The 71,169-nt window shown below is 42.7% G+C and overlaps 4 protein-coding genes across 8 annotated transcripts in view; 1 reads left to right on the top strand and 3 right to left on the bottom strand.

Moving 5' to 3' along the window:
- Nucleotides 1–4,589, bottom strand: part of LOC310829591 (serine/threonine-protein kinase SBK2-like) — a 14,318-nt gene extending 9,729 nt beyond the window's left edge. The window contains 2 exon segments of the mRNA XM_083708277.1: nt 4,189–4,259; nt 4,262–4,589. Coding sequence (XP_083564403.1) covers nt 4,189–4,259; nt 4,262–4,321 — 131 coding nt within the window. The 5' untranslated portion in view covers nt 4,322–4,589.
- Nucleotides 4,590–18,910: 14,321 nt separating this feature from the next.
- On the bottom strand, nt 18,911–28,359 carry LOC310829550 (toll-like receptor 12). 2 transcript variants are annotated; one of them, XM_083708161.1, is made up of 3 exons: nt 28,261–28,310; nt 25,712–25,785; nt 18,911–22,397 (listed from the first exon to the last, which is right to left on the bottom strand). In XM_083708161.1, the coding sequence occupies exon 3, from the start codon at nt 22,341–22,343 to the stop codon at nt 19,527–19,529; it is 2,817 nt and encodes a 938-aa protein (XP_083564287.1). In that variant the 5' UTR covers nt 22,344–22,397; nt 25,712–25,785; nt 28,261–28,310; the 3' UTR covers nt 18,911–19,526. The 2 variants fall into 2 exon arrangements, with proteins under 2 accessions (XP_083564287.1, XP_083564288.1); XM_083708162.1 differs by lacking the exon at nt 25,712–25,785 and having other exon boundaries at nt 28,261–28,359.
- Nucleotides 25,942–31,515, top strand: LOC310829549 (toll-like receptor 11). Its single transcript, XM_083708160.1, has 2 exons — nt 25,942–26,102; nt 28,592–31,515. The coding sequence occupies exons 1-2, from the start codon at nt 26,058–26,060 to the stop codon at nt 31,451–31,453; spliced, it is 2,907 nt and encodes a 968-aa protein (XP_083564286.1). The 5' UTR covers nt 25,942–26,057; the 3' UTR covers nt 31,454–31,515.
- Nucleotides 31,516–31,821: 306 nt separating this feature from the next.
- On the bottom strand, nt 31,822–59,571 carry LOC310829576 (putative serine/threonine-protein kinase SBK3). 4 transcript variants are annotated; one of them, XM_083708225.1, is made up of 5 exons: nt 57,882–59,570; nt 51,148–51,321; nt 38,426–38,623; nt 35,704–35,906; nt 31,822–35,044 (listed from the first exon to the last, which is right to left on the bottom strand). In XM_083708225.1, exons 1-5 carry the CDS (start codon nt 57,898–57,900, stop codon nt 34,262–34,264), a joined length of 1,377 nt encoding a protein of 458 aa, XP_083564351.1. In that variant the 5' UTR covers nt 57,901–59,570; the 3' UTR covers nt 31,822–34,261. The 4 variants fall into 4 exon arrangements, with proteins under 4 accessions (XP_083564351.1, XP_083564350.1, XP_083564352.1 ...); XM_083708224.1 differs by lacking the exon at nt 57,882–59,570 and adding an exon at nt 57,122–57,827; XM_083708226.1 differs by lacking the exon at nt 51,148–51,321 and having other exon boundaries at nt 57,882–59,571.
- Nucleotides 59,572–71,169: the final 11,598 nt, after the last annotated feature.

Below are 71,169 nucleotides of genomic sequence, written 5' to 3'. Positions count from 1 at the left end.
TGGAAGTCTGGATGAGCTAGATCAGTAGTGTAGTGTCTGGTGTTGGTTATTCAGTGGTGGGAGCAGTTGGCATTTTGTACATGCTCGTAAGGCGTCTTGCTTTTATTAGACCTAGCAAATGAAAAGGTATCACATCCATTTTATGACCCCTCTGATGTGATAACCTTCTGGTTTCTCTCACTCAATTTCACACAAATAGATCACTGTGTGAAAAATAAAATAAAAACATGTTACAAAGACTCATCGTTTGATTTTAAGCCCAGAGTAAAAACACAAGGCTGTGCAACAGCACTCCCCCCCTCCTCTCCCCTGCAGCCCTCGCACCCCCCACTTGTTCAGCATTGGATTATTATTATTTACAATAGTAAATAAAAACACAGTGTGTTTTTATTGCTACTAACTATAAATCTCCTCTCCTTTAAGCTTCAGTGTGAAGTGAAGGAAGTCTCATCTCCCATCGCGGCTGTATCTCTTCCAAATGAGTGGCAGAGACACCAACCAAGACTTCACAGAATACTCTCCAGTTACAGGCAAAGCAACAAATATTTGGCCCGCCCATTCGCGGCTGCTGCTGCATGCCACTTGGCTGTGATCGATCATGTGGACTTGGACACTCGCAAGGAACCCAATCTGCCTCTCAGGACAATCCTTGCACGCAAAGCAGGGTTGAAGGGGAGGCGGTTGCCCTGGTAACCGAGCAAATCTGAGGCCTGTTTCACTCAGGTACCATTCATTTGCACAGGGCAAAAGAGACCATTTTTCACTAGTCAAAAAAGAGGAAAACTTTTCATTAAGTGCCCTCTTCCTCTCCTTCATTCGCTCTACCTATAGGTGCAGTCCACGGATAAACCTTGCTGCTACCCCACTACTAATAAAGGTGGACCCAACTGGTCTGTTTGATGCTTTGCCACAATTTCTGTGAAATTCTGCTTCCTGGTTTAAATGGCATGTGAGTTCTATGGTGAATTTTCTACTCACGCAAGAGAACAGAGCCTGCCTCTGACCCTATGAAAGGTCAGAGAGATTCAGAAGATAAGGCCATTCTTCCATTTTTGAAGGAGACAACTCCTCTCACGTTTGTGCTTTTTGCTTCCCCTCCTGCTTTGAAATCTGACCTCCAAACCTTGCCTTTGGATGGCCATATGATCTACTCTACAGAAGTCAATTCTTTCTTGGAAGGACTGCTCTCTATATGAAGGTGTGTTTCTTCAGTTTGAATGGCCATTTGGTTTAAAGATGAAGAAATGTAAGAAGGAAAACCAAGTGCCTTGAAGCTGCCCATCAACGGTTAGCAACGCCTGGGAGCAGACTGAGCAAGTGCACAGGCCTCCTGTCCACAGCCTCACTCCATACAGGGAGATGTATTTTGTGTAAATTATAGAAAAGATTTTCTAAATTTGCATCAATACATATAAATTAATCTATCTTTTATGCAATTCTTTTTTGGTGATTTCCTTTCTTTTTTCAATGCAAATTGGCTACCCTGCCTTGCCTTCATTATCATTAGTTCCTCCTTGATTCTAACAAAATACTAGCAGTTAAGGAACAACTATTCAGGAGGAGCTAAGCTTACTAGGTGAGAACAATCGGTTTTAGAAGACAACTTCTTTACAAGCTCAGACTCCTTGTGAAACACTCACTACATTCTTTATTTAAAGCACTGCTTATGCCCAACGGAAGAAAATTACAAGTAAATAGGAATCCCTCTTTCCTGCTGTAATTTCTAAAGGGCAAATGTATTCTGTTTATCTGTGCAAGTTTAGGCCAGGGCTTGTGAAGTTGCCACTGAGTGAAGAGCTTTTTGCCATTTGAGGCAAAACAGAAAATGGCATGCACCCACTACCATTACCTTGTCCTCTGCCCCACTGCTGTCACCTGTAAGGACTAGTAAGTGTCTAGTCCTTAATGTTCTGGGTAGGCTTGCAGATAGCTGGTGAAATTTCAGAAACAAGGGTAAGGGCTGAGCAGGATTCCCAGGGTTTCAGAGATTCAGCGCCTTGCATAGCTTCCCCCTTTCACCATGTTGGTGAGGAAGTTAATGAAAAATAAGAATAGATCTGCATACATTTATTTTATTTTATATAGAAGTTGACTAATTCGTTTTCTGCGCGGAATTTAGTTGTGTGTTGTTTATAAAAAAAACAATGTTGGAATGTGCAGAGACCTTGTTTAGTGGTTCAGTTAAACACAGAGAACAATCACAGAAGGCTTTTAAGCCATAGCTGTCAATGTTTCCCTTTTTTTAAGGGAAATTCCCTTATTCCGAATAGGATTCCTCACAAGAAAAGGGAAAAGTTGACAGCTATATTTTAAGCACACATTCCCCCATAGCAGTTAAAACTGCGTGCAGGCCAGTTCATACAACCATCATGTCTGGTAACAATTTGTGTGATTTTTACTGATGCACAGGATAGGAGCTATCAGCTTTCTACACTGCTGCAAGCTGTAGCAGCAGGAGTGTGTTGTAGACAGCAGCCTGGTACTTTCCGCTCACAATGAAGGACTCTGGCCATCTGCTTACTGTGGACAAAAAGCTGCTGTGGTTCGAGCAGGGAAAAGGCATCACCATAAGCATAGCAGTAGTTCTGAATTGCCTCTGTTATTTCGGAGGGCCTGAGCTCAGGGAAAGTGTTTTTTTGTCTTGCAGTGCACTGTGCAGGATCTCCAGTTAAAGCTTGGGAAGTAGGGCAAGGATTTATATTTGTCCGAGATCTTGATAAAATGTTACCAGTTGTAGTAGATAATATTGGACTACAGAGGCCCAATGGTCTGACAGCATATAAAACAGCTACATGTGTTCTTACATGCCGGTGCACAGACCTACCTGATTAGAGCAGTCAGAACACTGTGCAAGCACAGACCCTGTTTTGGATGGATGCACAATCTTCCCTACAGGAAGGAGCTAAAGAGAAAATTTGCTACTGTATATTAGTTTACCAACACAAACCAGATGTGTTCCATGCTAATTGACTGACCCTTGTACATCACAAAGCCACACACACTCCCCTAGGGCTTTTTTTATTTTCTTCCTTTTTAGAAGCTGTTTTTTCAGGTGCTGGATAATTTGAATAGGAAGCTTGCAAGACACTTTTAATAAAATGGAATGCAGCCTACCTGAAACGGATAAATAAGTGATCCCTGCAGAGGCGGTTTTAGGGTAGCATGACTGGTTTGGTAGCTCTGGGCACCGTGCAACAGGGGGCGCTGCAATAATGATGTAGAACAGTGCATGCGAGGTGGGGGGACTGAACTTTAGCGTCGCACAGGGCGCCGCTGAAATGTGAGAGCCCAAAGTCTGCCACTGATCACTGCTGGATATGAAGGCAAGTATGTGTTTCCTTTGAAAAACAAAGATTGAGAGGGACCACAGGGCAAGGGGGAGGGGAATGCATTCACTCCTGTTGGTACATACACCTGTATATTACCGTATTCTTACTGGGCATCACGGATTAGATAACTGCAAAGAAACCTTAATTGTGAGTCTTGGATGAGAGAGAAAACCCCTCTGGGATTTATACAGGTTTTTACTCAAATACTGGAAACTTTGGCCAGTAAATGTAGTGTGGAATTAGACACAAGGGACACTGAGCTGCCCCTTTGTATTTGTTCTTCTCCCTTCCCGGGCACATGTACTATAACATAATGTGCAATGTGACATCAATGTTCTGCACATTTCATCACCCCTGCTACTGACAGCCACTTATGAGGTGGCAACATGAACATACACAGTACAAGACATAACTGGAAAGAGGTGGGAAAGAAGTATAGAACAGTAGCAGGCAAACGATGGACGCTTTGCTAGAATTCTAGTCCTTAACACCTGCCTCTTCATGCACATTTCTGCTGCACTGCACTGCAATTCCTCACACATCAATCGCCCAGACAAGAACCAGGGACACTTTTTAGAATGAACGCTCTGTGCTGATTAGTCAGTGTAGATAATTATTTCTTGCCCTTTATTTTGGCTTTGGCTTACACAGTTGGGCTGTTCTCTTGCATTCCGTACCCGAGAACACCTTTGCAAACTGTCCAAAAGCACTGGGGTAGCAGGCAGACCCATAGTTATTTGAATGGAAGCCACCTGTCAGATTGTTCCATCAGGACTCTGCTGTCTGCAGCCCAGGTAACAGAGCTGACCCCAGGACCTAGTTCCCCACCCTGGCACCGCGGACTCCACCTGGTACTTACTTCCTGCTGTGCTGAAGGATCTCTGGAGTGCCCAGTCTCTCTCTCTCTCTCTCTCTCTCACTCGCTCGCTTTCTTGCTTCTGCTGCTGTCTGGTGAAACTGTCCAGAGTGCAGCCGGGGTGTCTGCCAGGCATTACCGGGTCTAAGCGTGACGCTCCGCCTCTTCTCCTGTGCCACACACACCCTATGGAGCTGGAGTTTGAAGAGGGGGAGCGCAAGCGAGGGTGTCATCTATCTCTCTAGGACAGATGAAAGAGTTGAGCATACCAGGCAGGCTGCTCCACCCGGCAGCATTCAGCCCAGACCATGGCATCTGCCAGGATACCTAACCCGCAGCAAGAGTTTGGGCTCCTGTTTCTGGGGGATTCAATGGCCTTTCACCTCTCTCCCATAGTCCTCTGCCATTCCCCATAATCCTTTATGCTGCAGTTGTGATACAGTGACATCCTGTGTCCATGTCTCTTCACTGCATGGGGAGGGGGGGAGAGAGAGAGAAAGAGAGAGAGGAAGCAAGCAGACAAGCAGGGGGGACGAGGAAATCATAGTCTCCCTCCTTCTGCACCCCCCACGTGTCCATCTCCTCTCCACACTATTCATGCTAGCTGAAAAGTACAAGGGATCCTGCAAGAGTAAGCTGTGACAAATGTCTGTACCATGTTCTGAGGTTGCCAACAGCTGGCTACCTCTTAAAGGTGGTTTCCATGGAAACCAGGGTGGTGCAGCTTATGTAACATGTACAGCAAGCCCAGGCTTGTAAGAAAGCCTGGACCTCCCCAAAAGCCAATATTTCACTTAGGGAAATGAATTGTCTTCCACACTAGAGAGAGAAAATTAAGCAGCGAGTACTTTTTTGCATTCAGTACAATAGTTGGTGGTACGCAAAAGAGATGTATATCATTTTGAATAGTACAGAAAGAGTGAATAGGGAGAAGTAAGTCACACTCTCATAAGTGAGAGGTACCTAGTTCAATCCAGTTCTCTGTGTTAGCAGCCCTGCCTCTTACTGCTTTACCAAAGATAGCTGTGAAGTATACTCTGTGCATATGCAAAAGCAGCCTCTTCTATTTTGTCACTTTACATAATCCTGTGCTGTCCTGCTGTACAAAACAGGAACAGTATAGCTCGGATTAAGCTCTGCAGCCAAGAGAAATGAGGATTTCAATCACATGCTTCTGTCTGTCTGGCTGCAACAGAATAAGCCCTGAAAACAACATCTGCTGAATTCCGAAATTTCAGCAAGTGTTTTGCGCATGAATGGGACAGAACTTCAGTGGTTTGGGCAAAACGAGGGAACCCAGCATTGCTGAGGGTGCTTCACGTGCCTGTGCTTTCTCCATGCTGCGATGGCCAATGAATTTGCAATATGCAAAACAACTCAAAGGTTAAAAGTGATTAGTCTCTCCTTCACTTGATCATGATTCATGTGATTTGATTTAACAATGAGAGTCCAACAGAGGGATATGACTGGACTGTTAGAAGGTATTGTGACCTACCTGACCCATGCTATTGGAAGGATTCAGGGTGGATTTGTCAAAGTGATGCTGGCAGCAGCATTGGCAAATGGAGTGGGTAAAGATTTGACTTGGATCTCTTGAGCTTGCTGTTCAAGCTCCAGCTTAGCATTTGGCTCTGTATTGGGGCCAAGCTATGTGTTGAACTGTAGATGTAAGTACTGTTGATCTAATGACCATTTCTGTCTTGAAAGGTGTCCTTAGAAATAAAGATAGTGGGATATTTTGAAAATTCAAATGATTGGGAAATTATTAATGTATCAGAATCTCTCATCTTCTTTAAATTTCAGGGCCTAGTTTCTTTATCTGACAGGAAACAAACAAAAACAGCTCAGTGAATCAAAATACAGAATAATGAAATCAGAAGACAGTTCACCTGTGGTTCAGTTTAGCTACTGAGCAGATCAGTCTAATTGGTTGGGGGGGTAGCTTTAATGACATTCATATACTGCAGCTGCATAAAGGTAAAGGTAAAGGTACCCCTGCCCGTACGGGCCAGTCTTGACAGACTCTGGGGTTGTGCGCCCATCTCACTCAAGAGGCCAGGGAGTATGGAGCCAGCATGGTGTGGTAGTTATAGTGTCAGGGTAGAACTTGGAAAAGTCAGGTTCAGAACCATGAACTTCTTTTAGGCCTTATCTACACTTACTTTTTGCCATCCTTTTTCTAGCCAGAGGTCCTCAGTTTAATGTTCCATACCCAAGCGGTGTTTTTTTCCCCTCTCCTCCTTTTGTTCTGAACTTTCCCTGTGAAAACCCACTCTTTAAAGCCGAATTGGAGCAAACATCAATTCGGGTTCTCCACAGATTTATGTCTGCTTTCATTGAGCTTTAAAGAGCAGGTTTTAACAAGGAAAACTCTGGAGCAAGATTTTAAAAAGGGCTCAGACATGGTCCTTTAAATCATGGGTCATGCCTGGAAAGAGAAGAGGATAGCCCCTTGGTGACCATGAGCTAGTCCATGGGTAGGCAAACTAAGGCCCGGGGGCCAGATCCGGTCCAATCACCTTCTAAATCCGGCCTGCGGATTTTTACATGAGTAGAATGTGTCCTTTTATTTAAAATGCATCTCTGCATTATTTGTGGGGCCTGCCTGGTGTTTTTACATGAATAGAAAGTGTGCTTTTATTTAAAATGCGTCTCTGGGTTATTAGTGGGGTATAGGAATTCGTTCTTCTTTCTTTCTTTCTTTTCACAAAATAGTCCGGCCCCCCACAAGGTCTGAGGGACAGTGGACCGGCCCCCTGCTGAAAAAGTTTGCTGAACCCCGAGCTAGTCGCTATCTCTCAACCCACCCAGGGTTGCTAGGATGATAAATTGAGAGATAAACATGTGTTCTGTTATGAGCTCCTTGGAAGGAAAGTACAATACAGTGGTACCTTGGGTTAAGAACTTAATTCGTTCCGGAGGTCCGTTCTCAACCTGAATCTGTTCTTAACCTGAAGCACCACTTTAGCTAATGGGGCCTCCCGCTGCTGCCGTGCCACCAGAGCACGATTTATGTTCTCATCCTGAAGCAAAGTTCTTAACCCAAGGTGCTACTTCTGGGTTAGCGGAGTCTGTAACCTGAAGCATCTGTAACCTGAAGCATCTGTAACCTGAGGTACCACTGTACATACATTATAAATAAACCCAGTTCATCTTATTTACTGCTGCAAGTGGCATGTAATGTAGGGAAAGAATATTAGCTGTGAAGGTTGCCTGTGTTGAGTGTTTCAGATGAGTGGTAACTGGAATCACTAATAATGAGATGGAAAATACATCCACCAGTCTATCTATAGCTCTTATTCTCTCTATAGCCTTGATAGTAAGGAGAAGGAAAAGATATCCACTAGTTTATCTATCTCTCTTATTCTTGCCTTGGCCTAGGCTCTTGGTTATTTAGGATTTGGATGCACAGCTGATAATCTTAGCAACTAGGCCTTTTAGATATTCACTGCTCACCTTCCTCCCTCTCATTTGGCACTTCTAGCTATCCTGTCACTATTTCCTCAGTCTGGAGGCAGCTGGAAAGCAGCATTCTGACATCTTACACAATGTGCTGCCAGCACTCTCTGCATCTGCCCAAATGGCCGGAGGCAGATGGAAACTGTAAGATGAAAGTGCAACAATATGAAGATCAAAGACGAGATAATGACAAAATATCCCACTTTCTGTATACTATTAGTTTAGACAGATGACTGGTATTTTTGAGTGGAATATGCATACCAGCAAATTCAGGTTGTTGCTATTGTTATAGATTGGGAGGGGGCAAACCCTAGAAATTGATAAATGGTAGGATTTTGATTATTTGGGATGTGAAGGGAGAAATACAAGCTGCAGAGGAATTCCCATGCTAGCCTTTGCAAAAAAAAAAAGGGAAAAAAAGCACATGACCAGGATAAGCTAGGGCCATTAGCCATTAAGAAACAATATGGGGCCATTGAGAGGCATTGGAAATGCAAGAGAACTGTCTTTCCCCTTGCCCTGAGGTGTGAACGGAGACTGGGGGTTTAGAAGGTTGCCAGGATAATTTGGTGTGTGGTAACAGAAAAAGAGAGTCTTTTAGCAAGGTGTTTAGGGAAGAAGAAAAAAGGAAAAAAGACTGGAATCCATCTTGGGCAGGCTGGCTGAAGGCTGGCTGTACTGCTGTGGGGGACAAGCCCCTCTTGAAACGACCATGCTGTAAGATCTGGACTCCCTTCATGCAGACTGAAGATGTAGACAGGTGAATAGACCATATTTCTTAAAGCTACAACAGTCTATGCCATGTCTCAATTCTCCAAAGGAACACAGACCCTGGGTGAGTACCTGGAACCCCATGGATTGTTGTTACCAGAAAGAGGGCGAGGCACCCAACTTTCATAACACTATTATTTTTACTATTTTTACTGTTACCCTCCCTTCGCCCTAAGGTCCATGGAGGGTGGCAACATTAAAACATGATATTAGAAACAACTGAAAACAATTTACAGCCATAAAATGAAGTGGGTCCTAAAAACATAACAAGTGTTAAAAGAGGTGCATCTCGAGCATTCTCTGAAAGCTGTATACATAAGTTACATAAAAGTTACATAACTGAAGTGGATTTGTCATTCTTGCGCAACAAACTTGCTCCCTCCTATCAGACGTTTTGTGATAAGAAGAATGACGAGAAATGTGCTGGAATTAGTGCTATTTTTCCTAGGAAAAGAGGTGCCAGAACTCGCTATGAACGCCTCCCTTCTTTCTTTTATAATGGCAATGACGTCCACCTGAGAGGTGCCGGAACTGAGTTCCAGCTGAAAAAAGCCCTGACTGGAATGCATGAGATAAAAAATGCTTGAGGCCATGTCATATAACCTCCCTGGAAACAAATCAGAATGAATGCTCAATAAGCAACCACTAAACTAACCTGCCTGCAAACTGTGAGAACACACCAGAATGAATGCTCAAGAAGCAGTTTATCCAGAGGTGAGCTACCTGGAAGTGGCCAAAGATAAAATGACTCTTCCAAGAATTTCACCAGAGCTTGAGTGTTACTAAGAAGGCATTAGAATTTGGTAAGGCAGATTGTTTCCTCATAAACTGGAAGCAGCTGTGTTACACTTTCACCCACACTTCAAGAAGGGCAACCTTTTGTATCCTACCGCGTAAGAGCCCAGGTTGCTGGCAGTCTTGCTGGTCCATCTTGGCTTCTTTCCCTAGCACCAGATCTCTTTTCGCCCTGCTATAAGGGAGGTCGACCTCTTTCTCAGCAAGTGCTAATCTCATCATTCATCTGGTTAGCACAACAGCAGGTGGATGGAAATGTTCCCAAGGTGCAGAGTGCAAAGAGTCTATTCCATCAATGTTCAGGCACGAGACTTGGAAGAGCCAGCATTTTCCTTTATGAAATACGTGATCTGGCAGAAAAGATCAAAAAGAAATCCAGGATGGAATTTGATGAGGCAAGCAGAACCTTTAGCTGCCTCTTCAGTTGTAAGTGTTCCTGCAATTCTTCACAGAGCAGCCCATTTTTCATCCTGATGCAGCAGTTCTAATTTGGGAAAGCATTTTTAAAATTGCACCCAAGGCTTGGAAACCACCTGGTTGGATCATAATTTCTATCCAAAAGAGCAAAGCAGCTGAAAATGTTTTTTTTAAAAAACAAAAAACGGAATAAGCCACCTTCATATTGAAACAGTATCTCTTGTGGTAAAAGATAACATCGAAAGGACAAGTTACCCTGAACCTGCCCAAACTGAATATGAAGAAGTTTAGGAGCAGAGGCAGTGTGTGCAATCCCACTACCCCTACCACAAATTGAAAGAACTTCTACTAATGCTTATCATCTTTGTGTCATGAAGAGCTTTACCTGGTATTCCTGACTGCCAAATATTTGGTTGTTAATGTTGTGTCCTTCACACACACCCTGTCTGGCCTTTGATAATCTTACTGTAGCACTGAGTTCTCCCTATCACAGAGAAGTTCTGCTACAATCATACTTTGTTGTTGTTTAGTCATTTAGTCGTGTCTGACTCTTTGTGACCCCATGGACCAGAGCACGCCAGGCCCTCCTGCCTTCCACTGCCTCCCGCAGTTTGGTCAAACTCATTCTGGTAGCTTCGAGAACACTATCCAACCATCTTCTTGTCCTCTGTCATCCCCTTCACCTTGTGCTCTCCATCACATCAGGGTCAGGGTCTTTTCCAGGGTCTTTTCCACAATCATACTAAAACTGGTTAATTACGTTGCCATTAATTGACAAAAAATATTAATGGACTTTTGCTTCATGAACATGCTGTGTTCAAAACAGAGTAGAATGCCAGGGTTGAAGACAGCAGTATGATCATGTTGGGTTTAGAAATGCACTGAATTTTACATTCAGTGGGGTACTCAGAGACAGGCAATGCCGTAGCGGCAAAGTTTTAGGGCACACACCATATACCTGGTTCTCTTTTTGAGATGGTTATTTTAATTATGAGTCAAGTTGCATCTTCAAGGCTGATTTTAACAAAATATAAAATTTTCATAGGCCACTGTCTGAATCTTTTCTAGATTAGCCCACATAATATTCTTCTTTTCTTGTTATGCTAAACTTGGCTTTGTGTACTTGCCTATAATCCATTGCCGTGGCGCTCAAAGAGATGTTGTCTTTGTTCATACCATTTTAGAATTCTGTGCAGCTGGGCTTAGGAGCCCCAGTTTGAATCAATCCCTGAATGCCTTCCCTCTCTGGGGAAATTTATAATATCTATGAAACTGATGCTTCTCCCATTACTATAGTCATGCTATCCATCTGCCTACACTAACTCTCAGAATGTCTTCCATAAACTTCACACTTCTTGTTTTCAAAGCTCCACAGCTCTGTGCTTGACACTGAGCACTTCTAAGCTGTTGCTATTTTCAGGTAGAATACAGTCACATACTGGCATATTCAAGTTGTGCAACTGAAGTAGCTTTGGAGCACTTGCATAACAAATCCCCCCCCCCGTCCCCAAATTTCACTTTTTACAATGGGAAAAGTGACTGGAAAATGCACCAGAAAGTGTGGGATAATGATTGCTTGATGCCACAATGCCTAACCTCCCCACAGACAAATCAGAATCAGTGCTCAATAAATGGCTGGCGTTCTCTAATCTCCTCGCGAACAAAATAGGATGAATGTTTGATAAACAGATCCTCTGGAAGTTCTTGGCAGCTTTAATGCCTTCTTTCATCCTCTGTTCAAAAGAAAGTTTTCTTATATTGGCTCTCTTTTTATCTTTCTTTGCACATGACAGGAGCCTGATCTGGCCAGTGGTCCATTTTGTTCAGCATCCTGTTCTCACAATGGTCAACAAGATGCCTGTTGGCTGGAGTGAAACTAGGCTTTATTTCACCCAGATCAAAGACCCAGTTTGGCACCACCAACACCATGCATATTTGCATGTGTGCGCGCTCACACAGAGGCTTGGAACCTCAGTGGCACCCCTTTAGAGTCTTCACCTGGGGCAAAAAAAATGGCTACCCACCCTGACCCCCCCCCCTCCCCGTAATTATGGCTCTGCAAACAAGGAGGGTCTGAGCACAACAGCACTCTTCCTTCCTGTGGTTTCCATCAACTGCTTTCTGACAGTGAAGATAGAAAACAGCAATCATGGCTAGCAGCCACTGAATGCCTTACCCTCAATGAATTGGTATAGTTATCTTTTAAAGGGCACCCAAGCTGGTAGCCATCCCTGCCCTTTAGGGGAGAAAATTCCACAGTATAACTATGTGCTGTGTGAAAAAGTAGTAATCTGAAGACTGGGCTATTAGCATGTATTCAGAAGCAGGAATGGTTCTTCCACTTCTTAGTCATAAGCTTCCCATAAAGATCCAGAAAAGCCCAAACATTTATTGTTTACAGGCACCTTTCAAACATTTCTCTTTGGATGTTAAACAGACGCGACGTAATTTTATGACAGGAAGTTTTCGTTTTATGTGTTTTATTTTGTTTTATCTTGGTTCGGCAGCACGTTTTGCAGTTATTACCCACCTTTGACCCCTTTCAGAATAAGAAGGGTGGAAATTGAACTACATAAATTATAATCTGTTTTAGTATTTGAAAGTATGGCTGTGATTTTTTTCTTGATTTTATTATTTAATAAACCTTTTGAGGGGGTTTTTGGTTTGTTTGTTTTTTTTTACAATCAAGTGGTGTATAAATTTTATGAAATAAATAAAATGAAAATGAATAAATATCAAGAAACATCTCCATTGGTGTTCTGTGGTCTAGGGGAAACGACCTAGTCTTTCCATTTTCTGTATTGCTCCCAGTGATCTCTTTCCCTTGTGTCAACTCTTAATCGGACAGCATAGGTAGCACCACCACAATTGCCCCTTCCTCAAACTGCATCTAATGTGCCAAGATTCAGCAAAACCTTCAGTTTAGTTCAGGCAGCTTAACTCCATCACAGCAAGGAATGTGTAACAGCTCGGTGGCTATTTGTTGATCCATCAGAAGCTGAGGTCATTGTTAAGCTTTTCAATTAGCCATTGAATGATCTGGATAGAGTGTCACCCCGACAGCTGCCCAGGCTTGGGGGTGGGGGATGATATAGTTCAAAGGGATGACTGGTGCTCTGTTCCTCCTGCTGTAATCACATCTAATGCAATGTTTCCCTACTAACGTCCAAAACATGCAAGCAGATAGGGAAACAAGCCAAGAAATGGTCAAAGAGGCACAGTGTCCAACTGGGAAGTTCTCCTGCACACGATTCACCAAAATGAGCAGGAGATGGTAGAGTTCTGCATCCACTTCTTTTGCATCTTTATGGATTTCGTACGGTCAAACTTCCTGTTGGATGCTTTCCAAGGTTACAACAGTTACACCAATGTAAAAGGCTTGAAAACACTGGAGAAAATAAAATATGGGGTAGTTTAGTGAGGCATGGAAGGCTTCTATTATTCTTTATAGCCTGTCATTTCTACAAGGGCAGGAGGATGACCTAGCTGTGGAACACATACTGTGCATTTAGAAGGACCCAGGTTTGTGCCTTGGCATTTCCAGGTAGGACTCAGAAAGACTCCCATCTGAAATCCTGAAGATCTGCTGTAAGAGTAAGAGTAAGCAACGCTGAACTAGATGGGCCAGCATTTTTATTCAGTTTTAAGGCAGCTCTACATTTTCCAGTGAGCTCAAGGTAGCATACATGGTGTGCCCCATCTCCTCCCACCCATTTGCAACAACCTTGTGAGATAGGTGAGGCTGAGTTAGGGATTGGTCCTAGATCACCTAACAAGTTTCACGGCTGCAAGGAGGTTTCAAACCAGGTCTTTATGGTCCTATATAGGGCTCCTCCACACTTTGCTTGTCTGATTTCTAGAGAGGTTTTCTGCATGTCCAGTGCTTTCTACTAGGCCCAGGTCTAAGAGTGGTTTTCCATTTGCCCCAAATGGAAACTTGTTCTTTACCACAGAATCAGAGCAAACGTCAGTCCATGGAAAACCCTATTGACATTTGCTCTGATTCAGCAGTAAAGAGCAGGCTGTTATAACTATTTATTAATTTCTATACTGACCTTCATCCATTTGGTGGGGTGATGGCGTCTGCCAAATCCTAAAGCCCAACAGTGACATATAGGTGTGTGGCTCTATCTATAGAGAATTAAATTTACCTTCCAAAGTTTTGTTTTATTGATAAGTTATATTAGAAGTAATTATGTGCGCTTTTGTTTAGTTGTTTAAAATGATGGTCGAATGAAAAAGACAAGAATGAGCTGAGGTGGCATGGGAATGTTATTTTATTTCTGTATAGGGGAAAGGGGCGAAGTTAATCTACATATTAACTGTATTTCACTTAATTAGTGACAAGATTTATATCCTGTCATTTGGATGAATGGGCCTCAAGGCAGCTTACAACAGACCGCAATATGCAAATCCTGAAATCGCACAATTCAAACATCCCTTAGCTGATGGATGGGACCAGAATGCTTCCCTGCAGCTCCACAGGTGACTTGATGTAGATGTTTAACTACTAGTGTTTCAAACATGTAGTGGTAGGAAGCCCTAAAAAAATGGCCTTCTATAGCTAGCGTAGCCTTGTACTTAGGACCGGATTCCTAAGTTCACCTCAGAGAAGATGGAACAGGGCATCCCCTTTCTGAAGCATTTCAAAGCATTCTTCCCACCTCCTGCTGGCGATAAATCTCCAATGGATAGTGAGGCCCTCTCCCCTCACATACCCTTTTACCAGCTCCCCCCACCTCTCCTCCTAGCAGGTGGAGAGAAGATGAGAGAACTATGGGGGGCAGACTAGCAACTCCCTTTAGAATCCTTTTTTCAACTGCCAGCTGAGTATAGCCAGCTGCTGCCATTGCCGACTGACAGGGCCTCTTGTGCTCTGAGGTCATCTCTTCAGAGCTCATGGCTCCGGAATCTTTTGGCTTTACTCCCAGGCTATCAGCATCCAAAGCCACACCAACCATTAACAGTGGGAATGAACACCCCTGTGCATCCAAGCACCCCTCTTAGTGGGAATGGTCTTCTACTAGATGCTGCCACGTACACACACCTCTTGGCCTTCCTAGTTGGTGAAGCCCTCAAAGACTTGACTAGCCTTATGCTGAAGGGCCTTTACTAGTCATTATTAAATAAGCTTACTCTTTCCGGAACAACAGTTCTCTCTTTCTGTAACTTTGGTGTTATAGATGTTCTGAAGTGATGAACACATACCCTCCAACATTTCTCTGATGAAAATAGGGATGTCTTATTCCATCATCATCTTAGTAGTAGTAGTAGTATCCTGCCCTTATGACTGGGTTGCCCCAACCACTCTGGGTGGTTCCCAACATATATGAAAACATAATAAAACATTAAACATTTAAAAAAATCTTCCCTATACAGGGCTGCCTTCAGATCTCTTCCAAAGATTGTATAGTTGCATATCTCCTGGGCTCCAGGGTCACATAACTCCATGCCCTCCCACATTTCTCTGATGAAAATAGGGAAAGCAGGAAATTCTGGGATCAAATCAGAAATTGGGATGGCTTGGATTGTCAAACAAAGACACCAGTAGGGTGAGGTGAGAAAAGAAAGGGGGAGGAAAAGGAAATGACAGCTTTTCATGCCAGCTCCTCCAAATTGTTGCCTGGCCTTGAGAAATGCACATATTTAATTTCTTTTCTTTTTTTTACTGTGGTTTTATGCAAACGTGGTATATTGGAAAACTTTGTATTTTTTCCTTTTTAAAAATTAAAGCCATGCACCCTGTAATGCTTCTAGGGGTTGCTCGTGTGTAAGTCGTCGCCACACCTGGCTGGATTACCTGGGTGAACCCCAGGGGCGCCGATTTATAAAAAATATTGGGGGGGCGGGGGCCCATACCGACTTATAAAAAATATTGGGGGGGCCCAAGACCTCCAAACCGCTGCTGCTGGGGGAACGAAAGGGGCGAGCTCCGGGCTGCCCAGACCTTAAGTGAACCTGTGAGGGCCCGCCCTTTGCGGCAGCCGATTGGCTGCCGCCGTGGGCGGTGAATATTAATGAGCTAGGGGGAATCCCCGCTTCTCGCGGGGCTGACGCCAGCCCCGCGAGATTGTTGATGGGTCGAGAGCCCGCAACCCCACCCCCTCTCTAGATCGGGAGTGGCTTTGTTTTAACTCATTACTGAATGTATTTTAAAAGGTAACTATCGTCAAACAAGGAAAATAAAAAATACCAACATAATTTTGTGATTTTACAAAGCATAATATAACTAATAATTTTCTTAAATTATTGGGGGGGCAGAGCCCCCCCAAACGAATTTTTGAGGGGGCTCGGGCCCCCTCAGGCCCCATGGAGTCGGGGCCTATGGTGAACCCTTTCTGTCCGGACAGCCACCCATCCGTGGCTGTCTCAATCGGTGGAGAATCCGTCAGTGGGCGTTTCTTGAACTTCTTCCAGCAAAGAAGTTCTTTGACGCCTAATCTCCTCCTACTCTTCCCTGCGTGGAAGTCTTCTGCGCAGGGAGGGTGTGGGCAGCGGAGGACCCATGCTCTCCCCGCTGGTCTCCGGAGAGGAGTCATGGAGCCCCCTCGCTGATTCCCCCATCTGCCCCCCTTCTCCACTGGTGCTATGCTGATTTCCTTCCCCAGCAGATGGGCTGCCTCTCTCCCTACTGGGTTGCTCTCCGGAGCCCTCCCTCCTCCTCTGGCTCCGATGGCAGTTCCCTGACACACCCAGCTAAACAAATGCCCACAACTAGCCTCAGGTTTCTGGGACTTTGGGTGGGAAAGTACTAACCGAGGGCAGGAGGCAACAACATTCAGGATGAATATATCCCATCAAGCACCACCCACTACTAGTGTGGATGGGAAACATCAAGATAGATTTCAGAGGCATAAAATGGAAGGTGCTCATGTGTGACACTAACACACACATGGAATCCATCATCTACGTCAACATGAATGTCTTAGTGGAGGCACAGCCCAAGGAATAGACCTGACAGAACTGCACAGAATTCCAGCCTACCATTCAAACCAGTTCTGTCTCAAACCATTCTCCTACAGTTGTGTGTCATTTGTTTTATACCATTCTCCACTGATCAATGAGAAAAGAAACCTATCAAAGGGGAAAAGAAACTTTAGTCAAATTCTCGTGGGTAGAGAGCAGGGTTGTTGTTGTTTCTGCCATGCCTACCCTTACTTTTGAGGTGGCCAATGTTGTAGGAAAATCCTTGGGCTCACTTGGATTGCCAAGCAAAGACACCAGCCAGGAATATAGAAGCAAAACAGCAGCCAGTAGGCCTGGTTTTTATTTTAAAGGACTGGGTGAAGCAGGAAGAAGCCCAGAACAAAGGATGGCTCCCACTTTTATCAAAATAAATCAAAAAATTAAAAAATTGTCCAGTAGCACCATAGAGACCAACTAAATTTGTTCTGGGTACAGTGGTACCTTGGGTTACAAACACCTCAAGTTACAAACACTTAGATTACAGACTCCGCTAACCTGGAAGTAGTACCTCGGGTTAAGAACTTTGCCTCAGAATGAGAATGGAAATAGTGTGGCAGGTGCGCAGCAGCAGTGAGAGGCCACATTAGCTCAAGTGTTACCACAGGTTAAGAATGGTTTCAGGTTAAGAACGGACCTCCAGAATGAATTAAGTTCGAACTGGAGGTACCACTGTATAAGCTTTCGTGTGCATGCACACTTATCTGAAGAAGTGTGCATGCACATGAAAGCTTGTACCCAGAACAAACTTAGTTGGTCTCTAGGGTGCTACTGGACAATTTTTTATTTTTAAAAATTATTTCTACTGCATGAGACCAACACTGCTACCTACCTGAATCCCACTTTTATCAGTTTTACAAAAATACCCACAACACTCCTAAAATTACATCGTGCATACATCACAAATACATCACAAATTGGGAGAGTCTGGTGACAGCAACCTGAGCATCAGGTTTGCCCCCATCTTCCCTTGACCTCCATCTCATACCTATCAAGTAAGACAAAAAAAGTATTTACAAGTTCCTGGTTTCCCCTACCAAGTTAATCACATCTCTTTCTCCTGACCAAGAATCTAATCCATGGGTAGGCAAACTAAGGCCCGGGGGCCGGATCCGGCCCAGTCGCCTTCTAAATCCTCCCTGCAGATGGTCTGGGAATCAGCGTGTTTTTACATGAGTAGAATGTGTGCTTTTATTTAAAATGCATTTCTAGGTTATTTGTGGGGCATAGGAATTCATTCATTTTAATTTTTTTCAAAATATAGTCCAGCCCCCCACAAGGTCTGAGGGACAGTGGACCGGCCCCCTGCTGAAAAAGTTTGCTGACCCCTGAACTAATCCATTCCTGGATGGGTTGCTATTGTCCATAGGATGACTACCTGCCTGGCACCCAATTGCCAGGATGCCAGTGATTATCTCTTATGCAGGAGGCTGCTGTGCACCTGATCCCAGAATTCAGGAATTATGGTTGTCTTTTACCAGTTTCCCAAGTCCCCCCTTCGGTAGCCATCTTTTCCCAGAGCAGAACAATGTTGGTCGTGCATTATGTGGTGCTTTGAGGAGACATTGTTTGTGAACAAAGGGGGGGGGTACACAATGCGTGCTGGAGGGGCAACCCCACCCCAAATCATTATAAAAATTCCTGTAACACCAAGGAGTCCTTTCTTTCCTTCCACAAATCATGTCACCAGTGCACTGCATTCTACATCCTTCCCAGGTTCCCATGCTACAGCTAAAGTCTGGAGGAAGACATGAGGTAACTCCTCTTGTGAGTCTTTTCCAGGTCTGGAAGCAGAGATAACCAGGGAGGTCGCAGAATGGTGAAGAAATACTGACTGGAAAGATGCCCACACTCACACCAACTTTAGCTGAAATGATAAGCTCAAAACCCCACACCCACCCAAATCCAAAGGTGCCCTGGCAAAGGGACAGAAATGGAAACTTCTTTCACAGGAGGTGGGAGGGGGAAATGGAGGGGAGATTTTGGCATAGCACAGCTTCAGACAGGGCCTGGGGAGATTACCAAGTGTTCACTATGAACCAAAGAATTTAAGAATTGCCCTGTGCGAGACAAACATTCCTCTTGCCCACTCTTTGCTAATAAAGACTTTATACTATTTTGTGCCAGAAGATGGCAGTAGGCCTTCTCATATGTGAGGTAAGACTCCCATATCTCCAGGAAACAAAGCAATGAGTGTGTCACTTCAGGTTTTGTTGTCCACATTAAGCAACTCACATGAAGGGTTGCAGTAGAAGAGGTCTGGAAGTGGAAGATTTCTCCTTTCCTTTCTGCTTTTATTTTTACAAGGTTCTCTAGATTTGTGTTTGTGAGGTGCACTTCTGGAACACTGGCTGGGAGAGGGGAAACAGCTGTGGATGTGTGTTTTCAGAGATGACAAGTGCATGACACTGTTTAAGAAATTAATTTTCTTCAGGGTTATCTCCAGTACAAATAACTGATTCCCTAGGGTACTTCGTATAGGAGAAAGGCTCACTGGTTCCTCTAAAGAGGTCTCATCCAAGCCAAGCTTTACCACTTTACTCTGATCATTGTAACTGGCCCTTAGCTTCGCTTCGCCTGATCTTGTTATAGATTCTACCCAAGTTCAGGATTCAGTTTCAAAATCTAAGATTTTTTAACCCTTAAAAAAAATAGTAAGCAAAGTTTCAACTACCTTTTTTTCTGAGGAGAGCTAAAAGACATCAGGAAAGAATGGGTTAGGGGGGCATTATTAAGTAATCATGGCATTATCCCAGCTATATCTTCATTTGAAATATTGGAAAAAAATATGGAGCAAACATTATATAGAAAATACTTTGAAGCTATTTCAGGGGGGCATGGGGGAAATGACAGATGGCCCTGAATAGAATAAATGTCCTAATCTTGCAGATTTGGCAGTTATAACTACAGTTCAGAGATTTAAAGTAGCACTTTCTTCAGATTGCCCCCTCTTCGTCACCACAGGGCTGCTTAAGGCTTTTCCTCAGCCTATCCCAAAAGACAAGCTGAGCTGTTGGCTTCTCAGGCCAGTCTATGTAGGTCTTCTTCTTTACCAGCTTGGCCAACCGATGGTAAGATGAAAGCTGATACCTGGACCTGCGTTCCAAGAACACCAGAATCAGTGTGTCATCTGGTTCTGCCAAGAGTCGGTACGTAGCCAGGCTCAACTCCAGAGAACACCAATGGTTGCACAGGGAGTGTGGGCTGATCACACAGATGGCCTTCCGGCTCCTGTAGAGGTTGTCCATAATATTGTCCACAATAGCCTTGCCCACCACAAAGTCCCTACTGTGTAGACAGAGCTTCAGGAAGGGAGGACCATTGTGCTCTAGGTTGGGTACCAGGTTCTGAAGGACCCAATTCTGGTCCTGCCTGCAGTAAGACACGAAGGCATCATATTCAAACCTCTTGCCTTTCCCTATTTCACCACACAGTCTATGCCACCAGCCTCGTAGTATGTAGATGAGGAAGAAGAGCTCTGAACCACAGGTGACATGAATCAATGGGAATGACATGAGGAAGAGGATCAGAGAGGAAGTGGCCATAAAGAGAATGAAGTCTATCTTCAGGATGCAATTGTGCTCAACAAATTGCAAGAACTTCTGAGATTTCAATGCCGTTGTCAGTTGCTGACACCTCAGTGGGTGTACAATAGATACAAAAAGGTCTTTCTTTCCTGATGCCCAGCTGACAAACCAGGCATTGGAACAGTAGCACCCAAAGTTGCCTGCGTTCAGGTAAAAGTACCTTAGTTGCCCCATTTGATCCTGAAAACTAGCATCTAGGGTAAGGATTAATTCACTTTGCAACACAAGAAGCTGCAAACTCTTCATGTCCCGGAATAAAACAGGGGATACATATTCCAGGCCCGATTCCATCAAGTGCAATACCTCCAGGTGAGTGAGGTTCTGGAAGAGATACTGGGCATCAGCTTTAGGAATATCTTTAATTGCATCTGCAAGGTTAAAAACCACCAAGACCCTTAGGTTTGATAAATGGGAAAAGTTGAAGTGTCCTCTGTAAGAACCCTGTACGATAACACTATGGTGAAGTTTTTCTAGGAGAGGGAAATCATGGGAAAAAGGCCTAGAGGTATTACAGAAAAAAATGAATCCTGACAAATAAAGTTCCTTTACTTTGGGGAAAGAGGGCGATTTGCATGAGTCCACTTCAAGCTGATTACACTTGAGTGTTAATTTCTCCAAAGTGGAAAACATCTCCATGCTTTGTCTTCTAAATCTAACTCGGGATTTGGGTAGAAGTTCAAGATTTTCAAGGCCAGGGATTGAAAAGCCCACATCCAGGTCACCATAATTTATAAAACCAAATTGTAGTTCTCTCAGCATATTGAGACCTTGAAAGAAGTATGTTGTCAGCACTTCAATTGGGTTATGCCTTAGGTTCAAGAAGGCCAACCTGGAGAGGGAAGAAAAGGAATGATTTGTCAAATGAATAATGTAGTTGTTTTCCAGACTGAGTACCTTAAGTTGATGAAGTCCATAAAATGCCATTGAATCTATCCTTTCAATATTGCTGGCATCGAGTAAGAGCTCCTGTAAATATGGCAGGCAGGAAAAGGCGTAGGCTTGGAGGTTGCTGACATTATTTCCTGAGAAATTCATAATCTGCAGCTTAGAGGTGAAATTCATCCTCTTATACACTGGTGGGCACAGGCCCCAGTGGAGGTTATTTAGAGAAAGATCTAAAAGCTGGAGCTGGGGCATTTTGTATAGAATCAAAGAATCTACATATTCTAGTTGGTTCCGCACAAGTGCTAATTTCTCCAGAGAGCGACAGGCATCATACTTTACAGGATCAAAGGTTTTGAAAAATATCCGGGACAGTGACAGAGAACAGAGGGAGAAACGGGAAGCCAAATCACAGACTGGGAAGGTCTGGCTCTTGAACCTTGGGTTGGTGTTTTCCAGTGAAAGGGAGTCAAGTTTTTCTATTTCTAATGCTAATATTAGGATCTCACCCAGAGTCAGAGGGGAAAAGCTCCATCTTAGGTTCTGGAGAAAACATCTGTTTTGGCCTTCAGGACTCTTTCCCTCTTTCTGAGACCATGAGGTAGGAGCCAAGCTGCTAGGATGCTGCTTTTGAGACAAAGAGGAAGAAAAGGAATCTGGCATGAGTTGATTTACAGACCCTTGAGGTGATGACTTCAATGAGAGGAAGAAGTGGAGCAGCTCCAAAACGTGTTTCAAGCTGCATCTAGAAACAGAGAGCAGTTGGAGTTGATGAGACAGTGTTATATCTCCTCCTGTGGGACTGACATCACTTAGGACCAGAGTTTGAAGGGAGGGCATAGGGAAGAAGGTTTCACAAATGTCGATGAGTTTGGAACAAGACTGAAGATTTTGGAATATGATGAAAAGGTACTGCAATTTATTCAAGTCTATGAAAGCCCTGGGTGAGATAACAACATCCTTCTTTATCACGAGTCTCAGATAGTGGAGTTCTGGAAAAGCTTGGAAGGTTTGAGCTTCCAAGACTTTAATGTCGCCTGAGAGACAGAGTGCTTCAACCTCCTTGGGGACGGTGATGATGTCTTCTGGCAAGGAACATACATTCTGGCAGTTCACTATCAGCCTGGTGCTATTAGGTGGAGAGCAGCTGGGAAAGCGACGCACCACATAAGGCATCAGTGACCCTTCAATGGTATAGCATTTTAGGTTCATCAAAGCAAGAGAGAAAGGTTGTCCCAAGGAAAAAAGCATCAAGATGGCCAGCATTGTTCCTCTCTGTTGCATTGGCCTCCTTTCCACAGCTGAAGAGTTTGGATCACCTTAGAGGTGCCAAATAACCTGGCAAAGAAAAACAAACAGTTTGAGTTCACTTTGTTCAGCATCATCATCACCACCATCATCATTAGTCATCTTTCCTCTATGAAAGCTTGTCTGCCATTAGATTCCATTGGGAATCTAACCAGCTTTCAAAGAAGCCCAGGAGGTCTCTGTTCTTTTGAACACAGTTTGAAATTTAATAGTTTAGCACTTGAGTGGGGGATGTTTCATTCTGGGCAACCTTCCAAGGACCAGTGATGGGTGGGGCAACTAACGTAAATTTTAACCTTTGTACAGTTGGCTAGTTTAACACACACACCTGCCAACAGCTCTATCCTTCATCCAGACAAGCAAGAGGCATTGCAGACCCACTCACAGCACCCCACACTGAATGTGAGTGAAGGCAACAATACATTTAAACAAATGGGACAAGACAATGTACCATACTTGGGTGAAGTCGGCTTATATTTCCAGGGGTGGACCAGAATGAAGACTTCCACACTCTGGTCCACTGCCCAGGCTCCGCCCCCCAACCTACTCCTGATTGGGCAGTTCACATTTGTTGTTGGTGAGCTATACTGCCATTCATAGCAGCTGACCAGAGGAGGACCCAATGGCCAGCTGCTACAAAGAGGCTGCAACCACCACTCACCTTTGATTCAGGTAAGCAGCTATTATCAGAGCCCAAGAACAATCCTAGCCAGGCAAAAGCGTTGTGAAGCAGAGCCAATGAAGGGTGTGGCCTGGAGAGAGTTTTAAGTACCAGATAGGGAGGAGTTTTAAGTACCAGATAGTTCCAAGCATAGGCGCCGACTCTATGGGGCCTGAGGGGGCCCGAGCCCCCTCAAAAATTCGTTTGGGGGGCTCCGCCCCCCCAATAATTTAAGATAATTATTAGTTATATTATGCTTTGTAAAATCACAAAATTATGTTGGTATTTTTTATTTTCCTTGTTTGACGATAGTTACCTTTTAAAATACATTCAGTAATGAGTTAAAACAAAGCCACTCCCGATCTAGAGAGGGGGTGGGGTTGCGGGCTCTCGACCCATCAACAATCTCGCGGGGCTGGCGTCAGCCCCGCGAGAAGCGGGGATTCCCCCTAGCTCATTAATATTCACCGCCCACGGCGGCAGCCAATCGGCTGCCGCAAAGGGCGGGCCCTCACAGGTTCACTTAAGGTCGGGGCAGCCCGGGGCTCTCCCCTTTCGTTCCCCCAGCAGCAGCGGTTTGGAGGTCTTGGGGCCCCCCCAATATTTTTTATAAGTCGGTATGGGCCCCCGCCCCCCCAATATTTTTTATAAGTCGGCGCCCCTGGTTCCAAGGGCATCTCTATCTAGATTTGAGTACCTTTGGGTGAGAGACCACAGGCGTTTTTGTAATATTTACAATGTTTCAGTGTTTGGAGCACTTTATTTTTTTATTTACCAATGTATGGAAAATGTATACAGTAATTGGAAGCCAAGAATCACAAGGCAGAAGATCCCTGAGGATCCCTTCAAGGCAGCCTTCCAGGTTGCACCCCGCCCCCAGTCTTAACTGAATCCAAATACAAACTCTGTACACATAGTCTCCCTCTTTCAAAACTGCAAAATGAAAAAGAGTAACTATTTCTTCACAAACAAATGCCTTACATCTTCCCCATTCTCAGAGCTGTAATTTTCCCAAGTTCTAGTAATGCTCTTTAAAACACAAAAAAATGCTTCTATACTAAAGCCCCTCAGTGCTGCTGAGACATTGCTTTCCCATAATTACATGGGTGAAATTAAAAGTTCTACACAGCTCAAGTTAATATTACAATTTATTCAACACACATCCCTTTCCACACAATTAAAAAAACCTTCTATAATATTCACAATTAAGTCCTGGTTGGCAGATCCCCTTTCTGGTCCTAATTGCAAATGGGCTGACTGCAAGTCCTTTTCATTTTCACTCTTTCTCTTGATCACAGCCATGAGATTGGTAAATGTCCTTTTAGTTGCATCTTCAATAGTCTTTCTTAAAGCTCATCAGCTTTTCTGTGGAAAGCCACTACATACCACTGAACTGCAGCAAACATCAACCAAGCTTTCTTGGGATTGACATTTGCTTCAATCTAGAGGTAAACAGTGGGTTTTCCAGAGGAAAGCAGTGGGGCAAATGGAAAATCAGTCAGACCCATGCCCAGAAATATGGGATAAATGAAGAACTGCTTAGACCCACACCTTCTAGGCATGGGATAAGCAGAAGAGTGGACAAACCCTTAGTTGTCCCAGCACCAGTTTCTGTTCCCCTATGAAGGGTGGAAGTTTCAACTGCTCATTTATTCTCTCTCTCTTTTTGCAATAGTAAAATTGTACTATTTTGTTACAAACAGAAAGAAACATATGCAAGGAAACCAGTAACCGATTCATTACAGATCAGGAGAAAGCACAAATCAATGAAATGGGTGAGACCTGCACATGGGATATTTAGAATTAAAGGCACGGGAGTTCTAAAAATCCTCAACAGCAGTTGGTCCTGCAATTGTGTTTTCTTGCAGAACAACATTGTCACTAATTGCATTTGAAAAAGAATATTCCATACAGGAAAACACTAGACATCAACACTATGGCAGTGACACTGTTCAGATGTGCCATAAAAATGCGTAAACAAAGGGTGGTGGTTCCAGTAATGTAGAAGCAACTGTCAGTCCTCAAATATCTCCTTATCATTAGCTCCCATTGAGGAAAGCAATCAAGCAACCATCCTGGGGCACTGAACCATAATCTTCCTTTAGAAAGAGAAATGAGCAGCCAGAAGCAGCAAAAGTGCTTTTCCAGTGATCTCTCCTCCAAAGGAAACGGCTTGCTCATGAAACTTCCTGCTCCTTAGGAAAGTGGGTGTCTAAATAGGTCCAGAGTGACAGCCACAGTACATAACTTCTTTCAGGGTCACCCAGAAGTCCTCCTTTGGGACCTCAGAAAGGGCAAGGGAAGTTCTGGTATTGCCTCATACATCTTCCAGAATCTAATGACTTATTCCCAGTTCCGTCCCTAAGCCATACATACCACTGCAAAGAAGCTCTTCCTTTATATCAAGGCTTCCTTCAACACCACTCTTTCATCTCAGAGTGTTTTCCCACAGCTTGCTTACATGCAAAGCCCATGTCAACCCATCCCTAACCCTTTGCTCACATCTGGGCGTACTGTCCAAGCCCAAGTTATAGAGCATTGTTCTTCACCAAGCTTTTCCACCCTTTCTATTCTATAACAGTTCCTAGCTGAATGACCCATGAGATCTGTCCAAATGACAACCTGTGGTGTGCGGGGATTCCCATCCACAAGTGTGCAAGACCATTGTTCATAAGTCACTTACCTCTAAGCAGCAACATGCAAAGACGCTTCATGTAGTTGTGGTTTGCAAAGGGAAAACACATAAAAAGGCTTCTTCTAGATGAGGAAGTAGGAAAGGCACAATTCTAGTAAATTCTCACTTCTGCATAGAGTTCCAGTTTTTAAATTACTGCCTTAACTTGCATGTGAAAGCTGCATGCAGCTTTAAAGTAAGAGTGAAAGAGGAATTGTGTCCTGAAGTGGAGTAGTGAGTAGTGAGATCTGCTATACCCTTTGTAACTAAGTTTATCCAGTAGAGATACTACTTGTATGAGACTTAGGGAGAGAAGTTAGCTTGAGGAGCAGGGAAAGAAATACTGGAAAAGAGAATGGCTAAACATGCAGTTCTAGCACCAGGATGGCGAAGCAAAGAGGTACTGCTAACTGGCTTTTTTCTCCCTTTTTCTCTAGGTTAGTTTTCAATGGGCTTATAATTTCATAGCAATGTATTCTGTGCAACCTGGAGAACCCACACAGATAAAAGCTGACTTTTCCCCATTTGAATTGGTATTGTTAGAGGGTTCAAATGAACATCTTAGAGGTAAAGGACATCATGGTGTGATTTTCAGGAGAGGAGTATGTCTTTGTCTCTGTGTGCATATGGTATGGTCTGTATGGTGACAATGCCATGGAACAGTAGTTGCTCATCTCCTGCTGGGTCATATTTCAAAATGATTCTAGGATGTGCACCAAGTGATTAGACCAGGGACAGGATTCAAGCCGTGTCTCATACACACAGGGTCTGAGGTGCCTCAACCGCTTCAGTTTTTCACCCAAACCCACCAAATTATCACCACTTTGTCAATGAGTAACTGAAAAAGAAGGGGCAAAGCAACAGGTTCTCCAGTTTCCTATTTGAGTGTTCAGGTCCACATAATGTTAATTGCATGAGCCAAGAGAGATGGTCCACACATATTCATCCCACCTCCACATCGCAGGTCATGAGTTTGGTAGGTTGCACCTACCAAATGCATAAACAGTACTGAAGAGGGGCAGGGCTGTCTTTACCCAGGGTTGCAAGGGGTGCAGGGCACCTGGGTGCCAAATTCAGGGGGGCACTAGGCACCTGCTGCTGAAGCCGCCTAAGCTCTTAACTATCTACCTGTTATGAAATAATAAAGAATTTTAATCAAGCTAGAAAAACAGAATACATATATTCCTAGGCATTACCGAAATGTATACCTACTATTTCACTAAAGGACGTTTGACTTTGTGCGCTCATTTACCAAAGATGCGCCACGCCAGTGGCGGCGCTTGTCATTCACAATGGCACACTTGTCAGACTCAATGATAGCGCTTGTCATTCTCAACAGTGCTGTGCACACAAAATTAACTAAATTTGGGGGCGCTGGGCGGATCTGTGCACCCCAGTGGCACATATGCTAAAGACAGCCCTGAATATGGGTCAGCCCAGGACACAATGTGGGAGTAGGCTGAGCACAGCCACACTCCCATGGTTCATACAACTGACATTTTGTGGGCCTTCACATACAAAGAGAGTTCCTGCAAACCAGGGATAGGGAAGTTGTGGCCCTCCAGATATTGTTGGAGTACAGATCCTATCCCTGACCATTGGCCATGCTAGCTGAGGCTAATGGGAGTTGAGCAATGCTCAACAGTGCCCTACACTGTCATTCTAATATATTCACTTGCTTTTAACTATTTAGGGTTACATTGCTTTTTCATACATGCAGGACCAAATTTGTGTATAAGATAGAAAGCATATACAGTATTTTATAAGGCTGTACCAGTGTTTTTCTACTACATAATGAACTCTTTATAGCTGTGGTGGGTGGGTGTTTTAATGCTGGTCTTAGACTTTAAATATGGGCCATCAGGAAAGAAAGTCTTGACATTCATGCCACATGGGGTAAACACAGTGCTGCCTTATAGACATCAACAAAGATGTCCTGAATTGTGTGAGGAAGTTGCCTTTCTGTGCATAACTTTACATGAAGCTGTACAGGAGAACCTGTCCATTTATTCACCTATACAAATAACTCAGGGCAGAATTAAAGATGTATTGAGATGTCTGTTGCTAGAAGCAGCAGCCACCAGGTACTGAGGAAACTTCAGGAGCAAGGGCAAAACGGCTTCCCTCAATAATTAAGGGATACTAATACAAGGTCTGGGGTGCTCTGGTCCATGGGGTCATGAAGAGTCGGACACGACTAAATGACTAAACAACAACAGTACAAGGTCAGTTATTCCCCAAACTTTAAAGAAAGAAAATTGGGGTGGAAAGACCAAGGTAAAGGTTGTTTTCATGGAGCCAAGTTGTAACAAGTACAATATATAAAACTGTGGTACATATTTAATGTTTCCATGTTACATAAGATGGGCACCTTAATCTCAAATTCCCATGCTTTTTGATACATGAGTGAATCTGTATGCACCTGATCTCTAATATTAATCCAAATGTATATATATTAATTCAAGACTCTTAAAAGGCTTCAGAATAAAGTGAAGTGAGTAGACCAACTGATAAGAGTGTGACAACACTCCACATATAAAATAGTTTCAAGCACTTACCTGCCCTAGCAAAGAGATTCTGGGAACTGTATTTCTTCTTTGAAGAGATGCAGAAGCTTTAGCAAAGCCTTCACTTAGCATTCATTCCAAAATTCAGTTCCAAGTGTCAAGATTTTTAATGTTGCTGACATTACATTAGAGATGTGTATAAAAAGTGTGCCTCTGTGAAAAGATTCCCTGCATTCCCCAATGCGAATTGCAGAATACCAGGTACCAGTGTCTGCATGTCAAACAGTAGGCAGTTTTGATCACCGCAAGTACCTCTTTAAAAAAAAAAAAAAAAAACAGTGATCACTAGATGGACAATGTATGATTCCCAAATATCTTTCAGAGAGATGGAAGCCCTTTTCAGAGGAGCTGCTGGAATAAATTGGAAGCAAGAAGAGTGGCCAGCATCTTCCTGCTCTTCCTGTTTCTGAGCCCACCTTTCTGCAAGGCAACGCTCACCAGCAAATGTCAGATCACTGAGGGCTGGCTACGACCACACACATCTGAACCCCTATCCCTCTGTCTCTCTGCTTCAGATGCGGGTCTGGTTGCATTCTGTAGCAATGTCACCTCCTTGCAAGAAGATCTGGCTACTGTTCCTGAGCTGGTGAGTGCCCTTTGTCTCTCCGGGAGTATTGTCATTTATGAACGAGCTTTCTCGTCTTTTCCAGAACTTAATCACCTGAGCATCAACTTGAAGGCACCTGTTATCTCACCCAGGGCTTTCCTGGGCCTGGACAAGCTACAATACTTATCAATCCACCACTCAGATACAGGCTGCAGCAACAGCTCCATCCCAACTCAAGCCTTCCACCAATTAGAGCAACTGCAGACTTTGAACATGAAGGGCATCTATCTCACAGGACAGCGAGGGATAAATCTTCCAAGTCACTTAAAATCGCTTTCCATTTCTGGATGCTGCTTAGACCAATTTTCAGAGCTGTTCAGCATTTTCCCATCTTTGCAGTCAGTGCCTCACGTGTCTGTAGATAACTGTGAAATAGGGAGGTTTCCCCACTCTTTGTATCTGAGGCAACATCCTAACTTCTCAAGCTCTAGGGTCCCATCTTCTCAATCACAGGAAAGAACGGGTCTTTATTCTCAGAACAAAAGCTCACTTCAGTCCCTGGTGCTGAGCCATTTCCCTCTGGCACTCAGTGAGCTTCTATCCTTAGAAATAAAAGAACTTGACACACTTTCGTTGGAGAAGACACACCACATGCATCAGAACCAGACTTTTCAGGTCTGTGCTCTGGCCTCCCGTTTCTCCCTCCGATCTCTGTCATTTTCATTGAATTACTACAAAAACTTCAACAGTGAAGAGCTTCCTGGCTGCTACTCTGTGGAGAATTTGGTACTTGAGGATAATAAAATGGAGCAAGTAGATCCCTTGCTTCTGTATAAGCTCTTCTATCTCCAGCTGTTAGATCTTTCTGGAAATAATCTTTACTGGAACCTTTGCCCACTAGAGTATGAGAAGATGAACTTTAACTCCCGGCTGAGGATTCTTGATTTCTCTGGTAACAGATTTAAAAGTCCCCAATCTACTGTATTCTCCTGCCTGCCATACTTAGAGACACTCTCACTCAATGACTGTGGGTTTGAGAACATTCCAGTATCTGCCTTCTCCAGACTTGGCCAACTTAAGGTTTTAAATCTGAGAAACAATCGATTACGCAACCTTGCAAATGCCTCTTTCTATAAACTGTCCAGTCTGGTTTCCTTAGACTTGTGTGGCAATCCCATCACACAGTTTGAAAGCGATTCATTCCAGGGTTTGGCTTTTTTGAGACAACTCCAAATAGGCTTTCCATATTTTCAGGAAGGGGAAGAAACCCTGAGATTCTCAGCGAAAAATGTAGAAAGTCTTGTATTGCAAAATTTTTCATCAATTGCCTTATACAACCCGCCACAGTCTGACTTTGCTTCAGTGCAGAATATGACTCTAAGTGGCTGCTTTGAATTTTACAACTTGTCTCATAACACATTTTTCCCCAATGTGCGATTGATGCATTGGGAGCCAGCTTTGGAATGTGATTCTTCTAAGCCCCTCCATCTGCTTTTCCCTGTGCTGGAGCAGCTTGTTTACAAGTATAAGTTAGAAGCAAGATCTACTGGATGGAATTTCAACATGTCTCATCTGTCCAAGCTGCAACTGCTTGAGGTGCACAACCTGCCTGAAGTACCTTACGGTTCCTCTGCGCCAGAGATGCAGTCCCTCTTCATGGATCTGCCCCAGGTGGAGGCCCTGAGAATGGTGAACAGCAACATCAGGTACATCTCAGCAAAGTTCTTCAGAGGAAAGTGCAAACTCAAGCAACTCGTGCTAGAGAAGGAGGCCTTCCTGGAACTTGACAGTGACATTCAGGATCAAATACTGGGACAAATGCCTCTCCGCTACTTGCATTTTTCCAGTGTCACCTTCAGGTGTGACTGCTCAAGTGCCTGGCTCATTGACTGGGCCATCAGAAGGAAAGAGATTTATGTATTTGGGCTGGAGCATGCAGACTGTCTGGATGTCCAAAGGAGAGAAAAGAAAGGCAACTATCTGTCTTTCATAGAGCAGAACTGTAGTCAGGATGTTGGCTTCCTCCTTTTTGTTTCAACCTCCTCGGTGCTGTTCCTCCTTATTTCACTCCCTATCCTGAAAGCCACTTGTGGCTCAGAGCTTCTTTTTCTGATCTACATGTTGAGGGCATGGTGGCATGGACTGCTGAATAACAGAAAAGGCCAGAGGTTTGAGTATGATGCTTTTGTGTCCTATAGCAGTCAGGACCAGGAGTGGGTGTTGCAGCACTTGGTGCCCAATCTGGAGCAGAAGGGACCCCCCTTCCTGAAGCTCTGTCTCCACAACCGGGACTTTGTGGTGGGCAAGGCCATTGTGGACAATATCATGGAGAGTCTTTACAGCAGCTACAAGACCATCTGTGTTATCAGCCACCATGCCCTCAACAGCTCCTGGTGTTCTCTGGAGATGACCCTGGCCACATACCGTCTTGTGGCTGAGCAAGAGGATACGTTGATCCTGTTGTTCATGGAGCACATCTCCAGATACCGTCTCTCAGCCTATCATCGTCTGGCAAAGCTGGTGAAGAGGAAGGCGTATCTAGACTGGCCTCAGGAGCCAGCTGCCCAGGCTGCCTTTTGGGATAGGTTGAGGAAGATACTGAAGCAACACTGTGGTGGGGAGGAACCAAAGCTTTAAGCATTCTGTGTTGTCCAACTTGACTATGCAGTGAGCATCCAACAAACTTCTGCCCAACGAGATTTATTTCTTATCTTGCAAAATAATAAATTGTGAAAAGATGTAGGAAAGCTTAATGGAGTCTTGACCAGGGAAACCAAGAGAGTTCACATACAGACACAAACACTGCTAAATCTTGTTCTCACATAACATTTTTGTTTACTCGGATGTGTCCTATTTCTATGTAAATGAAAGAATGTTATATCATGGATAGCATTATTGTCAAATATTTTCCTGCTTGTGTGTAATGTACACAAACTCTGAGGTCTAACCTACACAAACACTGCATTACACTTGAGTGTGCAGAAGCATCATAGAATTAAGCCTTCTTTCTTGGCAACAATTTTATTACAGAAATTTCATCAACCATACAGTACAATAAATATACATATAATATCCTGTATAATTCATTATTTTAACAAGCCAAACCGTTTTTTCCTGCATTCACCTTATTTAAAAAATCCATATATTTACTCTCAGGTCTTGGTCTGCTGGAAACATAAAGCATTCTGGTTTCTTTGCTTTTAAAGTCCTTTGGTACAGCTGACGTATTGCTTTTTCTCTAAATAGTTGAAAGGGTAATTAAAATGGAGTTTCCAGCATATTAATATAGCACTATATCATGCAGCAACACCCTTCCTTTGTGGCCAAGATCCTCATATAATATTTACCCCCAAGAAAGTCCCATTCAGTTAAAAGTTTGTTACTTGCAGTTCAGCTTGTTCAATTGCTTCCTATTAATTGCACCTGGGAGATGAATGATCACCCTGTGAATAGACTCTCAGAATTGCTCCACTGACAATTTCTGTTTCTGAGGAAAGATGTTTTGATTACTGATCTCTTTTCTTTTCTTTACTGGTGAAACAGCACTATTTGGAGAGTGGGAATAAATATAACAGAAGGAAACTAGTAATTAAAGCAGTAACAGAAACTGACATTTGGGTAATTCTGAATGGTAAATTAAAGAGGCAATTAATAGGTTATTTAGCACCAATCCCCTAATCAGGGGGCAAAACAAGATCTGAAAAGAGGAACTGCTGAAACTTTAAGCCTTAAATTTATAGGGATATGTTTCATCTCCCTGTAGCCTTCAGTTTAGTCTGTCATAAGTAAAAAAGCCAAGCTGTTCACTGACACTGCTTTAAAGATCCTCTTGACAAAGAAGAACCTACAGCTGTTTTTGGACTATGTGAAGTTAAGGACAGCATTTCCATCCACACTACTCTAGTGCTGGAGCTCTAAATAGCAGCCATGGGAATCTTGTGGGAGATAGCAGCAAAACCTAACAAACACATATTCTTGCTGAGTTAGCATGAGAAGGGGCTATGTCCACAGAGCTGTATTGCTGATAGATACTCAGACGACCAAATTAAAATTGGCAGGGAGCGCTCTGTGTTATCTCATCCCCCCCCCCCCTCCTGGAGAGGAAGGAGCATGCAGTACTTCCTGTTCCTCTCTCTCCCTTTGACAGCCATGGATGCAGATATGCCTCTACTTACTCCAGCTTTAGGTGCAAAACTGAAGATGTTTATACTACAAATGTATTTTGCTTGCATAGTTTTTACTGCTACCATTGCTTGAACCAATGCTAGATTATAAGTAAACAAGCTATAGTTTTTAACTTACTTTCCGAGTTGTTGCCCAATCTTTATTGAGCAGGGTAAGAAAGGAGAGCCAACTTACTTCATAGCTGGACTTGCTAAAAATAAGGTTTTACAGTCTAATTCCTATTCTTTTAATTGTTCAGTTTGGGGTGGGATTTTAAAACTGTGTTCACCCCATACACATGGCCTAGAGGGATAAAGTGCAATTAATATATCCTCTCCTACCCACTAAAACCTATCCTATACTTCTCTCTGATCTTAATGCTAGCCATCACAGTGCTAAGGCTGGGTATGAGCCTTCTGCTTGCTCTTTAAGATTAAAACTCAGCATTTCCCCACCCTAGGACTGGACTGAGGGGTGGGCATGTTGCCTTTTACTCTTAAATTATCAGGTAGAGGGATAATGTCCAGTCTCAGCACTGTGGTGCTGAGCATTAAGATCAGGAAGAAATGATTCCTATGACTGCTCTCCAGATATCCCCTCTAAAGGGATGCCAGAGGGATCTTTTATCTCTCCATAGGTGGATCTAATGAGAAGGAAGAGGAATTTTATGCCTCAATCTGGAGATTTAAGTGCCCCATCTGCTCCTTAAAGAGCAGGTGAGATTTCCAAATCAGGTTGTGGACTTGAAGGCCTGGTGGTCTTGATCTGGCCTGTGAGTTAGCCATCGCTGTTTTAAAGGTATAGGAGCTGTGAGAAGCTGGAACAGAACTCTGCCTGTTCCTCATGGGCAGGCTGGTCCAGCGATCATATTTTATTTCTTTAAAATTGTCATAATTGTTTTAAAAAAAATCATGGTGAGATGATACAGAAAATTCTGGACTGCAACACCTTAATAATGACATTGCCTAGATGCTCCACAAAAAGTAAGTGAACAAAGAAAGGCATCTCCAGCTAATCCAGCTAAAGAGGAAGCAACTGTTATCTTCTCTAGTGATGTTCCTGCTATTGAAATAAAGGTTGTTCTGCTGATACCATTGCTACCCAACTACACACTATCTCTCTGGCAGGGAGTAGATCACCCATTACTGACTAGCTAGTTCTATCCAACCTGACCATTAGCAGAGATGGCATTATACTGAACAAACTACTGCTAAGTCTTAGTTCCCTTACTTGGGTCTTTCAACTCATTTCAGCATGTTCATGGAAGAGGATTATCTAAAATCAGGGCTGGAGCCCAGGCTCAGTTAGCCATGAGGCTTCCTGTGGACTGGGATTGCTTCCAGGGCTATGACCATTCTGAATGGTGTGGGTTTTCTCACAGAGAATTAGCTCAGGCAGTATTTCCCCTGGACAATTCTCCTGAGATCTATTGCCCAGGTTAGTATTGCCCCCAATAGGGTCAATGAGGAAGGCACCTGAATCCATTGTATTCAGAGGTTCATCTTGAGGACTCTGTGTCCCTCCACAGCTGTCCACCCGCCAAGGCAGAGCTAAGTACTTGTGCACTTCAACAGCAGGAATGCGGCGGTTAGGGTCAATGGCCATTAGGCGGCGGAACAGACCCAAGAGATGGGTGGTAAAGCCTCTCCACAGGGCCGGAGCCTCCCCTGGCACCGTGCGGTTCTGCCAGATGCCAAATTCCTCAAACTGAGGGTCAGGGCTCATGGCCACATCCCAAGGGAAGCAACCTGTACAAATACAGAACAGTAGCACGCCAAAGGCCCAAACATCCAGGCTGGGGTCTAGAGCCAAAGTCTCGGTGCCTTCCAAAAGGCACAATTCAGGTGGGGAGTAGGGCAGAGTGCCAGACATAGCAGCCACTTGTGTGCCTTCCACTCGTGTGAGGCCGAAGTCTCCCAGTTTCACCTGACAGCACTCTTTGTCAAAAAGCATCACATTGTCCAGCTTTATGTCCCGGTGCACCAAGCCTTTGCCATGCATGAAATCCAACGCCTCGGCCAGTTGGGCTGCACACCGCTTCACCTGTACCTCAGGAAGGCCCTCCTGTTGAGAAAGAGAAAAGAGAGCAGGGGGTAAAGATGAGCAGTACCTCTTGAAAAGGATTGCCCTCCAGCCTCCATCTTTCATAGGAATGGGACCAGTTTGGAAGCACCATCGTTGAGTCAAGTGCAAATGGACCTTTCATTGAAAGAAGCTAACTGTAGATGTAATTGCCTGGCTAGTGGTACCTATGATGTCACCTAGACACCTCCCCCCCCCCCAATCCTTAGAACAGTTTTGCTATATTATCATCAGCTGCTTAACACTGGAGCACTGAAGGCAAAGGATAAACATAAAAATGGGGAAAGGTACTGTGGCACTTTAAAGAACAAAAAGGTGGCCAGTTGAACCAGCATTTAATTAATATGCTAGGCTGCAATGTTTCCCAAACCTGTGTCTCCCTAGCTAACAGGACCAGTGGTCAGGGATGGTGAAAACAACTGGAGATCCAGGTTTTGACAACAATGTGCTAGGGTGTGTTTCAGCCATTCATACTAGAGCCAGGAGGAAGCTAGAGCTACACTGCAGGCTCACTCTGAGTTTTAGATTACAATTGCTTGCATGTTTAATCTTTCCCTATACACAAAATAAATCCTACTTTCCCACCTGTGCCGAGACTCTCCCATTTGTAGGCCCCACAAAGTTTCCATCCCACTTCGTACCCCTGAATTCAGGATGGCACAAAGGTCACCAGCTGGTGCCAGCTCCTGTGCAAAGCCATAATGTGTAGATGTCTCAAAAGCAATGCCAGTGGTTCGGAGAAGGGCGCGGTGTGAGGAGAGGCAGAGAGCAATACAGTATTCCCGCAGGAACTCGTGCCTCCCTGTCCGCTCCTTGGACATCAGCTTCAGAGCCATCGATGTTCCTGCAAACAACAACAAAATGTCAGCAGCTGGACATTAGAGGGTGCCTGGGTGCCACAGCACCAAAAGTAGTGCCCATGTCACACATAAATCCTCTGTTTAGTACTTGATACCTGCACGCGCCAGGCATTGTACCTCGAAAACACAGTTCACACAGCGGCTAACCTGTAAGCCCTTAGAAGCTGATCATCCTTGGATTGGGAGAAGGAACACTCAGGTCAGAAGCTCTGGAGGGCAATTCAAACTCTGGCAACACACTTGTTTTCAGAAATTAACTGCTGCATACCATTGTCTCCCCAGCAGGGGGCACTGCAAAGCTAGTTTCAAATGGTGAGGAAGATCTTTCATCTGGGTAACAGAAAAAAATAATCTGTCCCTAACCTGGGTTAGGGACGTGGGTGGCGCTGTGGGTAAAAGCCTCAGTGCCTAGGGCTTGCCGATCGAAAGGTCGGCGGTTCGAATCCCCGCAGCGGGGTGCGCTCCCGTTGCTCGGTCCCAGCGCCTGCCAACCTAGCAGTTCGAAAGCACCCTCGGGTGCAAGTAGATAAATAGGGACCGCTTTCCAGCGGGAAGGTAAACGGTGTTTCCGTGTGCAGCTCTGGCTTGCCAGAGCAGCGATGTCACGCTGGCTACGTGACCCGGAAGTGTCTCCGGACAGCGCTTGCCCCCGGCCTCTTGAGTGAGATGGGTGCACAACCCCAGAGTCTGTCAAGACTGGCCCGTACGGGCAGGGGTACCTTTACCTTTACCTTTTAACCTGGGTTTGGGACTCGGATTGAATCTGTTGTTCAGTGACATACTCTTCTACATTTATGTGCAAATGGTTACCTCCTTCCTTCTTATTCTTACAGCTGTGAGGCTGGCTAGCTTGCTACTTGGACTGCTGCAGGCACTTGGCATCGCCAACGCAGCACCTGCTGGCTGGCAGCTGCCCACACTCCTGGGATGACACAGCTAATTAATTACAGGATTTAGTGAACTAGAAGAGGGCAGTGGGGCAGCTTGGGCTGAGCTGCAGCAGAGCCAGCTCCAGGCAGGTCTTAAGTCAAGTGTTAGCCCCAGGGCATGTTTGCAGTACTAGAGGGTAGGTTCTCTTCAAGACTAGGGTCAATCTCAAGACAAGACCACACTCTAATCTGGTTAACATCCCATTTCTTGCAGCAACTTTTACTTATCGTGTTCCTGCTTTCCTCCGTAGCAGCCCATGGAATTCTGTTCTACTTTAGCTTTCTAAAAGGACAAATTTTCCTGTGATACTACACCCCTCCCCTAACTCTCACTGGGAGTGAGGGGCAAAGAGAAGGACTTTTTACATTGTCTGTGGCCCTTAATGGCTCACTACTTCTTTCCACATTGTTCAGCCAATATGGTTTGCATAAACTAACCCATGTATTCCTTGTCTGGCACAGTTCTGCAGCTTGCATTTTCCCTTTGTATCCCAAATATTATCCAAATATTACGGTTTATTAGCTTCTAATATTCACTAACAGACTTTGGTACTCTGGTCCCCAGCTGTAACAGCACATTGCCTCCTGTGGGCTGGTGTGGCCCTTATGAACATCAGAAGAACCTGCTGTATTTGTCCAAAGGTCCATCAAGTTCAACACTCTGTTATCACAGATGCAACCAGATGCTCTTAGGAAGCCCATTCAATAACATTATTCCCACTTGTGATTCCCAGAAACTGATATTTAGAGGCATCCTGACTCAGACAGTGGAGGCAGAAAATGGCTAGTAATCTAGATAAACTTATTCTCCAAGAATTTTTCTAATCCTATTTTAAAGCCATTGAAATTGGTGGCCATTTTGACATTCTGTGGGAGTGAATTCTACAAGTTAACTATGTGCTGAACTCTCTTTTCTGTGCTATGTGCTATGAACTCTCTTTTGTCTGTCCTGAATCTTCCAGCACTCAGCTTCATTGGATGTCCCCAAGTTACAACATAATGAGACAGGGACAAAAATGTCCTTCACCCAGTGCATAAACTGTATACTGTTGTACTTTGGATCCCGAATGCTTTGGTACTCAGACGTTTTGGCTCCTGAACACCGTAAACCCAGAAGCGAGTGTTCCAGTTTGTGACCGTTCTTTGGAACCTGAACATCCAACGGGCCTTCTGCGGCTTCCAATTGGCTGCAGGACCTTCCTGCAGCCAATCAGAAGCTGCGCTTTGGTTTCCAAACGTTTTGGAAGTCAAATGGACTTCCAGAACTGATTCCGTTCGACTTCCAACTGTACACCTCTTATTTTCCCACTTGTTCACTAAACAAAAAGGACTCAAATGTTATAGTCATTCCTCAAATGTTATAGTCATTCCTCATAGGGGAATGTTCCATCCTCTTGATCATTTTGGTTACTCTTTTCTGAACCTTTTCCAGGTGAGGTGAACAGAATAGTACACTGTATTTCAAGTGGTCATGCTACAGATCTGTGTAACAGCATTTACGGTATTGGCTGTTTGATTATCAGTCACTTTCCTAATGATCCCTAGCAAGGAATTTGCCCTTTTCACACTCTCACCTCTCTCACGATGCTGGATGTGCAGAACATGTCCATAGGAGCCACTGCCTAGCTCCTTGGCTATGTCGTATTTCTCCTCTACTTCTAGCTGGGGTAAGCTGTCCGAGGTGATGCACATGAGCTGTTCTATGAGCTCCTCATTGTCTTCAATATCTTCCAGAGCCTCAGTTGAGGTGGTATTCTGCTCATGAATAGAGCCTGTGGAGAGAAAGAAGGAATGATAATTTTTTTAAACACTCTCTGTAATCCACATGTAGTCTTCTAAATTCCATTGGAAGATGGAGAAAGTTTGTTTTCTCCTGCTCTGGAGGGTTGTAACCTGTACCAATGGCTGCAAGTTACAAGAAAGGAGAGTCAGGATAATCAGTAGGAAGAACTTTCTAATGGTAAGAGCTGTTTGACAATGGAACAAACTCCCTTGGAGGGTGGTGGACTCTCTACTGGAGGTTTTTAAGCAGAGGTTGGATGGCCACCTGTCATGGATGTTTTAGTTGAGATTCCTGCATCACGGGGTTGGACTAGATGACCCTCGGTGTTCCTTCCAAATATACAATTCTATGACCCCATCCCATGATTCTATGATGGCTGACCTTCAGCAGAGTATGGGGAGAGGTCCCCTTTCCTCTCAGTTTGGCTGGGCTCATTTATTTATTTTTGCAAGAGCACAGAAAGTGGGGAATCCTGCACTTAATTAACTTAGGTGAGAGACAGCAGACATCACAGTTGCCTGAGGTAAGAAACTGTTGAGGACTTTGACTTGGCTTTCCTGGGGAGAAATGGCATCTGGTCTTGCTGTGAGATAAAACAGGAGGTGGAGCAGCAGCAAGCTATGCCACTTACCCATCATCAAATAAGAGAAAATGGACCACAAAAAAGAGGTGAGGAGAGGACACATTTTCGTAAGACGAATGAATGAATGAATGAATGAATGAATTTATTAATACGGTCACAGACCAGCATCAACACACACAATAACGTAGATCATAAAAATAAAAATAAAAATCAGAAAAATCAGAATACAAGGGACAATATGAATTTAACAAAAATTTAAATATAAAAAATTAAAATTAATTATTAGCGCGCCCCCTGTAATTAACATTTAGAGGTTTGGTCATTATGGGATACCACTTGCTTCCTGCGATTGATTGCAGACACACAGAATTTAGCTACATTTAATGTAGTCTTGGGATTCTTGTCCTCTAGCAGTAGTTTTAAACTATGGTATTCCAATTCTTTCCTGGACTTTTGCACAACAGGTGTAATAAAAGTCAAACGTATATCCTCATAAAGACGACAACGTAATAGTACATGTGAAGCAGTTTCAACTTCCAACGAGCCACAAGGGCAGACCCGTGCTGTATATGGTTTACCCTCAAATCTGCCCTGAAGTAAGGCAGAAGGAGAACGTTAAATCTAGCGAGGGTAAAAGACCGTCTGTATTTGGGTACCTGAAGACCTGACAGATAATTAGCTGGAGAGAAACCTCTCCCATGGTCCCTTATTGCTGGGTGTTTGATCATTTCACTCATATGGCATTGTAATTCTACGTCCCAGATACGCTGGCAAATTGTAGTCCTAGCCTGACGCTATCAGGGTCTGCTGTGGGATCCCCAAGCCTTTAAGCTTTTCCAGCAGTGTAGCTTTCCATCTGGACTGGTAAGTATCTAATAAGGTTAAAGGTGCCAGCCCAACCGGGAAGAAAATAAGCTGTAGCCAGTAATGGATCTTCAATATCCATATCCGGGTACTGATAGGAATTTGCCCAACCTCCAAACGAACCACTATGTTGGATACGCAAGAGGGGATCCCCAGCAGGCAGTGGAAAAACTTAGTTTGGAATGCCTCTAAGAGAGTAAGGTTTTTAAAGCTGCAGATCTGGGATCCATATAACAGTTGTGATAGTATTTTGGCAGCAAAGACCTGGGAGGCTGCCGTTATGTGTTGGCCCCCTTTCCCGTAAAAGAATCTTATTAACGCTTTGGTAGATCTTTCCATTTTCGAAAGACGTGCATAAGTATGGCTGCAAATTTAGTGACAATCACTATTGATTTAAATAGACTGTAAAATATGTCTCACCACAGCGAGGGAAAATGTGAACTGTATGTCTGGCTTCCCATCTGCTGTCCAGTTAGTGTTGGTGGATAACTTTAATGTTCATGCTCTCTTATTTATCTTTTTTAAACACAACTTTGAATGAACAGCCCTTCAAATCCTCCCCTGTGCAGTGCAGGACACAGGGCTCTCTTAAAGCTTAGGCTGAGGTTCTTCCTCCTGCCTTCTGTTCAAAAACTGAACACTTTATCCTGCACAGCCCAATGAGGGAAGGTTTTGGTGCAGTTGCCCCTGATTTTAATGAGGCGCGATTCAGGTTTGCTTCCTGAATCTCTTATTATCGAAGGATGGCACTCAGGGAAGTATGCAGTTAGGAGAAGAGGCAGCAGGCGGGGGGGGGGGGGTTGTTAGATAACCAACGGGAGCAGGGAGCCAATATAGCAGCAGGCTGGGAACTGGAGCAGCGCCAGGCCAGAGGCATCCTTCCACCATCCCGCGCACCACGGGAGGACATTCCCTACATGCCGCTTGCCTGTGTGTTAGCAGATGACTCTGCAGTTTGAGATCCCAGAAAGACTTTCTCAGGGAGTCAGAGCAGTGCCTAGGGAAAACTGGCCGGGGTGGGGGTGCTGTGTTGAATGCAAAGCTCTGTTGCTCTGGGACCGCAATAAGAAAGGTAAAAGCAGTGCTAGGTAATCTGACCCTTGTGTTATGGTCTTAAGCCCCCACCTTCCTCTGTGCTTTTTAGACAGCCGTAGGCATTCATTTGATTACGAATACGAAGCACACACACATTTAACATTTCCCCTTCCCAGCTATTCTATACTTTACATCTGCTTTTGCATTCCTGATACGGTATAGAGCGAAAAAATAAACAAAAGGAGTTTGACTTGAAGAAGGAGAAGGGGGAGGAGGAGGGAGGGGGAATATTCTGAGCACATGCAATTTCACATTTGAAATTTACTTAAATAGCACCATCAAAACTACAGGGATAAAATGGAAGTTGCTTCTGCTGCCCCCTGATGAGAAAAACATTGGAACATAGGACCGTTTTGTTGTAGAAAAGGGTAATAACAAAATGAACACCTGGAGCAGCGCTTACTACCATGTTTGAATAAACAGATTTACAAACTGCTTATTTTTAAGCTGAAAACAAATTTTGTTTTAAAAGGTTTACCAATGAGAATAATTAAAAGATTTAGTGGCCAGCATTAAGAGGTTTTCAACAGCTGGGTTTAAAACTGAAATTTGAGCATTTTGAAATTTCTAATCGGAATTCTGAAAGTTTAACGACATGCTAAACTTGCACACAAATTCAAATCAGCTTTAGAGTTTTGGTTTTTTGAATGAAATGTGTTTTTTCCCCACTATCCCACACAATGGGAAGTTTCAGGGCTAAATCTTACCTGGGTTTGGTTTTCTCTCACTGGAGACTATTATTTTCTAATATTTGGGCTCCCAGCAGCCTAAGATCCTTCTTATCCTCCCCCACAACTGTCATAGTTCAAAACCTTTAAAATATTTTTCATTAGTTTTTGTGCCAATCCAAATATTCAACACATTTTATGAATAGTGGCTTCTATTCAGTTTTTTTAAAAAAAATTGTACAAATTTTGCATATTTAGCCGTTTATCTTTTGATTTTCAAAAATTTTCTTCAAACCAGTACGTTCAGTTCTTTCCTTTATTTATTTAGCAAAACTTATGTGTTGCTTAATCAATATATCTAACAGTTTCCATGAAATTATATAAAATATGAATTAAAATAGCAATAAAAACAGACTTTAAATACAGTAGACATAATAAAATTATTAAAATGTCAATAAAACCAGTTTTAAAAACAAATGTAAATAATAAAAGTACGTCTGGGTAGACTTGCCTAAAATCAGTTTTTAGCAGACATTGAAAACAGTACAAAGATGGCACCTGACCAATATTAATTTTCTGGGAGTTCTGGAGAATGGGTGTTGCTGCACTAAAATACTGATTTATCATAGGTGAATAATGAATATTATGTGGTGTTTGTAAAGTGCCGGTTCCACAGTTAACATCATTAGAGTAAGCTCTTACAACCCCAAATCAAATATCTGTGCCGCTGAATCATCATTACCAAATATGTGTGAGTTAAATACAGGTGTTTTCCGCTAAGTTTAGAAGCTTTTACCTGCTTATTTTTAAGACCTTTAAATAAGTTGCCTTACCCTTGCCCCGCTAAAGCCCCTATCATGCTCACAGTTATTGCAGCTATGATTTTGCGGTCTCTGGGTGTCCCACTCCGCCAGTCATTTAGTTTGTTGATTTAAAATGTTTTCATCATTATTTCCCTTTTAAAAAGCTCAAGCAGCAAACAGAAGGTTAAAAATATAATAAAACATAATTACAAGATTACTAAATAAAGCAGATACACACACACACACGTTAAGTATGATAAGGGGCAAGTTTCCGATCCACCCTAAACCAGCAGGAATCATGAGCAAGCTGAGCGATTCAGGTCAGGAGTTTGAAAAGGTATGGCTTGCAAGGTGGTGGGCAAGGCCTCATTCTTTTAATAAAAGCTGTCTATCATAAATTTAAACTTAAACAGAAAGTATTTGGGGCAACCAGGTGTTCTGGGTGGAAGCCTGGCCCCCTCATTTCAGGGATGCTTCTCATGAGACCAAAGGCACACAAACAGCAGGCCCATTTTGGGGCCAGTGCACTAGATACTCACAGTTGTGGGTCATCATGAGATAGCAACTAGGAACAACGAGCACCTTTTAGAAAATAGAGGGGAGATTCATCTATCAGCGGGGTGAAGTGCTTTCTCCCCAGCTTTCTGGTGAATACGTTGTTTAGGAGGATAAACATGGGAGAGACAGCGGTGAGTCAGTTTGCATATTAGGCACCGTAAAACACATTGGCATGGGCATGCATCGCACAGGGATTTACTGCTAACTCATCAACAGCCAAGAAACCATATATGGCATAGAAAACCCTCCCTTAAGTAATCACCTTATCCTTCACAGCCAAACTCTTCTTCATCTTCCAGTATATAATTCACTGTTGTTTTTGAAGCTATAGAGAAGTTGTTCATGGAGCAGTCTGGTGTGACTCATAGCAGAAAGATGGTGAACACAGCAGCTTAAACTGGATATGATGCATCCCATTGTGTGTATGTTTTTCGCTTCATTCACATGATGACATTCTCATTCAAGTGGCAGCCTGTGCTCCCCCACCCCCAATTTAATTTGGATTCTCTTGATCCACAGACAGTGTAGTAAGGGGGGGAAATGTTACCCAACTGGGGATGTACTGAAACTCTTTCTGTTGGCAGGATTGTTTTGGGTTGTTGTTTTTTAAAAAAATGTTTTTGGCAATGCTTTGCTGGGTACCATCGATCACTGCACCGCCTACGCTACAATATGATATCTTTATTGTCATTGTCCCATACGGAACAATGAAATTGAAAAATCTACATAAGACATTCAAAACCCCCTAAAAACTCTGAAACCCCCATTTTAAAATACAATATACCCCTATAGAGACTCCTTATACTGCGTTTAAAACCAGAATTGCACTTGGGTAGAAACTGTTTCTCAGGCGGCTAGTCCTAGTCTTTATAACCCTGTACCTTCTTCCAGAAGGCAGAAGCTGAAAGAGATCATTCCTGGGGTGTGCACTATCCTGAGCTATCTCTGCAGCTTTCTTATGGCACCTGACAGCATAGATTTGATCTAAGGTGGGAAGAGTGCACCCAATTATTCTCTTTGCAGTCTTTACAATCCTGGACAGCATTATTTTTTCCCTGGTCGTGCAGCTCCCAAATCACACACACAGACCATAAGTTAATACACTCTCCACAGTACAATGGTAAATGCCATCTGAGAGATTGTTTTTCTGGGGGATTCTCAGAAAATATAACCTCTGCTGTGCTCTCTTCATAAGATCTTTGCTGTTTTCTCCCCAGGTTAGGTCATCTCTCAACTCCATTCCCAGAAATCGAAACACCGAGACCTGTTCCACGCACTAGCTGAATATTCAATTTACATTTCCTAAAGTCCACAATAATCTCTTTTGTTTTCTTTAAAGTAAGGAGTAAGTTGTCTTTCCTGCACCACTCCCCCAACTGCTGATTGGTGCCTGAAAGCACTAAACAATTTGAACCCTAAGAATACAGCTGCAGCAACCTCTAATATTCAAATGCCAAAATACTCCTTTGATGGGTGGCATACATTTTAAGCTATCATTAATGGAATGTGGTCGCAAAGAAGCATTGTAATTTTGGGGGAATTGATCTGTTATTAAATTCTAAAAACAGAAGGGACTCAAATTTCATGGAACTCATAATATATATGGGAATAAACCTGGGCTGTTAAAAAGTCATTAAAAGGCACTCTGGACATATTCAGACACACTTTTATTATTTCATATGTTCCTTGACAGAGCACTGCTACATTATTATGCACTGCTAGAAAGACAAGCAGGTTCCTTCTTTTTTTTTTCCTTCCGAGATCGGCTTCTCTTTGCCTTTGCCCTTCAAATGACACATGTCCAGCCTCTAAATCAAATGGTGATGGTCTTTTCCTGTTCTCTGCCCTCTCTTGCCATGCTTCGGACAGTCTGTGTTCTGTGTTCCCCACCACTAGCCTCTCTTGCATATTTATTCTGTCAAGAACATTTTTTAAAAGCAGCTGAAAAATATTCCAGAAAGGGAATTCAGTCAACCAGGGCTTTGCAAATTTGGCCTTTGCTGCATACCTGAAGTACAGGTTTCCCATGAAATGGATATAGGGAGAGATTATATTGCATATAATGCTTTGACTGTACATTTACACTGCTCAGATTATGTGTGTCTGTGCACAGCCATGGAATCCTGAGTCAAAAATTTTCCAAGCTAGGACCTCAGCTCCGGTAGTCCACCTTGCAAACAATACCATAAAAATTGTAACTAGGGTAGCAACATTGTAAGTAGTGGCTAGAAAGCTAGGTGGCCTGAGGACATTAAATCTCCAGTCAGCATTAAAACTGACTGGGTGATCTTGGGTTGTCTTTCACTCTAAGTTGTGCTGTGTGGTGGGTGCTTCACAACCAAGTACAGTACTGTGCCCTGAGCTACTCAGATAAGGGGGGGGGGGGAGGAAATAAACAAGCTGTAAGCCAGGAATTTGCTGAGAGCCTTTCTCTCACCTCTGAGCAGCCCATTCACACCTTTAAATCAAGAAGGGAGTTCAGCTCGGCTTGAATACCCACCACCTCTGGTTTTAGAAGTTAAACCTTGCTTAGCTTTCTCTCTTTAAGAAACTGATAGTGATAGACAGTGCAGATCTCGATAGGGCACTAGCTTCAGTTTCACTCAGCAAACATGGTGCAGGAGGAGGGAAGGGAATGCCCTGCAGACCTGGGCAGGTGTTTGCTCTTTCCTTGTGAGAAATTGCTGATAGGGTATTGGGTGCCAGGTTGCCCTTGCACAGCGATATTAGAGCTCCTGCTGAGACAGAATCTCACACTCAGTGGGCCCAGCTCTGAAGCCCACAGGGAAAATATATGGCCACTGGGGGGGGGGGGGGGAGTGCAAGCAAACTGCCTGATCGGTCTGTAAATGATTCTGAAAAATCTATTGCCATGGATTGCTCTTTTTAATCCACCTTGCTTTTTAACCAAGTATTGGATCTGATCCGGGCTTACTATCATCCAGGACTCACCAGAACCTTGCCTGGTGTTTCAGTACCAAGGCTCACTGGAACACAAAACTAATAATAATGACTAGAATACCACTGAGTTGCACAGCATGCTTTCCCCTTCACCAATGAGCAAGTAGAACCAACCTTCCCACCACTGAAGTTAGGAGCCCTGACTTCTTCACACCACTCAATAAACAAAGACTGCCCCAACCCTATAGGTAACACAGATGGCTGTCTAGGGCAGCAGTTTTCCAGGAGCAGTAGACTAACCAGAAAAAAATATTAAGGGGGAAGAGTCATAATTGCATCACATGTAATTTTTCCAGTTTGAGGTTCCCTTTCCCCTTCACAATTTAAGTCTGCTGGGACTTTCCACAGAAAAAACTGTAATGACTGGATAAACTCTTATAGGGGGAACAAAATTTCTCTCCTCCATGGTTTCCTCAGTTGCAGCTCTTCTCTTTGATCCATTTGCGTAGAGTAGAACCCTTGGAGAGGAAATATTCCTTCTTCTCTAGCATACAAGATGCTTGTGGCTTGGGCGAAGGTGTTCATAACAAAATGGAAAGATGCTAGAGGTTTGTGTTCATATTTTCTATCTGAAACAATCATTTTTAGAACAAATTTAAGGACTGTGCTAATTGGATTATAAATAGCATGGCATTTTTCCGCCATACACAGACAGAAAAGACACACCCTTCCTTCAAGTCAAAGCAGTGAAAAAATGAGCAAGATAATTTTTATATTATAATATTTAACATTTTAATGAGAAGACTTTTTCATAACTTGCTTCTTTCAAGGTTGGGATTACTGAGCTCTTTTTACCTTTTGCGTAGCCAGAACTAAGGATCTACTCCTAAATATTTTGTGATTCTGTATTTAATTTTTGATTCTCTATTATAACTTCAGTTAACATAGCCCCTCCTTCCTTTGTTCAAAGAACCACAGGAGAGCCAGCTTGTGGTTCTTTGAACATGAAACTTCTCTTTTGCTCTAAACCTTTTTGTTCTTTAGCCTGAACAAGATATCTCTGTAATTAGAAAGCTCTCTTCAGTGTTTTTTAATAGCTTAGCCATTCCAAGATAAACATATCACCTCTCTTGCTTTATAGTTTCCCCTTCTACCATTGTTCCCTTTCAGCTTTCAGCTGTCTCAGGTCAAACGACTGGATAAATTACGCTTTAACCACTATGGCTGGTAGGTGTTGATAGATTTATCCTCTGTGAATATGTTCTAATCCATCTCCCATATCCCAATTATCTTTTTAGCTTTGACAACGTCCCACAGCAACAGGATTCTCCTCCCCTCTTGTTGATGGAGTCTTCCATGCAATTTGACTTTTGCTTTTGGGTGTTTTTTTTGGGGGGGGTTAAACATTCCATTGGGAGTAAATTTCCAAAAAAAAAACAAAAAAAAACAATTCCATCCCCACTTCTCTGTCCTGTTGTGCTTAAGGCAGAAACCTAATGCCTAACTCCATGGATATACTTTTGTTTGGGCTTCTAAATATGCACAGCCACAAAGGGTTGATTGCAATTAAGGAGGAAAGAGCCTGGTGAACTGCTTCCATCCAGCTCCCAGTGGTGGCCTCCACCTGTCACCACAGCAGCTTCTGAAGGACCATCTTGCCCTGCAGGGAGCAGAGAAGAAGCAGTTGCAACTTCTGAACAGACAGTAATATTTACTGTAAGTGGTTTGTTTTTTTAAAAAATATGTTTATTTTAGTAACAATCTAAAGTAAACCTCTTTGTGAGGTTCTCCCGAAAAGTGGAATATAAATATCTTAAATAAATATGGTTTTTGTTTGTTTGCAAGGAAATTAGATGACATAGGTTATTTAATGAGCATTCATTCTGATTTTTTTTGGGGGGGAGGTCTGATGACACATCAAAGCAAGTGTTGCCTCACACTTTCCAATGTGTTTCCTGATCACTTTCCTTATAGCAAAAAGTTCGATCTTTGGGGGAAGCAGGTTTGTTGTGCAAGACCTCCCAGTCAACTATAATAAGGCAACCTGAATTTGCTGGTATGTGAATGAATTCCACTGGAAAATAGAGAGTCTGGATTAGTAGTAGTTAGTGTGTTGAACCATGACACGGGAAAATTAATGCTGAGCTGTGAAGCTTGCTGAGTGACTTTCATTGAGTCATTCTCCCCCTGCCTAACCTGCCTCAAAAGGTTCTAGTGAGGATAAAGAAGGGAGTCATGTTTAATACCCTGAGGTCCTTGGAGGAGTGCAGGATAAAAATGCAGTACATAGGAATGCAAACAAACACACACATGGTCAACTGATGATTGAGCATAGTCTCAAGCTATCTATTACCTATGGGAGTTCTCTGAGCCAAGTTTCATCTAGTTTAAGCCATGGACTCTGTTTTAAATGCTGGCACTCAGCCCTTGAAGATGTGAAGTAATCAATTAGAAGAGAAAAGCTCTGAATATTGGCAGATTTCAAACAGGCCTCAATCCGTCCTGATGCATCTGATTTTAGGGACAAGGGCTTTCAAGTTAAGAAGGTGGAATAGCCAAAAAGTCTTCAGCCACAGCACCTCTCTTTTTAGAAATTAATGTCTAGTTGTCGTCTTCATATATCATGATTTGGAGATCAAACAAGATGCCTCTATATAAGGATGTAAAACCTATGTAAGTCAGAGTGATATTTTTTATTTTACTTTAATGTAAGCCACTGAATCACTTTCATTACAAATAATGTTACAGGGCTGCAGATATTTACAGTATTAACCTATATATTTAGTTATCTATCTAGTTATATATTTATTCAATAATATAAATAATGATAATTGGCAGGGGGAAGACTGCTGAAATGGTACCCACTAGAAAGAGCAAGTTTTAAATTTGCTCCAAAACACTTTTTAAAGTGTTGTACGCATATTTTAATAATTGGGGAGGATGAAAATAAACTGTAGTTCAAATAAAGAGTTACTTTAAAAAAACACAACCATTGAACCATTGGGAAAGATAATATTGAAAGAGCTTGAAAGCAGATGTATGTAGTGATAAATCCCTCTGCGAAGTTGCTGTGGGTGCTTTGCTTGTCACCGTCAACCATCACCACTAAAAATGCCATGCTTATTAAACTTGTTGCTGACAAGAGCTCCAGAGAAATCATATGGTTTTCTTTGAAGTTATTTCTAATAGTTTATTTGAATTAGAAATGTAATATGAAAACAAGCTCTATGTTGAGCTGTGGAAAGGAAGATTCCCTCCGTATGCCCCAAGGCCAAACTCTTGCTGCTGCTACTATTACTGCTAATGATTATTATGCACCGTCAATTTAAAGGTAAAGGGATCCCTGACCATTAGGTCCAGTCGTGGCCGACTGGGGTTGCAGCACTCATCTCGCTTTATTGGCCAAGGGAGCCAGCGTACAGCTTCCGGGTCACGTGGCCAGCATGACTAAGCTGCTTCTGGTGAACCAGAGCAGCGCACGGAAATACTGTTTACCTTCCCGCCGGAGCGGTACCTATTTATCTACTTGCACTTTGACGTGCTTTCGAACTGCTAGGTTGGCAGGAGCAGGGACCGAGGAATGGGAGCTCACCCCATTGCGGGGATTCAAACCGCCAACCTTCTGATCAGCAAGTCCTAGGCTCTGTGGTTTAACCCACAGCGCCACCCGGGTCCTTCACCGTCAATTTACGAGAAAGAAAAAACAATTATCAGGTCTCTGCCTCAGGGACAAGATATCTTTTTATTGTTGAAGGGACAAAAAAAGTATAGAAATAAAGACTGAGAGATAAAGGTAGCATGTGTGAAATATATTTGCACTGCCATATACTTTACCAATTCGTGATATTTAAAAGAATATTTATGATATTCCTGCATTACGGTGACCGTTGCAGAGAGAGGGAGTGTTTAAATGACCATTGAATTGAACTGATTTATTATGGTCACAGACCAGAAATATAAAAGACCATTAAACATAACAACCAATTCATTCAGTGGAACTTTGAAATTATTCTGTTTAAATTACAGTTCAGATGCTGTTTGGGGCTGGAGCTCTAAAAGCCCTGTTTTGATCATACTTGTGAGACTGAAAGCACCGATATTCTTAATCAGTTGAAATTTAGAATTTAGAACTTGCATTTAATTTACTTATTTAAAATGACACCACCTGTTACCTAATTTTCATACAATCAAATGTTCCCACTGATATGCTGTTACATATTCAGAGCTTTTATTATTGAACTCAGTTGCAGTTTCTTTGAGTAAACATGCATTTGTTTTGGCCACAGAGCTGTATCTGTATAAAACGCTGGAGAAGTCATTTGAACAAATGTAGATTGCAAGAACGTTTGATGAAACATCACTTCTAGGAAGCTCCAAAGGTTTTCCACAGTGTAATCACGATTATCTCTGCCATGCACAGAATGTGAGAACATATATGAACACACTGAAATGCATGATCAATGTGTTCTGCAACACTTACAGAATTATGAGCCATTTGCAAACCATTTACACTGGTGAGAAAGCAGTAGGGGAAAAGGCACCACAAAAGCACCATGCAAATATTTTCTACAGGAATAGTCTTTCTTGCAGGAAATTTCAAAGACACATTTGTGTCCACATTTACCCTACAACTTCAAACATGAATAGCACTGAATTATGTCTATTTAAATGTACTACCAGAGGATGTTATTCTGGGATTGGTGCTGTTCATGCATCTAAGTCTTTTCCAGCATTCAGATGGTTACATCGGCATAAAAATACTAGCTCATAATTCCCTCACCCTTAATTTAATCCAGTTTTACTCTTTCTGCAGAAAAATCTGATAAGCTAAAATAGGCCCAACTGTTGCTAGTGATATCTGAAGAACTTGTCTGAGATATTAAGCCTCTGCAAGCACTCTGAGAATATGCAATTTGTTGAGTTCCACAAAACAATTTACTGCTAGATCTAAAGCCCTGTGCAACTGAAACATTTGCAAGCTCATGCTGGTTTTACCTTATAGACTGGCAGGTATATGTTCCCCTTGTATCCTAGAGCTTACCTTGATCTGGAAGGCACTTCTGAGCTGGTGCTGTAGAAGTCTTTTGTGGAAACACAACAACAGACCATTCTCTTGTTGTTGCTTGTTTCTCGTGTCCTATGGCATCAATCTGCCCAGGTGTCATCGTTTCTGGTGCCGGCTGAGCTGTTACCTCTCTGGCCCTAGCTGTGTACACTGGGTGGGCAGAGCGTTGCAAAATAGTCAGATTTTTGCTCTGCTCAGCCTGTCAGTTGTGCCTGTGAGAGCTGGCTCATTCTAATCTCTCCCACTGTGAGAAGAAGGCAACATGTGTCACAGGCTCAGACACAAGCCGGGCAGGCTTCCAAAGTTAGGCAGGGGAAGCAAAGGGAGAGCAGTGAGGTGATGGCAACAATTCACGGTGCCAGAACTAACTCCAAGCTCATCACCTGCGTGGGCAATGAGAGGCTGGGCATTGCTCAGGCCCAGGACCCTCAGCCCAAAGAGGTGAGCAGCCCAGGTAGAGAGATGAACTTCTAGCAATGGGGATGAAGGTAGACAGGTATGGGGATAAAAATAAAACAATTTTAGTGATGAAATATTACAAATTAATTTCACACCCAGAGGATATAAGTCTGGGTTTGAATGAATTTACACACATTCACATAGTGATTGTAAAATCATGTGGTGGCTTCTACTGTATTTGTAAAAGAGCCACCATAGATTGAATGGCCAGATCTGATACATCATCTCCTATGCAGTACTTTAACTGGAAGTCTTTCAAACATTCAGTATTAAATGATGTCATTAAATGATAAGTAAACATCAAATAATGAATTCTTGTGCGAATCACTCACTATCTGTGACATTTTCTAGGCTCACCACCATAAGGAGTCGTACATGATCAGTTTCCATTTTTTAGGTCCACAGACAAGGTGCTTATAGCTGTACCTCTTAAACTTACCAGTACTTATTTAAAAATAAAAATAAAAAAACAAAAATAAACAAAATAAATAAAAATAAATCTTGGTAGTGGCACCCGCCCTGTGGAATGCCCTCCCATCAGATGGCAAAGAAATAAACAACTATGTGACTTTTAGAAGACATCTGAAGGCAACCCTCTTTAGCGAAGTTTTTAATAGTTTTATTGTGTTTTTAATATTCTGTTGGGAGCCTTCCAGAGTGGCTGGGGAGACCCAGCCAGATGGGCGGGGTATAAATTATTATTATTATTATTATTATTATTATTATTATTATTATTAATTATTATTTTAAAAAAATCAGAGCTGTTTTCAACAATTATGTTTTAAAATCATATGGTAATATCCATATAAAAATGTGAAAATCAGTAATGAGCAAACTATTATGGAAATATGTGTTCTTAATAGCCTGCAAAAACTTGACAGAAAAGAAATGTTTTTTGCAGGCGTTTAAAAGTTGAAACAGAAGGCAGCTGCTGAATCTCTGTTGACAATACTATTCCATTCCGCAATACTGGGCTGATGGCACAAGAGACTCAATTTCTTGTCATCAAGCGAGTCTCAACAACTCAAGAAACCAACAACAACGTTCCTGCAGATTATCTATGTGATTGAGCTGCGATGTAAGAGTTCAGGCAGCCGAGGTACCCTAGACCTCATGTAAGTCTTTCAGGGCTTTATAAATTAAAGCAAGGACCTTGGATTCACAGTAGATGGGGAGAAAGTACCTATGTTTTAACAATGGTGTCAATGAGCCACTTGCTCATCATGGCTAATATGAGTTAAATGGCGATGGGAAGGGGGCAGTTCTAGGCGTAGTGATGGAGGATTGGGTGACTGCTACTTTGAAATAGGTAGTGGTACAGCTACTTCTTAATATTTTTTTCCTGAATCCTAAGTCACTTAAAAATGACTATCTGGTCACAAATACCTCCTTTGGGGGCAAGGTGCTGTGTAGGTGGTATTTAACTTCTGGCAGCTCCAGGTATTTTTTGAGGAAATTGAATATTTTGAGCCATATATCAGTCTGGGCCAAGCTTTGGGGTAGAATTTGCTTTTGTCAGGATAGAGGACTTTTATTGTTGCTGGATTTGTCAGTGGTTTTTGATACCATTGTATCCTTCTAGACCAATTCTGTGACATGCGGAATCATGGACACTGTTTCACAATAGTTCCATTGCTTCCTGAAAGGTTAGTTTCAGAAAGTGGTATTGGGTGACTATACCATGGCCTTCTGACAATTACACCATGCAGCAACTATGCCTCGAGCTCTGGGCTTTACTTAAATATGCAAAAAAAGGAGTAAATATTTGTATAGAGAAAAGTTATCAAACTAGAGGATGGTGACAAACACATCTCTTTAAATGTGAACCTGCCCCAATCGAATATAAAGGAGTTGAAGACCGATTGGAAGAGCAAAGGAGATTTCAGAGCAGAGGTGAATCCCTCTTAACTGGACTCCAGTATTGGAAGTAAGCCCAGATTGGACATAGTATCTGAGGAATGGGCTGGAATTAGGCAAGCAGTTGGTGGGGGGGGGTAGAAATCCTCACAAGAATCAATTACCGATGTGATTGGGGCAGATCTGCATTTAAAGAGGCTGAATTGCCATTATATATTTAGTTATTTTGGAAAATGTTGGTCTGACTGTGAAAGTGCCTTACTGAAAATCACATCTACTTCACCCTGTGGTTAGCTAGCCCATCTTAGTTCAATACTCCTTAAACCACTTAACGCTTTATCAGAAAACTTATAACCTAGGAAAGAAAGTTGGATTATCTAACAGAAAACCATTCTTATTTGTAAAAGATTATTTTGTCCATATATATGAGCTGCTTCTGAGAAACTCATATTGTGTTACAATGAGAGGACTTTGTTTCCTAGATAGATATAGTAATAGGAGACAACCAGTCTGTATAGTGACAACAGACTGGGAGCAAGCAAATATGCAGTTCAGATCTAATTTCGACCACAGATATGCTCTTTATCTGTGTGGTGGGGCTACTCTGAAAGCACATTGTCCTTTTCTAGTCAAGCAAACAATTTTTTTCTCCAGGCCTGATCTTAGAGGGAGCAGACTGTTCTGTGAAACTGCAGCAGAAGTTGGCAACGCACAACACTGATTGACTGGTACCTATGAAACTCCTAATTCATGACATACAGCTATGGGTGTGCAATACACTAGATATTCCTGCATGTCTAACTACTTACACCTGAAGATTCTCTATGTGTCAGGAGTGGGTAGCTAAACTGCCACCTTCCAGATGTTGTTGGACTCCAGTTCCTGTCAGCCCTAGCCAGCATAGTCAGGGATAATGGAAGTTGTGCTCTAGCAACATCTATAAGCGTTCTTGAAAGACAGCATACTTAATGTTACTGATATTTCTCAGCAATACATATAAGGGAGTGAGCAATGAGTTCACAGTGAGCAATGGTAAGGCCCAAATCACTGGTCTACGTTAACTGGCAGCATTAAAACAAGTCCCAGAACCCTTAGTAATATGCAGTTTATTTGGCAGACAAGTTAGCATTGAGAGTGCTCCCTTGAGATAGAAAATGGAAAACCACTGTGATACAACACTGAATATTAATACTATCAGATTTTAAATACCAGTGCATGTCATCTATCAAATTATCACTCATCAGATATCAGATACTGAAATCAATATGTGCCAAATATAGATAACAAATATCAGGAAAATATTCAACATATATTTGATTACAGAGAATATTTGACATCAAAATACACAAAAGAGAATTGTCAGGAACAAGTACTGTATGTTTCAGTCCAGAAATGGGAACTGGCAGTGATTACTTGGTAATGAGGGGAAAGTAGTCACATATGCCAAGACACTCTCTTATTTACCATTTACATGTCCCATAACTGGTGCAATGACTTTGACTTTCCCCACTGGGGAAAGCATTGGCTGGATCTGAACCAGAGTCCAAGGAAAGAAAACCAAATGTTCTCCAAATAAATAGCTAATGAACCTGGCGTTTGCCCAGCATAATCCAAGCAGAGGCAAGGAGTGAAAGCAAAGGTCAGGATGTGGTGTCTGAGTTAACTCTGCAAAAATGATGGGGCTAAGAGCCAACCCCCTAGTGCGACCTATTTTGTGGCCCCTTGAGATATTTGCGGTGAGAGGGGATCATCCCATAAACCCGCCTTGTAACATTAGGCCAGCCCATCCCAGCAGCTGCCTCAACTATTTACAATGGCTGGCTGAGGTCCTGCTCATCTGCAGCTTTGGGACATGCCCTACTTTACAAGGTAGTCTAGCTGCTTCTCCCTTTTACAAGCAAAAATAAGAAAAATGTTTGCACCAAGAATTAGAAGCCTTAAATTTTTTTGCAATAAAACAAAGACATCAGTTTAACCTTCTGGAAAACGTGTGCCAAGTTCCTGCCTATTGCTGACTTCTAGTTTTCTTTCTAATTACCGGTATGTTGTTAAAGAGACCAGGTTCATGTGCTCAGGTTTGTATGTATAGCTAATCATTTTCATTGTAAACAAGGCCAGCAACAGAGAATTAGAAATTAAAACCTATTCTGCATGCTTAGATTCAAGATAGGGAATTTGAGTTTGGAGAGAAGCTGCAGCCTCTGACCTAGATGGAGATGTGATGTTTGTAGTTACTTGTAGGCAAGAAAGGAGAGAGTCCTATGATGGCCCCTTAAAATCTGACTGATGTATGGGATTTAGTAGGTAATGCTTGTTTCATCAGATGCATCTGATTCATAAATATGATGAAGGAGAACACTTTGTCCATGCTCATTTTTCAATATTACTTAACATGTTCTAAGGTACGCCATGTAATTCAAAACAAGTGCTAAATCTGGGCCTTGATGAGTCCAACCTCATCAAGTAGGTCAAAAAAGGGTGCCTATTCTGACAGATTTTACAGTGTCACTGCAAATTCCATGGTTTCACATTTCAGTTGCTTTCATCGTCATCATTATTTTTATGGTTAAAAGATGTATATAAACCCTTCCCAAAGGCTGGCCCAGGACCTGCTGTTGTACCTTTAACAGGAATTTGACATGCAGATGTTAGTGGGTAAATGCTGATTTCCGTGCTGTGAAAAGTTTCATCTGATTATTCCTGCACACTTAACAGCTATAAAACACAAAAGGGTAGGCTATCATCTTCCACTAGGCACAATCTCCGTGCTGCCTCTGAATACTAGTCACTGGTGAACAACGGTAGGAGATGGCTGTTACCCTCATGTTCTGCATGTGGGCTTCCCAAAGGCATCTGTGGGAAAGAGAATGCTGGACTAAAGTTCCATCTAGTCCAGCATCCTGCTTTCACAGTGGTCAACCAGCTGCCACTTAAATAGTAATTGTAATTAAATTACTATTAATTTAACAGAACATTCAAATAGTGATCAAATAGCACAGGTTATAAGTCTGTTATGTTATGACACACTGATCTCTGTGTTGAGACACAATTGCCTGAGGGCCTCAGAGCTGAAGGGACTATGGTTATGCCAATGGTCAGGGAACAACAGGTTACTGGGAGGCTGCACTCTTTGCCTCCCGAAAGAACATCAATGTAAAAGGGGACCATCCTAGCTCCATCCATCGTCCAGAGAAGGAGCAGCTGCAAAGGACTTGCTTCTGTCCTCTCTACCAGAAAGTGACACTTGGGGGGGAAATTGCCTGCTGCTCTTGGACTTCAAGAGGCAAGGCGAAAGAACACACTGGACCCAGCCATCACCCAAAGGAAAAAGAGCCACTAACTTTAATTAGAGGCAAAACACTGGCAAGGGAAGATGAGCCTAGCCCAAACTAGATATAAATGCTTTTAGCCCTGTGCTTTATTCTGGCCTTGAGGGACTGATTTCTCTTCTTTGACTTTTCTTTCCACTCCCTTCCCTTGTGTGTCTTCTAGTTTGCAAGGCTAGTAGCAGCACCTCTCTCTTTATTGCTTTGGGAGACAATAACTGTCTGAAAAGTAAGGTGAAAGTAATTAAAGGGTTTTTGAAATGGATTCCCAGAGAGACCAAATGCCATGTTACACTGCTATTATCTACCTTTCCATGGCGACAGCATGCGATCACCACTTTTCTCATAGGGGAAATGTTCCAGTCTCCAAGGAGCATGCCACAGCTGTTGCTGCCGCCATGGTGTCAGCTGCAAGCAATGCATCCTTGGAGGCCAGATCTGCTGCCCCTATGGATCCTGTGCTGTCTGAGACAGATGCCTCCTGGGTGAGCTAAGCCTTGCTGGCACATGTGTCTCAAGTTGCCTATAGAAAACTCATTGTGTCCTTTGCACACTGAAGGGCTCTGGAACACTCAAGTTTTTACGGTCATGATGCTATTTTCTGTATGTTTGTTTCTCAGCTCTGCCCAATGAGCACACATCTGTTCAGATGTTTTTGTTGTATCTTTTGTATAATTAAACTTAAATCAAACAAACAAAAAACCCAACAGTTTATCTACTTGGTGCCTTGAGTATCCTCTTCTTTGCTTTTGATATTTTCCTGCCAATTTTATACTTCAGTTTTCTGTTTGTAAGCTGCCTGAATTCCCTCAGTTCCCTTCACTGTAGTGTACAAACTGTCTATCATTAGCATTTCTGTGCTCATTTAGAGTTTCATATTTTTCCTCCATCTATTTTAGAAATCCTCCCATTTTATTTTTCCCCTCACACCTCTTTATGGCATTCCTTTGGTCTGTTATTAATAACTTGAGGGTTGTTTCCCCTTTGTTTTATGTTCCTGCCTTTTATTGGTAGGGTGGATGGGTATGCATTGAAATAGATTTGGTTATACTTTTCAGGAATACTTACATGATTTTTTTCTCCTCATGCCTCATTTTGTTTCCTTTCTGTTTCCTTTTACTTCCTTCCATTTCCTTTCACTATATTATATGAACCATCGACAACTATCCCTGGGTTTGTTTTATTTATATTTTATTTAACAAAATGTGTAGACAGCTTAATAAAAAAAGAAAAACAATCTAAACTGCTAATGCAAAACAGTATGAAATGCATATAAAATCAACAAAGTCTAAAAACAAATATAAATAATGAAATTGTTTTTTTTTTATTATGTTACTGTGGAATAGTGAACTATGTGAACACCTTTCCATGTTTTTTTAAAAATACCCCCATGGGGTGGGGGGTAGGGGGTGGTAAAAAAAATACCTGAGGTGCCAGTACTCATATATTGATAAAAATGCTGTGGGTACTGCCACAAAATGGTTGCCATGGTACTGTGAGTGGAGTACCAAAATATCCTGCTGCTCCCTTTTCCTGAAATTATTGTGTGATTTTTCTCAATTCTTAATTATTAATTTTCTTCAGTTTATACTCTACTATCAATACTTTCCCCTTTCACATATTTGTTATTTATGCAGTTGCATTCATTAATTTTTTTTATCCAGTCTGGTTTTCTACAATTTCTCTCCCAACTTTAAACAATTACTACTCTCAAAATACTCTCCAGATGTAGTTTTCAAAGTGCCAGTGCCTAGTTCTCTTATTTTTCTTCTTTCCTGAGATGTACAATGGTTTCAACTATTTTCCAAATTCTGTCTCTCATTAGTCATTCTTCCTTGTGCAGTTACTTTCTGAAATTATGTTTTCCTCGTGTTAGAAACTGGATGGAAGTTCAGTGTGTAACGCTCTTTCTCTCATAAAATCTACAATGGCTCTGAAGAGGTAGTTGCAGTTTTTCAAATCAACTGTTGTTTATTTCAACTGTCACCAACTGCCAGTTCCTCCCCTTTCATAACTGTCAAGGCTTTTTAGTGTTTCTAGAATTTGTTTCCTATAGGAGAGTTCCCACCCCTCATCACTCTTTTGAAACTTTTGTCTCCTTTTGTCTTTGTCATTTTCTTTTTTTAACAAAGCACGGGACCGCTAAGTTTGCCGTTTATAGGGATGATGATTACTATCCCGAATGGCTCAGGCACCATATGAAAGTTAAAACAAAGAAGCAAATTGTTTCCACAAGTTTCAAATCCAGTAAAATGCCTCAAAAGAATAGACACAATATGGTTCTGTTGTTTCACATTAATTAAACAACACCAAAAAATCCTACCCTCAATCCAGATTGTACAAACAAAAGAACAGCACAGAAGAGAGAATCCTGTGAACATACCTTTCTCTACTTTATAGGGGGCAGCTATTATTATTAATTAATTAATTAACCCTATAAGATTTTATTGGTAACAAACAGGAAGCATTTAAATGCAATACTGAGCCTAAGGTTGCAACCCTTTTATTTTATGACCAGGTTTAGCTTTCCCTGACATTCTTCTTAATGGAAAAGAAAAGTTTTGATTTTTGCATGTCATTCAGTGGCTAATCCACATCATTTACATAAAAGATTTTTTTAATACTGCCTTTCCATTGTCAGGGCAGTTCATAAAGTAGTACTGAAATACAGTAAGAAATAAAGTAGAATTTCAAGTAATTTCAAGTGCTTCTCTAAGGATTTTCAGGGTCTGCCTGTCCCTCAGCCTGCTACATAAAATGATTCACCACGACCTACCAGAATTCCTGAACCTTTGAGGGCAACCCTTCTGTCTGCGTAAATATGTGTACTTTTAGAAGGAAGGTTGGGTACGAATCAATAGAATTAAATAAATGTATGCTTTGCCAAAATTCTAGGAAAAACAGCAGGACATCTATACATTACTTTTTCTAATGGTCTTTCCTGAATTCTGTGGAGGAATTGTAACTTGTATTGCCTTTCTTACCAACTTGAATATTTGATTGACTGTATATATTGTATATATTTATATATCAATTGTTCATCTCCTCCCAATAAATATCAGAACTTTAAGAACACATGAAGAGCCTATCTAGTCCGGGATTGTTTTCACAGTGGCAACCAGATGCCTATGGGAAGCGTGCAAGTAGCTTATGAGAGCAACATCACTCTCCCACTCCTTATCCCCAGCAACTGATATTCAGAGCATACAGCTTCTAATCCTGGAGGTAATATAGCTGTTAAAACTAGGAGCCAGTGATCGTTTTATCCTCTGTGACTTTGCCTATTTGCTCTCCAAAGCTCCTTTTATAGACTTGTTTGTGGTGACAATCTCGGTCTTCTGGCAAATCTTCAAGCAGTCCTCTCACAGTCAGTGACTACTTTTTCCACATGTCTTCATTTGCGCAGTTGTATCTCATTTTATTTGTTCTTCAAAGTCCACTTTTTTAAATCCATTTTTTCCTTTCCCCTTCAATTCAGGTGCTTCTATAGTTGTCCTCCATTCCTCCGTCTTACCTTTAAAAAAAACAAAAAACAAAAACCTCCTCAAAGCTTGCTTCCAATCTTTCAAACAGCAGAAGGTTTAAAACTCTTGTGGCTACCGCTTTTCCTATGCCCTTCACTAGGCAACAACTGCCATCTCCAGGGAAACTAGATCAATAGAGGCGAAAGGGAATCTCGGGGTTTATGGGCAGATGACAGACCTCTTTCCCTGCAATGTTTTGCATTCCATTTCATCACTATTTGATTTACATTGTAGGCAAGGCATTTCAAGAGAGCAAGGTATTCAAATCAAATGTCATCATTCACCAATGATGAGATGGTTATGAGCTAATCACTTAACGCATGGCATCATTTCGGTCTAGTAAAAATCCTTGAACGGTTCTCTTTGTGCTTTTTAAAATTCCACAGCTGCTGAAAGACTTTCTTAGTACGCAACTGCTTGGCTTGTGCATCTGGAACCAAGCTTAAGCACTCCTTTTCATGGTTACTTAAAAATTGGAACAGCTGGGGAGGGAAGCTTGGGGGGGGGGGCTTTAAGCTTTGAAGCAAGAATTACAAAAATAGTCAGGCATTAGCACCACAGCAATGAGCCACAGTGATTTCAAATGGTCATTTTAAAATAGTGATAATGCTTGAAAAACACTGACACTGAATACATGGCTTTTGTATTTATACAGTAAATAAAGCAGGTTTATGCCATTAAATCCAAACACTCTATTTTTAAAGTAATTGCATAGCCTGTGCTTTACAGTTCACCTCATTCTAGTCTTTATGTGGATAGGGATTTTGCTCACAAGATTAATTGCTGAAACCTGTTTACAAGAAGAGGTCAGTGGTTTGGATCCTATGCACATTTATAGAACTGAACTGAAAATGTTGATTGAAGTCTATATAGGATTTAAGGCATGACTAATGCATCCCATTGCTTTCAGTGGGACCTAAATGCAACTAAGGGCTTATCGACACTTACCTTTGCTCTGCTCTTTCCAGGTACCATCCGCGCTTTAAAACTCCATTTTCCAAGTGACCCCACTTGTTTTACTCTGGAGCTTTCCCTATGAAAACCCTCTCCTTCAAGCTTAATTGGAACAAATGGCAATCCTTTGAAAACTCAAATCGACAACTGTGACAATTGAGCACCAAAGAGCAGTTTTCACAGTGAAAGCTCTGGGGCAAAAAGAAAGGAAGGAAAGCGCTTGAAAGTGGAGCTTTTAAGCACAGATAAGTGTGGATAAGCCCTTTGTCTGGATCCAACTCAACATCCATAAGAGAGGGATGTGGAAGTATGTGCTTGTGTCATAAGATCCATCCTTTTTCACAGTAAAGGTCAGCAGAATAAAGTCAGGGCTGTTTTGCAGGAATGCATCACCCTGTTGTAAAGCACATTTGTATGTACCTTGTGCGTTCTTTTGCATGTTTTCTGCCTACAGGATAATAAAATGAGTTATGCTTCCCATTTCATGTATTTGATGTAATGATAGCAAACAGATACAGGAAATCTTAGAATGCATTAAGTGATTTTCTTCCATGCAAGTTCCATGTTGAATCTTATACCACTTGCTTTGAAAGCAGGAAGCACAGCTCATGCTTCCTGTCCCCCTTTTAGCAGGTAAATTAAGCAGATATTGTTCTACATAAATGCTCCCTTGTTCTTTGTCCCATGTAAAAGGCACTACCATTGGCAAATTCCAGGCTCTGTCTAGGGATCATGGGTTTGTGCCTTAAGAAGAGCACCTCCTGGAGGGGACTGAGTGTTGCGGCTGGAACAGTTAATCTGCATTCAGAACAGGGCTATGTTGAGATAATGACTGTTATGTTTATGTAACTGTTTCCTTCAGTGCTAGGTGTGACTGGCAAAGGGACTGAGGTGCCATGCATAGATTCCACCCACACACCCATGGCTGTGATGAGAGGACCCAGGTGAACTGTTAGGAATCTACAAGTGTGCGAACACACCCACATACATTTAAATCTACTAGTCGCTTCAAAGTTCAGAAGAAAATGTTCTTTGTTTGGAAGTGAGAAAATGAAGCTGCCAGCCAAGGCCTGAGAGCCTACATAGCCACCTCCCAGTTGCATGTCTAATCAATGGTGACTGGAGGAGTACAGCCTTTAGAGTTGTGCAGAAGAGAGGATTTCAGCAGGTGCAGATTTTTTCACAGCTGTACACCTGGGCAAAATATGCAGTTCCTAAATGATAATCAAGCTCCTTGTTCACCTTTGCTTCTGGTCATCCATGCACTGATGGATCCCCATGCTAACCTACCAACTCCTGTTCACATCTGGACTTGTCAGGAATGGAAATTTCCTGGGGTCTATTTCTGGAGGCCATGCTCTGTCAACAGCTCTTTGGCAGCACACGGAGTTTGTGTCCTGCCAGGAGAGTATTATTGTATTGAGCTGAGTTGTTTAATGTCAAAAAGAGGAGGCACCTAGTTTTTACGGGCAAAGCACCCCAACAACAGACATTGATAGTTCCACTGAGACCCAACCCCAGAGGGCAGAAAGGGCGGTAAGGTGGATAGACTGTAGTGTGGCTTATTTTGGTAGCTAGATGGAAAGGAGGGAAGGGTTTCTGTCCCTTTCACAGAAGTGGGGAAAAGGGAATTTGGCCATGCCAGGACTAAGAAAAGCTGCACAATATGAAAATTTCACTCCTACATAGCTGCTTTTCATTTAATCATTGTATCTTGGAAAAGCATGGGATGCAAAAGTAATAAATATATAAACTTGGCTTTTGCACAAGACTGGATATAAAGACAATACAGAGACCACAGTTTTATCAAATTAAGTGGACAGTTGCTTTTTAAAAAAAAGTCATATACAGTGAAAGTCAAACAGTCACACGTTACTTGAAAGAGAAAAATTCTCTTTTGAAAACTGGATTGGTAAAAAGAAAGTTGAAAGGGAAAGTATACAGGGTCAGACCTCCCCAGAATTCTTGTTCATTCTTCAAAACCACAATAAACCGAAGTTCAGCCAGAATGTAGCACCAAGGCCAAGAGGACGTCAGCTTGGTTAACAAGCAAAATCAAAGAAGGTATTAGAGGAAATAAATAATAGAACCATAAAATTCTAGAGTTGGAAGGGATCCTGAGATTCATTTGGTCCAACAACTTCCCTACAAGGAAATATTACATATTTGGGACTCTTTGGTTTAGGAAAAAGGTGAATGGGGGTGGCGGAGCATGATAGAAGAGTATAAAATTATGCCTTGTGTGAAGAAAGTGGATAGAGGGGGGATTTTCCTCCCTTTCTCGTGATACTAGAACGTGATGTCATCCAGTGAAGCTGAATGTTACAAGATCCAGGAAAGGCAAAAGAAGTACTTCTTCACAGAGTGCATAGTTAAACTATGAAATCTTCTATATGATTCAGTAATGGTATAGACAAATTCATGAAGGATAAGGCTATGAGTAACTACTAACCATGATGGCTGTGCACAACATCTAGTATCAGGCATTATGTCTCTGAATGCCAGAGCACAAGCTGGGGAGCACAAGCAAGGGTAGTGCTCTTGCACTCATGTACTACTTGTAGGCTTATCATGGAAGAAGAAGAGGAGGAGTTTGGATTTGATATCCCGCTTTATCACTACCCAAAGGAGTCTCAAAGCGGCTAACATTCTCCTTTCCCTTCCTCCCCCACAACAAACACACTGTGAGGTGAGTGGGGCTGAGAGACTTCAAAGAAGTGTGACTGGCCCAAGGTCACCCAGCAGCTGCATGTGGAGGAGCGGAGACGCGAACCCGGTTCCCCAGATTATGAGTCCACTGCTCTTAACCACTACATCACACTGGGTCATAGGTTGGTCACTAAAAACAGAATACTGGACAGATGAGTCTTTCATCTAATCCAGCAGGGTCCTTCATATATTCTTATGTTCCTTTTGAAGAACTTTTGTTGGAAACCAAGACTCCTGGCTCCTGGCTGTAGCTAAAATGAATATACAGTATATTGGGGTCAGTGGGAAGAGCCATGAGCTGGGAATTCTGATTCCTAACTTCTATAGCAACATCTTTTGAGTTGTGTGAATATGTTTTAGAACTGCAGGAAAGGCACAAAACTTTGAATCAGCCCATCTGACATTTCAACTTTGGGCATCTACTGATTAGAGTTTGGAACAGAAGTCAGACCAGATGTTACCCAGATGTTGCATGACATGCAGTGGTCAGAAGCAGTGCCTGATTTTTTTGGGGGGGTGGGAGGAGGAAGGCCAAATATATTATGTCCATCTGAAAGTCTATTGTGTAACCTGCCCCAGTTCATTTATAGAGGTGGTTAAGCCATGGCTCACCAGTTCTTGAGGCTCAGAAAGGTACATGATTGAAGGCACTCTTCTCTTCTATCATCACTCTGGCACTTAGAAATGGACTTGAAATCTTTTGACCTATACTCTAAGCATGCAAGTGGGCACATGGAATGCTTTGTCTCTCATGCCTGGACCTGTTCTGGAGGCATCTTCCTCCAATCTGTCCTCTAACCATCAATCTCATCCTAGTGAGTAAACAAATTAAGCAGGCAGGCAAAGAGAGGCGGCTGCTCGGAAGTCTTTGCGGGTAGATGGCTGCATGCCTGACCTTTCCCTCCGCCAAGCCCAGGTGCTGCTAATGTGGTGTCAAGTATTAATTACCTTCCAAATGAGGCCAGGAGGGTCAGGCTATCTCCCTGCAGCTGGTTTCTCCCAGAGTGAGAGGGAAGCTGAGCAGAAAGGACAGAGGAGAACCCTTCTGGAGGGCAGAATTTGCAGTTTGAGTTGTAGATTGATTTGTTGGTATAATGTGTTAAAGAGGCAATAAACTCCATAAAGCTTACTATCAAGACAGTTATCCCAATAGGCATTCCATATGTGCCATTTGTCATGTGTATTCCTGTCTTGTTAAGAGTGTAACCATAACCAGGGGTCATAGAATCATAGAATTGTAGAGCTGGAAGGGATCCCAAGGGTCATCAAGTCCAACCCCCTGCAATGCAGGAATCTCAACTCAAGCATCCGTGACAGATGGCCATCCAACCTCTGCTTAAAAACCTCCAAGGAAGGAGAGTCCACCACCTCTCATGGGAGTCTGTTCCACTGTCAAATAGCTCTTACTGTCAGAATGTTCTTCTTGATGTTTAGTCGGAATCTCCTTTCTTGTAACTTGAAGCCTTTAGTTCAAGTCCTAGCTTCTGGTGCAGGAGAAAACAAGCTTGCTCCATCCTCCATGTGACAGCCCTTAGGTCAGGGCAGCCCTTGGCAACATTTGACCTTGACAGAGCCTAGTCCCTCCTTCCCAAATCCTGGTGCCTTGCTTATCCAGCTTTGGGAAGACAGCACGAGGGTGGCAGGGGTGTGTGTCAAATTTTGACCTTGCTGCCCCCTCCTGAGCAAAGTTATAGTGTGCAGCTCGTGGGTACCATTTCGAAGTACTTTTGTGGCCTATTTGGTACGAATAGTTGTACTGCCCTGCTTTAGATATTTTAAGGTGTCTATCAGATCTCCTCTCAGGACTCATCTACACCACTGCAAATACCTTATAAATGTGTTTAAAGTGCAATATACAAATGTGACCCTAGATGGTGACAGTGAACTATGCAAAACTCAAATGTATTTTTCAAAACTTTTTTTAAAAAGTATTTTCACGGGGGTTTTCTATGTGTGTAGATTCCATCTCAGTCTCCTCTAGACTCTACATGAGTCCTAGAATGTGTTTTCACTGCTGTGGCTCAACCTTGAAATATTTATTAATATAAATAAAGGAGGCTTCTGGAGCATGTGTAGAGTGTACATGTGCTAGCATGCAAGGAAAACCTGTCTACAAATTGCAGGAATGTAGATCATTTCCTGTGACCTTTCAGCATGCAGAAGATGTGGCATCAATAGCTATGGAGCAGTGGTGGTACAAGAGGAAAAATGATGGGGGCACAGGCAGGGCCAATTTGCAAGGCCCACCCTAAACATATTCTCTGAAGTAAGTTCTATTGGTTTGAGCTGAGTCTTCAATAAGAATGCTTAGGTCTGCAGCTTTAATTTAATCTATTATTAATGTATTAATTGCATGTGGAAAATGCTTTTCCTTCAAGTAACCATAGGTATTCGGTAGTGGTGGGGAGGTGAGCTACTTGTTGGGGGTTGCTGCCCTTGCCTCCCCTTCGTGCTGCCTTGGCCAGTGGGGAACCTGTATGGCTCATGAAATCCTGCTGATCATGTGAGATTCCTCTCTGGGCTTCTTCTTTTTTTAAAAAAAAACCTTGCCTTGTTAGATTAGAAATAAAACCAGTAACCCTGTAAGTGTATACACAGTGCTCTTTCTGGTAATAAATAAATAAACAAATTAGGTCCTGCTATTCATATATTGGTAAAAGCATTGTGGGTTCCGGTGCAAAATGGCTGCCGTGGACAGAGAAAATAGAGGTGTTGCCAATCGGTGTCGGTGAGAACTATCACAAAAAAGACCTAGGTGCACATAAATAAGAAATAAAGAACAAATCTAATATTTAAAAATAGATTCAACCGTAAAACTAGTAGGAACATGTGCAGCAATAAAATATCAAACCGCATGCAATAATCAGCCTAAAAAAAAACCCAACACGAGGAGCATCTTCAGTGACTCACTCAAACGGCCTGGCACTGGCAAGTCTCCTTTTTTATGTAAGAGGCTTGCAGTGTTGTGACAACTACAGAGTTAAAAACAAAGCAACCTGGGCATCAGGGCAGGTCCAAGACATTTTGCTGCCTGAGGTGGAACAGCAAATGGCACCCATCTCTGGTCAAGTCAAGAGTCATAGTGTCCTAAACTGGCACCTGAGGCAGAAAATCCCACAAATGCCTGTCCCTGGGAATATAAGAATAGCAATAATAATAAATTAAAATGTAACAATTTTCTGCCCTTCTATCAGAGGTGGTTTTAGGGTAGAGTGACTGGTTTGGCTGCAGGGGGCGCCACAACAATATTGTAGAATGGAGTGTGAGAGCCCAAAGTCTGCCTTCTCTTCCATTATGCTCAAAGTCAGCTTCCTGAGACGAGCATCTCACTCGACCTAACAGCAGGGCTGATACAGGTAGGCATTCTAACATAACATTGTACCCAAAAGAGACAGATGAGTTTACTCTGCAGTCCCGACTCCTGTTTCCAGTGATAATTAAAACAATACATGAAGTGAATTCAGCCGGGCATTTTACCACGTTTTGCATGACAACCTAGGTGTGTGCATGCCTAGCTGTCAATACATTTTGCTAATGGAGGCAGAATGAGAAATGGATCCCCCAGTGCAATGCAAGGTATACAGTGGTACCTCGGGTTAAGTACTTAATTCGTTCCGGAGGTCCGTAGTTAACCTGAAACTGTTCTTAACCTGAAGCACCACTTTAGCTAATGGGGCCTCCTGCTGCTGCCGCGCCGCCGGAGCACAATTTCTGTTCTCATCCTGAAGCAAAGTTCTTAACCTGAAGCACTATTTCTGGGTTAGCAGAGTCTGTAACCTGAAGCGTATGTAACCTGAGGTACCACTGTATAGCACCCAAGATCAGTCAGGTTCATTTAGGACCTGAGGCAGAAGAAACCATTACATATTGATAAAGTGGAGCTGGTTGTGAGGGGGAAATGGATTGCGAAAGATTTTAACAGAGTATTGCTGCTTTGGTTGAATAGTCATTGTGTTTATCCACTATACATTTGAGGTTTGCAAAGGAAACCAAGACTTTATCTTTTACAATTCCTGACGTTTCAGATCTACTGGTTTACTTCTTTTTTTATTTAAACCCACGTTAACTAAGAATAATAGTTTATGCATATGATGACATGAATGGCAACTTTTCCAACAATCTCACAAGATCTTTTTGCATTGCTATAAATGCCTACAGACCTGCCCCCCCATAATTTAAATACCAACATCATTGATTTATTAATCACCTTCTAAAGAAGCATCTCAAGGCAAGCCACACAAGATAATTAAAACAGTTAAAAACTCAAAATACAGCCAAAAAAAAAAAAAAGCAAGTCTAAAACCATAACAGAGTAGACACATGTGGCAAAGATCCATTCATCCAACTAAATGTGGGTTAGCTTCCTCATGGGTTGCGCAAGAATGATCCTCAGGGTCCCTTCCAACTCTACAATTATATGATTCTATGAACTACCCAATGCCAGGCTGGCCTCATGAGGAAGCTAGCTGGTATTTTTCCCAGCCCTTGCTAAATTCATGAATTTGTGAGTTTGCTCAAATCCTAACACTTCACTAAATGTAAAGATTATGCGTGGCCTGCCCCCCACCCTAAATTCATATTGGTATATATCCCTCCCCTGATAATAAGATACATGAGTATGCAAGCCAAATGTTGCCATTTCCTGGGAATGTCCAGATTCCTAATCCTTTGGTTGGGGCCTGAATTCCTGAAGTCAATCAATTGTTGCTCTTAATCCCTAGCAGAGTAGCAAATGACTAATTAGCTGTATGCCCAATCTGTCAGTTTTGCTGGCTTTCTATTCTCACCAGGGCCTGCAAAGAGGCAATCTTTGCCTTGTACGGCCAAGGTTTCCTGTGTGGGTACCACTGAGGCCCCTGTTGGGTACCGCAGAAGGCATCCCTGTCCCATTGCAGAGGAGATAGCGACATTCTTCCCAGTGACGTCTCCAGGAGCTGTGAGAAGGAATGAAACGGCCAAGGGGCAGCACAGAGCAATGAGGGTGGAGGGGAAAGAGGTATAAATAGATGTGTTGGGCTGTAAATAGTCCCCCTCTGTGGCCATGCTGAGTGAAGGCCTGATGACAGAAGGACGTTCAGCAACACTCCAGACGTAGGCCCAAGCAGCTGTTGCTTGGGGGCTACCCTTGGGGATAGCAGAGAGCAGGGCATTCATAGCTTCCAGTTGTACCTATTTGATTGGAATGGCATTTGCTTTCTCACTGTATGTACCAGCTGCTGCTTTGTACTCAGTTCATGTGTACTGCTGGAACATAGCCACTAAATGCTTTAATTATGACTGATAGAATTTGCCTTGAGTGTGGCCTGTGCAATGGAGTCTGCAGAAGACCCTGTGTGCTGACAGTATTCTTCCCTGAGAACAGTGCTGTTGCTGACATATTACTGGCTCAAGAGAGGTGTTTTGTCCTAGGGGAGAGGAAGCACTTGATAGCTGCTTAGTAACTACCCAATACACTCCTCAACAGGACTTCGTTTCTAAAATAAGAGGGGTTAGGGCAGGAATTGCAATCATGGTATCCTCCAGATGTGGAATCGAGTCCTTGACCATTGGCTACACTGACTGGGTTGATAGCTTTGATAGTACAAAACATCTGGAGGGCTACCTTTATGTTAGGAGTGGGGGAGAAATTTGATTCACATTTTAAGGCAAATTCAAGGTCTAAACCACAGAGCCTAGGGCTTGCCAATCAGAGGGTCAGCAGTTCAAATCCCTGTGACAGGGTGAGCTCCCATTGCCCGGTCCCTGCTCCTGCAAACCTAGCAGTTCGAAAGCACGCAAAGTGCAAGTAGATAAATAGGTACCGCTTCGGCGGGAAGGTATAAATGGTGTTTCCGTGCGCTGCTCTGGTTCACCATGCTGGCCACATGACCCGGAAGCTGTACGCCATTTCCCTCGGCCAGTAAAGTGAGATGGGTGCCGCAACCCCAGAGTCATCCGCAACTGGACCTAATGGTCAGGGGTCCCTTTACCTTTACCTAATTTGCACTTTGTGAAACAACACAGGAACAGGGACATTGCTGCTCTTAGAAATTCTCTGTATTTTGCAGTTCAACTCTCCAGCCAACTGATGTGTACAAAAATGCATAGACTAGGGGAAAGTGTACATAAAAATGCATATATTAGTGAAAATAACATAGAAAAATGCATTATATTAGGGAAAATCACCTTGCAATAATGTATACAAAGCTGCATGCAAGTGTGTGTATGTATATTAAAAGAAATTCACACTAAAATGCTATGAATTTTCATAAGGACTTAAAACAACAACCATGAACTAATTTGGAAATGTGAGTCACTGAAATTAAGTTTGGAAGAATGAGAAACCGAGATATTGGCAGATTCAGCCGTTCCTAGTTAGGGCTTAGGTTTTCCTGGAAAAAACACCTGCAATTATTAATATGCTTAATAAGGACCACTAGTGTACATAGTACTTTACAGAAAATACATAGGCAAAAATTAACATTTTAAGCCCCCAAGGAGCTGCAAATATAAAATAATAATGAAAATCTATTTTTAAAATAATATGCTCTATTCTAAAACTCTTTCCATTACTTCCACATATAGAGGAAGATTACTGTAAATCATTACTTTGGATTTTTTCATATGCAGGACCCCTTTGGGAGCTGCGCTTAGGACACCAAACCTATCCGCTGCACATGTCCTTGGAGTGTGCAGTGCCATGGACTTCATGCCCCAACATGCCCCTCTGGTCCCCTCAAGGCTGGGACAGGTGGCAGGATTAGTTGCTAATGAGCGCTTACATAATGGGGTCAGGTGCGAGGCCCCCGTGGGGCCACCAGCTCATTGAACAGCAGCTCTGTCCTTATCTGGGTCTCTCGTGGCACCTGGGCTGCCACTCCCAACCCATGACGGAATGAATTAGCACCTCTCTTCTCCCTCCCATCCCTGGGCAGCAGCTGCACCTGACACGCCTCTCATTCTATAATCACTGTGCTAAATATAATGCAACTGACAGAGTCCTCAGTAGAGGGTCAATGGGATGTGTTCAAAGCCAACATGGCACCCCACCCCACTGTTCCTTTTGCATTCCCAGCACAGATGAGACATATAAGTCAGTTAGAGCTAGAACCTGAAGGAAAATCTGTAAGGCAATCTTGATAACAATGTTGACCCACTGTGGAGCAGGGGCAGGGTTGGAAATAATAATA

Source organism: Podarcis gaigeae (assembly GCF_964106915.1).
Source record: "Podarcis gaigeae genome assembly, chromosome: 13".
NCBI classification, from domain to species: Eukaryota; Metazoa; Chordata; class Lepidosauria; order Squamata; family Lacertidae; genus Podarcis; species Podarcis gaigeae.
Note: the sequence above shows the minus strand (reverse complement) of the source record. Positions and strands in the feature narration are given on the sequence as shown.

What these genes read in the sequence shown, in the direction of transcription:
- LOC310829576 (XM_083708224.1), bottom strand. Translation starts at nt 57,236, where the DNA reads ATGCATTGCTTGCAGCTGACACCATGGCGGCAGCAACAGCTGTGGCAT. An exon ending in GAAGTGCCTTCCAGATCAAG is followed by an intron (nt 38,624 to 51,147) that starts GTAAGCTCTAGG and finishes TTCTCTCCACAG; the next exon opens with GCTCTATTCATGAGCAGAAT. An exon ending in CATCCAGCATCGTGAGAGAG is followed by an intron (nt 35,907 to 38,425) that starts GTGAGAGTGTGA and finishes TGTTGTTTGCAG; the next exon opens with GAACATCGATGGCTCTGAAG.
- LOC310829550 (XM_083708162.1), bottom strand. Translation starts at nt 22,343, where the DNA reads ATGCAACAGAGAGGAACAATGCTGGCCATCTTGATGCTTTTTTCCTTG.
- LOC310829549 (XM_083708160.1), top strand. Translation starts at nt 26,058, where the DNA reads ATGGCTAAACATGCAGTTCTAGCACCAGGATGGCGAAGCAAAGAG. An exon ending in CAGGATGGCGAAGCAAAGAG is followed by an intron (nt 26,103 to 28,591) that starts GTACTGCTAACT and finishes AATATCTTTCAG; the next exon opens with AGAGATGGAAGCCCTTTTCA.